General features: G+C 44.7%; 1 long non-coding RNA gene and 1 pseudogene across 1 annotated transcript; both read right to left on the minus strand.

Moving 5' to 3' along the window:
• Positions 1-9,330: 9,330 nt before the first annotated feature.
• LOC127298299 (uncharacterized) lies at positions 9,331-10,441 on the minus strand. Its single transcript, XR_007849700.2, has 2 exons — positions 10,015-10,441; positions 9,331-9,905 (listed from the first exon to the last, which is right to left on the minus strand). It is a non-coding gene; the product is annotated as an uncharacterized lncRNA (long non-coding RNA).
• A 21,909-nt stretch (positions 10,442-32,350) lies between these two features.
• LOC139831770 (uncharacterized) lies at positions 32,351-32,912 on the minus strand (annotated as a pseudogene).
• Between the last annotated feature and the right edge of the window lie 39,177 nt (positions 32,913-72,089).

Below are 72,089 nucleotides of genomic sequence, written 5' to 3' on the forward strand. Positions count from 1 at the left end.
GCAAACAAAAGAAAATAAAACAAAAAACAAAAATAAATATGCTCCAAGAACAACACATAGCATATGAAACAATAAAAATATAGCGTCTTGAAAGATGACCTGATATCTTTGTTGATGAAGAAGGGAATGCCTTAGGCATCCCCAAGCTTTGACGCTTGTACCTCTTGAATATTTCTTGGGGTGACATGGGCATCCCCAAGATCGAGCTTTTTTCCATCCTTCATCTCATCACATCATTCTTCTCTCCCTACACTTGAAAACTTTCTTCATACAAAACTTCACACAATTTTCATTAGCAGCATGTGCAATCAAAATAACAAATCCACTTTGGTTCAGTTCTAACACAAGTCAAACATCCATTAAAACATTAGCTACTGTAGAAACTTCTTTTAAAAGCTCTTTCTCTCAAAAGAACTCAAAAAGGAAAAGATTAAGAGGCAAATGCAAATAGTGGCAGAAATCTGTCAAAACAGAACAGCAGGTAAAGATCGATTTTTTAGAAAATCCTATGTTGCTCAAATAGAAAAGTTCAAAACTAATGAAAGTTAGATAATAACCCAGGGCATATGCTCAAACAATTTCAGATCAATCCTATGTTCTTCCTGAGAATACGAATTTTTTTGGTGACAACACAAAATCTGTTTCAGTACAGCAACTTCCCTCAAATCTTACCTTCTTCCTATTAGAGGCTATTCTTGGCACAAAAACGAAATAAAAAGGATAAAGAGAGGTTATTATAGAGGTAAAAACTTCCAAGACTCAACAAAAGAAAAATTACATAAATAAAACATGGGTTATCTCCCAAGAGAGCTTTTCTTTAACGCCTTTCAGCTAGGCGCAGAAAGCTTGAATCAAGTATTTTCAAGTGAAGAAGCATCAACATCAATCACTTCCTTTTTATTTAATCACTTCCTTTCTCGAACACAACTTAGTTTTAGATTTATATCAGTGAGCAAAGCAACATCATTTCGCACTAGCTATTTAATTTCTTTAATCTTCATTAATATACTCCTACTCATCTTTGCCCTTGCTTTCACCTCCCAATTTGTTTAGATACAAAATTCTATCTTGCTTCGTATGATTTTAGTAAAAAACTGTCCTAGCATTACTGCTTATTGTTTGGTGTCAGGTAGAGTGCTCCTGATAGACTTTTCTGAACTAGATTGTTTGTCTGGCAAGGGGGTTAGAGTGCCCACTACCATTCGTTGACAACAACATACACCTCTCAAAACTTTACTTTTATACTCTCTTGTTGTTTTCAAAATCAAAGCTCTAGCACAAATATAGCAATCGATGCTTCCCTCTGCGAAGGGCCATTCTTTTACTTTTATGTTGAGTCAGTTCACCTATTTCTCTCCACCTCAAGAAGCAAACACTTGTGTGAACTGTGCATTTTGATTCCTACATACTTGCATATTGCACTTGTTATATTATTCTACATTGACAATATCCATGAGATATACATGTTACAAGTTGAAAGCAACCGCTGAAACTTCATCTTCCTTTGTGTTGCTTCAATACCTCTACTTTGAATTATTGCTTTATGAGTTAACTCTTATGCAAGACTTATTGATGCTTGTCTTGAAGTACTATTCATGAAAAGTCTTTGATATATGATTCATTTGTTTACTCATGTCATTTACATTGTTTTGATCGCTGCATTCATTACATATGCTTACAATAGTATGATCAAGGTTATGATGGCATGTCACTCCAGAAATTATCTTTGTTATCGTTTTACACTCGGGACGAGCAGAAACTAAGCTTGGGGATGCTGATACGTCTCCGACGTATCGATAATTTCTTATGTTCCATGCCACATTATTGATGATATCTACATGTTTTATGCATACTTTATGTCATATTTATGCGTTTTCCGGAACTAACCTATTGACGAGATGCCGAAGGGCAGTTCTTTGTTCTGCTGTTTTTGGTTTCAGAAATCCTAGTAAGGAAATATTCTCGGAATCGGACGAAATCAACGCCCAGCATCTTAGAATCCCCGGAAGCATCCAGAACACCCGAGAGTCGCCAGAGTGGACCCACAGGGGGCCCAGGAGGTAGGCCAGCGCGGCCCAGGCCCTGGCCGCGCCGCCCTATCATCTCGCCGCCTCTTCGACCCTCCGACTCCGCCTCTTCGCCTATAAAAAGGTCCCTGACCTAAAACATCGAGACGGAAAAGCCACGGTACGAGAAACCTTCCAGAGCCGCCGCCATCGCGAAGCCAAGATCTGGGGGACAGGATTCTCTGTTCCGGCACGCTGCCGGGACGGGGAAGTGCCCCCGGAAGGCTCCTCCATCGACACCACCGCCATCTTCATCACCGCTGCTGTCTCCCATGAGGAGGGAGTAGTTCTCCATCGAGGCTCGGGGCTGTACCGGTAGCTATGTGGTTAATCTCTCTCCCTATGTACTTCAATACAATAATCTCATGAGCTGCCTTACATGATTGAGATTCATATGAGTTTTGTATCACTATTTATCTATGTGCTACTCTAGTGATGTTATTAAAGTACTCTATTCCTCCTGCACGGTGTAATGGTGACAGTGTGTGCATCGTGTAGTACTTGGTGTAGGTTATGATTGTAATCTCTTGTAGATTATAAAGTTAACTATTGCTATGATAGTATTGATGTGATCTATGCCTCCTTCATAGTGTGATGGTGACAGTGTGCATGCTATGTTAGTACTTGGTGTAATTGCAATGATCTATCATGCACTCTAAGGTTATTTAAACATGAATATCGAATATTGTGGAGCTTGTTAACTCCGGCATTGAGGGTTCGTGTAATCCTACACAATTAGTGGTGTTCATCATCCAACAAGAGAGTGTAGAGTATAGCATTTATCTATTTGTTCTGTTATGTGATCAATGTTGAGAGTGTCCACTAGTGAAAGTATAATTCCTAGGCCTTGTTCCCAAATACTGTAATCATCGCTGCTTGTTTACTGTTCTACTGCATCCGTATCGCTGCAATATTACCACCATCAACCACACGCCAGTTGTAGCATCAAGCTATTTTCTGGTGCCGTTACTACTGCTCATATACATTCATACCACCTGTATTTCACTATCTCTTCGCCGAACTAGTGCACCTATACATCTGACAAGTGTATTAGGTGTGTTGGGGACACAAGAGACTTCTTGCTTTGTGGTTGCAAGGTTGCTTGAGAGAGATATCTTTAACCTCTTCCTCCCTGAGTTCGATAAACTTTGGGTGATCCACTTAAGGGAAACTTGCTGCTGTTCTACAAACCTCTGCTCTTGGAGACCCAACACTGTCTACAAGAATAGAAGCACCCGTAGACATCAAGCACTTTTCTGGCGCCGTTGCCGGGGAGGAAAGGTAAAAGGCACTCATACTCCGGTTCCAGGTAACAGTACTTTTCTGGCGCCATTGTATTTGTGCTCGAAGCTATTTCCTTTAGATCCTGCAATTGCATCTTTTTGTTTCTTGTTTACACTAGTTAGGCATAATGGACAACAATGAGCTTCTTATTCTATTTCCTGATTAAAGACATGGATGGTTTGATCCGAAAATTAAAAAACCCATGGAACATGTTAGTATGAACGCCTTGAACACCATTGTTGCTAATGATATGGAAAATTCTAAGCTTGGGGAAGCTGGCTTTGATGGGCATGATATTTTTAGTCCCCCGGGCATGGAGGAGAAAATTTACTTTGATGATACTTTGCCTCCTATTTATGATGATTATAATGATAGTAGCCTTTTGGTGCCACTTGTTATGGAGGATAAATTTGATTATGATTACAATATGCCTCCTATATTTGATGATGAGAATAATAATGATAGCTACTTTGTTGAATTTGCTCCCACTACAACTAATAAAATTGATTATGCTTATGTGGAGAGTAATAATTTTATGCATGAGACTCATGATAAGAATGCTTTATGTGATAGTTATATTGTTAAGTTTGCTCATGATGCTACTGAAAGTTATTATGAGAGAGGAAAATATGGATGTAGAAATTTTCATGTTACTAAAATGCCTCTCTATGTGCTGAAAATTTTGAAGTTGAGCTTGTCTAGTTTTCCTATGCTTGTTGCATTATGCTTCTTGAACTTATTTATTTACAAGATTCCTATGCATAGGAAGCATGTTAGATTAAATGTGTTTTGAATTTGCCTCTTGATGCTCTCTTTTGCTTCAAATACTATTTCTTGCGAGTGCATCATTAAAATTGCTGAGCCCATCTTAATGGCTATAAAGAAAGATCTTCTTGGGAGATAACCCATGTGTTTATTTTACTACAGCAATTTTGTTTTATATTTGAGGCTTGGAAGTTGTTACTACTGTAGCAACCTCTCCTTATCTTAATTTTGTTGCATTGTTGTGCCAAGTAAAGTCTTTGATAGTAAGGTTCATACTAGATTTGGATTACTGCGCAGAAACAGATTTCTATCTGTCACGAATCTGGGTCCAGTTCTCTGTACGTAACTCAGAAAATTATGCCAATTTACGTGAGTGATCCTCAGATATGTACGCAACTTTCATTCAACTTGAGAATTTTCATTTGAGCAAGTCTGGTGCCTCAATAAAATTCATCATTACGAACTGTTCTGTTTTGACAGATTCTGCCTTTTATTTCGCATTGCCTGTTTTGATATGCTCGATGGATATTTCGATTCCATTGACTTTCAGTAGCTTTGTGCAATGTCCAGAAGTGTTAAGAATGATTATGTCACCTCTGAACATGTATATTTTGATTGTGCACTAACCCTCTAATGAGTTGTTTTGAGTTTGGCGTGGAGGAAGTTTTCAAGGATCAAGAGAGGGAGATGATACAACATGATCAAGGAGAGTGAAAGCTCTAAGCTTGGGGATGCCCCGGTGGTTCACCCCTGCATATATCAAGAAGACTCAAGCGTCTAAGCTTGGGGATGCCCAAGGCAACCCCTTCTTCATTGACAACATTATCAGGTTCCTCCCCTGAAACTATATTTTTATTCCATCACATCTTATGTGCTTTGCTTGGAGCGTCGGTTTGTTTTTGTTTTTGTTTTGTTTGAATAAATGCTTGTATGGGAGAGAGACACGCTCCGCTGGTTCGTATGAACACATGTGTTCTTAGCTTTTAATTTTCATGGCGAAGGTTGAAACTGCTTCGTTAATTATTATATGGTTGGAAACGGGAAATGTTACATGTAGTAATTGGTAAAATGTCTTGGATAATTTGATATTTGGCAATTGTTGTGCTCATGTTTAAGCTCTTGCATCATATACTTTGCACCTATTAATGAAGAAATACATAGAGCGTACTAAAATTTGAATTGCATAATTGGTCTCTCTAAGGTCTAGATAATTTCTAGTAAGAGTTTGAACAACAGGGAAGACGGTGTAGAGTCTTATAATGTTTACAATATGGCTTTTATGTGAGTTTTGCTGCACCGGTTCATCCTTGTGTTTGTTTCAAATAAACCTTGCTAGCCTAGCCTTGTATCGAGAGGGAATACTTCTCATGCATCCAAAATCCTTGAGCCAACCACTATGCCATTTGTGTCCACCATACCTACCTACTACATGGTATTTCTCCACCATTCCAAAGTAAATTGCTTGAGTGCTACCATTAAACAATTCAAAATTTATTACCTCTGATTTGTGTCAATGTTTTATAGCTCATGAGGAAGTATGTGGTGTTTATCTTTCAATCTTGTTGGGCAACTTTCACCAATGGACTAGTGGCTTCATCCGCTTATCCAATAATTTTGCAAAAAGAGCTGGCAATGGGATTCCCAGTCCCAAATTAATTAATAAAAATAGACACCTCCATGGTATGTGATTGTTGGACGGCACCCGAAGGATTCGGTTAGCCATGGCTTGAGAAAGCAAAGGTGGGGAGGAGTGTCATCATAATAAAACTAAAATAAAAAGGCACTCCTTCATGGTATGAGATTGTTGGCAGGCACCCGAGGATTCGGTTAGCCATGGTTTTTGAAAGAAAGGTTGGAAGGAGTGCCACCCAAAAATAAAATAAAATGGGAGCCGCTCTTTGAAGGTTTGTCTGGCAAGGGGGTTAGAGTGCCCACTACCATTCGTTGACAACAACATACACCTCTCAAAACTTTACTTTTATACTCTCTTGTTGTTTTCAAAATCAAAGCTCTAGCACAAATATAGCAATCGATGCTTCCCTCTGCGAAGGGCCATTCTTTTACTTTTATGTTGAGTCAGTTCACCTATTTCTCTCCACCTCAAGAAGCAAACACTTGTGTGAACTGTGCATTTTGATTCCTACATACTTGCATATTGCACTTGTTATATTATTCTACATTGACAATATCCATGAGATATACATGTTACAAGTTGAAAGCAACCGCTGAAACTTCATCTTCCTTTGTGTTGCTTCAATACCTCTACTTTGAATTATTGCTTTATGAGTTAACTCTTATGCAAGACTTATTGATGCTTGTCTTGAAGTACTATTCATGAAAAGTCTTTGCTATATGATTCATTTGTTTACTCATGTCATTTACATTGTTTTGATCGCTGCATTCATTACATATGCTTACAATAGTATGATCAAGGTTATGATGGCATGTCACTCCAGAAATTATCTTTGTTATCGTTTACCTGCTGGACGAGCGAAACTAAGCTTGGGGATGCTGATACGTCTCCGACGTATCGATAATTTCTTATGTTCCATGCCACATTATTGATGATATCTACATGTTTTATGCATACTTTATGTCATATTTATGCGTTTTCCGGAACTAACCTATTGACGAGATGCCGAAGGGCCAGTTGCTGTTTTCTGCTGTTTTTGGTTTCAGAAATCCTAGTAAGGAAATATTCTCGGAATCGGACGAAATCAACGCCCAGCATCTTAGAATCCCCGGAAGCATCCAGAACACCCGAGAGTCGCCAGAGTGGACCCACAGGGGGCCCAGGAGGTAGGCCGGCGCGGCCCAGGCCTTGGCCGCGCCGCCCTATCATCTCACCGCCTCTTCGACCCTCCGACTCCGCCTCTTCGTCTATAAAAAGGTCCCTGACCTAAAACATCGAGACGGAAAAGCCACGGTACGAGAAACCTTCCAGAACCGCCGCCATCGCGAAGCCAAGATCTGGGGGACAGGATTCTCTGTTCCGGCACGCTGCCGGGACGGGGAAGTGCCCCCGGAAGGCTCCTCCATCGACACCACCTCCATCTTCATCACCGCTGCTGTCTCCCATGAGGAGGGAGTAGTTCTCCATCGAGGCTCGGGGCTGTACCGGTAGCTATGTGGTTAATCTCTCTCCCTATGTACTTCAATACAATAATCTCATGAGCTGCCTTACATGATTGAGATTCATATGAGTTTTGTATCACTATTTATCTATGTGCTACTCTAGTGATGTTATTAAAGTACTCTATTTCTCCTGCACGGTGTAATGGTGACAGTGTGTGCATCGTGTAGTACTTGGTGTAGGTTATGATTGTAATCTCTTGTAGATTATGAAGTTAACTATTGCTATGATAGTATTGATGTGATCTATGCCTCCTTCATAGTGTGATGGTGACAGTGTGCATGCTATGTTAGTACTTGGTGTAATTGCAATGATCTATCATGCACTCTAAGGTTATTTAAACATGAATATCGAATATTGTGGAGCTTGTTAACTCCGGCATTGAGGGTTCGTGTAATCCTACACAATTAGTGGTGTTCATCATCCAACAAGAGAGTGTAGAGTATAGCATTTATCTATTTGTTCTGTTATGTGATCAATGTTGAGAGTGTCCACTAGTGAAAGTATAATTCCTAGGCCTTGTTCCCAAATACTGTAATCATCGCTGCTTGTTTACTGTTCTACTGCATCTGTACTGCCTGCAATATTACCACCATCAACCACACGCCAGTTGTAGCATCAAGCTATTTTCTGGTGCCGTTACTACTGCTCATATACATTCATACCACCTGTATTTCACTATCTCTTCACCGAACTAGTGCACCTATACATCTGACAAGTGTATTAGGTGTGTTGGGGACACAAGAGACTTCTTGCTTTGTGGTTGCAGGGTTGCTTGAGAGGGATATCTTTGACCTCTTCCTCCCTGAGTTCGATAAACCTTGGGTGATCCACTTAAGGGAAACTTGCTGCTGTTCTACAAACCTCTGCTCTTGGAGGCCCAACACTGTCTACAAGAATAGAAGCACCCGTAGACATCAGTCATCTGCATTGTAGAAGCTAGGACAATTTGTGTATATAAGCAACCATTGGTAGCTATTGATTATGTTATGTTAAACCTTTCTTTACACTCGAGCCTCGAATATATTTCGGATTCATTGTTATTTCGAGAACAATTATCCTCTGCCACTGGATCATTTATCTTGATGTGGAGCACTTACTATCTGCATCATCCTGATCCTAACAAATGCTAAGATACTAAGATCAATGTGTGAACTATAGGTCTTTCAATCCGCCATAATGCATACAATCAAATGTACACTCAAAGATAGCTAAAGGTAACTAAAACTAACCATCCATACGAAAAAAGGTACTACCACGGGCGTGTTTCCTATCCCTTTTTTGCATTCAAAGGCATTGCTCTTTTTTCCAGGCTTTGCTCTTTGTTCAAGGCATCACGTTTTCTGTTCCTTTTTGGATTCCAGTTTTTGCTGCCTAGGGAATTTAGATGGCTGACCCTGAAGTGCACGTACTGGCATTACTCTTTTACTGAAACGATGTGTTGGTTCATGCATAATTTATCCTCACATGCTGCCCACTACTCAGTGTGGCTATACAGGCTGATGCTATCCTAGATGATGTGTTTTCTACCTAGATGTTTTCGTGGTGAGTCTATAAATTACGCATCAGACTATTTGTTTTTGTCTTATACGCAATATATGACCTGGTTATTTGAATTCCATTGCAGGAGCTGAAGTATAATCAGGGAATTAGCTTCAGAAGGCTATAAATGCGAGCTGTACCCTAGACAATTGGTGCAGTCATAGATACAACTTATTTAGTATAAATCACATTACCTCTAAATATGTATGCTTTATATTAACAGCTGGTGTTATGGCGCAGTCAGTAGTTTTTGTACTTTGTGCTGCTCTACATAGACGAGCATACTGAAGGATATCTCTAATCTTATCTGGGTTTGTGTTACTTTTGATCGTTGTAATCAGTTCACTTACTAAAACGCCATGGCTAATAAGCATTTAATTTTTTTGCTTTGCTTCTCCACTTTTAGCTTATTCATATAAGCACAAAGAATAGAACTGACCATATTAAGCAAGAGGGAAAAAAGGGAACATCATAGTTATTCTCTCTAGCTCAGCAAAGAGACTTCAGAGCTAATTGATGCAATCATCTGGTGTACATGTGTAAAGTAAATTCGATTTTATTACCTAAACAAAGACGAACATACCAATATCAGCTCCGTATAGTTAATTTCTGCCATTCATCTTTGATTTCAATTCATTCATACGCGCACGAAAACAGAATACAGTGCACCAAATAAACTAAAGATGAAACCGGAAGAGACAATTTTCTCATCCTCTAATTACGACAGAAGAATTTGAAACTGGCTTGGCCAATCAGATAACATATACGAAAGAAATTGCTTTCAGTGGCCTAAGAAAGAGGAACATACCAGCTATGTGCCTTCATTTCCTTCCCTTGCAAATTGAAATTGATCGGTAAAGTTGATGGGACATAGCATCTCGGTCCGGCGTCCCATTCGAGCTTTGAACCCTCGCGTCACTGCCCTTTAATCATGATAGCATGCAACTTCTTACAATCAATGCTATGTACGAATGGCATGTTTAACTTCCCAACGGGTTAACATCTTGGAAGATAATTATAAAGAATAAAACAAGAGTCCGAACTGATTCCTTCGTGCTGCTGGCTGCTTGATCATGTCATAGTGATTTTTCTGAGGTTCAGTGCCTCAATAATCTCTGGAGAAAAAGAGAATGAACAAATCACTCAGAGAAAGGAGAAGTAAACTCAACACAAATGCCAGTAGATGTGCAAAATTAGTGAATGAGTACAAGTAAAGGAAGAAACCTCTGGGTTCTGTCCAAAAAGGAGGAGCAGCACATCAGCAGAAACAATAGCAGCACCACGTGGTTCTGTGTTCTGCTCCTCGCTCTACACAATGGGTGGACCTACCGCCTGTGGCCATAGCGCCTGGAAAGGCTGCTGCGACTACCTTCGCCGAGCAGCCACAGATCGGACGCGGTGGCTACCGTCTCCAAGGATGCCGCAGTGGCGCATCCAGCTCTGATTCTAGCGCTTGGCTGCCGCCGAAGGGTGTGCGTCCCCCTTCGTGTAAGAGGCGGTGGCGGGGCGTACCCTCAGCTTCTGGTGCTTCGAGGCTTGCCGATGCGTGACCGCTTTGCCCCCGACCCCGAGCAAAGGTCTGCAAGGCGGACAAGGGCTGTCAAAAGAAGCCCATGGCGGCAGTGAGCCAGTGACAAAGCGGCAGTACATGCCAGGGGGTGTATGGTCGTGTACTCGCCCGCTACGTTGCACGGATACTTCAGAAAACTCACGTATCCGTATCGGATACAGCCGGATACCCGGATACGTATCGGATACCTGTGGATACCTATCACGCACATAGTAGCTGATTTTCCTCTTTTTTTTTAAAAAAAAAAACTAGACCGATACTTCAGAGCTAGATGGAGAAGCGACTAAGAGAGCGCTGGAGTTGTGAAGCTTTTATGCAAACAACCTATAGGTTTCGGTTTCGATGTGCAAAAGCAAACCATTTCTATTGGAAACATTCCTATAATGAATTCCTTAGGAACCTTTATTATAAATGGAATATACCGAATTGTGATCAATCAAATATTGCTAAGTCCTGGTATTTACTACCGCTCGGAATTAGATCATAAGGGAATTTCTATCTACACCGGGACTATAATATCAGATTGGGGCCTATATGGTAGTTTTCTGGTAAAAAATCAGTAATTTATATATATCTTATTAATAATTATATGTATACAAACGTATCCCCGTATCCGTGTTTTTGGAAAATCGATGTATCGGCGTATCGTGGTATTCGTATCCGTATATGTATCGCTGTATCCACGCAACCTAGCTCGCCCGTGCGGATGGATGGCTACGCCAGTCGGAATTGGGGCGATGGTGGCCGCGGCTTCACGAGAGAGAGAGCGAAAGGGGATCGGAGTGGGGAGAAAGCTGATGAACATGCGTGTCACTGTTGGGGTGCATACTTATGTGACAAAAGAAATCAGAAATGAGAGACTAGGATTGTGCTTTCTTTGACAGATTAGGACTGTACGTGCGTCTGTACCCTGTTTGTGCTTATCTGACATTGTTTCAGAAGTACAAATCACTTAATCAGTATAAATCGATCCATTTTATTACCAATGAATAATCTTCCAAAAATATATGAATATTCAGCATGGACGTGCTTCCAAAAAAGAAAGAAAGAAATGGTTGTGCTTCCCTACATGGAACTTAACTCCAAAACATGATATTCTTCATCAAAACTATATAAATAGTTATGTTGTATTTTTCTAGCACAACTAATTGTGTTCTATCTTAAAAGAAATAACTATGAGATCAAAGAAATCTTATAATCCGTAGAAAGTTACACCCACATGACCTAGAGGGATTATGATAAATGATATATCAGAATGCATCAACAGATGATCACCTATGAGTACAGTCCTGCACTGTATCACACCTTTCTAATATTTGTTTTCGTAGCACTCTTTTGTGCATACCAAAGAAGCCCGCTTAATCAAAATGGTATAGATATCTGATTTATATATTGCTGCTGCTAGCCTACTACCTAATCCCCCTCTCATTTATTTGTTTTGTATCACTCTTTCATACATACCAAAGAATCCTGCTTAATTAAAATGCATCTTTCAGGCATTATCACTCAGCAATACTGCCAGAAATCTTTTATAAACCATAGATACATCCTGACAGGCGCGGCGTGCCGCCGCGCCAAGGCATCCTAGTGTGTTTTTATTGTCAATGCCTTTGGAGTGCGCGGATGCCCTCTGGCTTGTGTACGTTGGCACTGAGATGAAGCAAACTCACCGGCCACATCGTCATTCTATTATTCTAATTACTATCCTAATCGATTGATCGGTCCTAAACTGCTAACCTTTAATTGTTGATTTGGTGTCATGCATGTGAGGTGAGAGCATGAGAGGCCTTATCGAAGCATTGGAAAATTAACTCTTTCTTTCTCAAGCATGCATGATGATGCATCAGATACAAAATAGTATGCTTCTTCCATATGCATAAAAGAAATCGGGCAAGGTAGTCAAAAATATTGTTTTTGTGCTCAAGACTAATTAATACAACATTTATTTATATCTTGCCCTCTTGCAAAAAAATGTGTGGCGCATTGTCAACATGACCTTTAATGATAAAGTACAAATCCGAGCAGGTGTTTGTGCTTTACTTTGGGCCATATGAAACATACAGAATGATTGTATTTAGTCCCGGTCGGTAACAATGCAAAATTAACCTCCTCTCACTAGTAGAAAAACGGACATCAGTCCCGGTCGGTAACTGCCTTTAGTCCCGGTTGGGCCTAAAGGGTCTCCACGTGGCTGGGCTCGAGAGCTCGGGGTGGAGGGGCTTTAGTCATCTCACTAAAGTCCTCCACGCGTCAAGCGCTAGAATATGGCCGCTGCCGCGGTAGAGAAATGGGCCCTTTCTCTGTCGCGACAGAAGTTTAGGGTTTTAGTATGGTGTTTTCCTTCGATTAGGGTTTTATGTTTTTCATTCAACTCGACGCTACTACATACAACAATGAAGGAACCATTACACAACATCGTCATGAATACAGTACACGGTTTGTTTGAGTCAGTACGTTTTAGCCACTCCCATCTCGCTCTAAGGGTGAGAACCTGCAACCTCAAATCCTTGACGCCAAGAGGTCGAGAAATGCTCTCCCAAGCAACCATAAACTGTCATCCGTTAATATCTTTCTTCCCAATCTAAAAAAAAAGCTCTTAACCATTTAGACACCTCCTCTAGCAACCAAACCGGAGCATTCTGAACAAGGACCAGGTGAATGGGTGTCCCGTTGATCAGGTACTACGTATTTGATTAGGATCAACCTGCCTGCTCGAGCGATCATGCCTTGTTGCCACGTCGGGACACAAATGGATGGCTGCATCAAGCAGAGGTTGCTAATCTTCTTTCGTCAGTGGCCAAAGCGCTAACTGAAATCCCAAGTATTTGATCGAGAAGTTTGCAAGATCACAACCAAGTTCTCTCGTTACTCTCTCACCATCACCAGGCCCCTCTCTTATCAAAGTATAGTTGTGGTTTTTCTGTAATTCACTCCCAGATGCTTCATGAACAGATTAAGTATCTCCTTGATTGCTCACAACTCCTGCACATCTGGTTTGAAGAACAAGATAACATCATCAGCATAAACGGATATGCATTGTAAAGGGGAAACTCTAGCAACTGATCCTCCACTTCTTTAGCAATAACTCTGGTAAGAATCTCCATCCCAGCGACAAAAAACATAGGCGAGGTGGGGTCGTGTTGTCCAAACCCTCTGACATGTTGAATCCTAGCGCCAGGAACGCCATTGACTGAAACACTGGTGTTGGCCGTTATCAGTTTATCACAACAGCGCAACCCACTTTAGAAAAAGCTCTCCAAAACCTATGAGTTTCAAAACCTCAAACAAGAAGGCCGAGGTGATCAAATGAAAGGCTGCGAAAAGTCAAGTTTTAAAAGAACACATGGCTGCTTCCTTTGATTTATCCTCCTAGCAACCTGACGCACAAGCACAAAATTGTCGTGCAGCGGCCTGCCTTAACAAGCGCCGACTGATTGATACTGACAATGTCACCTAACCTCCCTCTCAGTCCGTTAGCAATCAGTTTAGAGAACAACTTTGAAAAACTATGGAGTCCAAACTGATTGGCCGGTAGTCACCAATGTCCGCGACATCATGGCGCTTGGGAATAAGGGTGATTATAACACGATTGAGCCTCGCGAAACCTCTGCCGTCCCCTGCCCCCAACTTAAGCAGGCCAGCGATGATGTGTCTCTTAATAAACGGCCAAGCTCTCTGGTAGAATGCACCACAAAAACCATCCAGACCTAGCGCCCTTAATGACTCCCAGACTTCTTCAATGAAAAGCCCTCAAGAACATGAAGATCCAGCGGTTGGATGCCGATAGCATCATTTACACCATGGTCTGTGTTTTGAATCGAGCCCAGCAACTCCCAGAGCCACCTAAACTGCCATTGACTATATCCTCTCATCCCTTTCAATACAGGGTCAAACCCCCTCAATTCCCATGAAACAGAGCAAGGCCTCGGTAGGAATCGTTATCGGGATAGCTGTTACCTCCTGTTCGTCCTCAATCCAGTGGTCAGGTGGTAACAGTTTGGTCGATGCTTTGTGCCTGAACTTCAAACGCGTGACAATGATTTGAGCACTACAATTTCTGCGTCGCATACACTCAGACTGACCTAAAAGCAGTAATACCAGTACTTATGTGCTTCATTCAAAATATTTATGGCACTGTATGCACAGCAGAATCTCGTTAGTAGAAGTAGCTTTCTATAAAGCTGGAATTAGAAGCCCCCTTTCTAAACAAAACATTATGCTATATGAAGCACCTAGTGAAGGTGAAGAAGAAGCATTCTACTGGTTCCATGTCAAAATAAAAATGAAAAACATTATGCTGGTAGAATACTGCCACCACATTGGCTGCCGTGTTCGTCAGCACATTGGCTCATACGTACCATGATCAGCTTACCAAGGCCTCTCTCCTCAGGGCACTGCAATAATAAACTCTGAATACACTCTCATGAACTCCTAATCACAACCTATTATTTCAATTAACTCAAGACAAAAAAAAGTAGACCAACCAGGCACTGACACATAGTAGCATTGTTCAAAGACAGAACGATCAAGAAACTAGTCAGAATATGAGCCCTTCTACATTTGCAACACTCAGTTAGCTAATAGATCACATTCAGAAGAGAACAACATTCAGAACACACAAGTTAGAGAACAGTAACAGCAACTAACATGATATATCATTTTTTTTTCTCTTCGGCCATGGGACAGGGTGTTTATTAGATAGGAACAATGTCTTTACAATCAGCAGCGAGCAGCTATGTAATGACAGGTGGTGACTAGAGCTGAAGTAACCGCAGCATCTACACCACCCTTTAGCTAACTGAGCTAGACAGACTATGAGCTACTCTGTTACATCCCCTGTTTACAAGAGAAAACCGATCATCAGGCATCAGTCTACTTGACTCCTTTACCATTTCATACAACAGTGTGGGGTACTTGGAACCAATTACAAATAAATACCACACGTACACCCCTTGTTGCATCACACCTTCAGCAGATTGCTTGATTAGCAGATAAATAATGCCACACGTACACCCCTTGTTGTTTCAGCAACATTGTTCTTATTCTTGAAAGGGATGACACCAGCCATCACGGAGGATTCTCTATGCTGTAAGCACAGCTCCCACTGCTTCAGATTGTGTTCTAGCATATCTGAACAGGTTAGGTAGTTCGTTTTCCTTCAGCTCACTCTGTGTTCCTCTCAGCCTCGGAATGGAAACTTCAGAATCCTGTGCAACAATCCTCTGCCACAGCTCGCTCCAAGTAGGGCGCAAATAGCAGTACTCGTGGAACATGAGCCCTCTCGTCCACTCGCGGTGCCGGCAGTAGGTGGCCAGATGATCAGCGAGGGTGAAGGGCCGCACAGAGGTTGGGAGCACACCCTTCCTAATGTCTTGTGACTGGTGTACCGTCACTGTGCTCTCCATCGAGCCATCGTCAAGTGAGTACACACTGACGGGGTGCTCACCAGGCATGGCGAGGTAGATAGAGTTGCTGCCAATACAAGGGAGATCCCTGGACGAGACGGACAAGCACCGGTCACGGCTGATGAACAGGGCCCGGTCGCCAAGGCTGGTTACCCGTGTGAGCTCCTGGCGGGGGAGATCAACCCTGAAGATTGTGCAGGTTAGCGAGTCATCAACGTGCCCGGCAGCTCTGTGCAGGACGACAACAAGCATTGCTCCCATGGACTCCACAAGGAAGTAGATGCAGCGCTCAGGGTGACCAAGCTCCTTTGGTACTTGGGCAACCACCGGACTGGCAAGTGGATCATCACGAGGATACACCCGCACCAGCTGCCTCCCAGCTCATGTCACGCCATAGAGCCCACCATTGAACGGCAATGTGTTGGAGAACTGGATACGAGTGTGGATGATCTTCCAGCCCTTGTTGCCGGGCTGCGCGCAGATCACGACTGGCATGTTGGGGAACCAGATCACGACAGCAATGGAGCTGGGGCTGGCGACGCAGACGGTGGCGTTCATCCAGACGATAGAGTCCATGGTGACTGATTTCTGCTTGCTGAACACGAAGTGAACGAATGTGGCGAGTTGGGGCAGTTCGACGACAACGCCGGTGAAGGGGTGGACCACGCGGATGACAGCGGCGCGGGTGTCGAGCAAGATTAGGAGGCCGTCCGTGATGCCGACGATCCGGTGCCCCCGGAGAACCGGCAGGCTGAGCCGGCGGATCCTGCTTGTGGCGGTGTGGAAGAAGGTGATCGCGGCGTCCTCGACCGGGCGGACGCCGTTGCCGTCGCAGAGCGCGACCCAGCCGCGCGGGTGGAAGCGGCGGTCGGCCAGCGTGGCGTCCCGCGGGGTAGCCGTCGACGTGCGCCAGTGCGAGCACACGGAGCGGAACCGCATGTACTCCGTGACGTCCTCGGCCAGCAGCCGCTCGGCGATGAGGTTGGTGATGTCGGGGTGGAGCGAGGTCCAGTCCGGCGACTCCGCCGGCGCCCGGCGCTTGCGAGGGAACGCGTCGGCATCGCCGTAGGCCTTGCGCTTGCCACCGGATACCGGCGCCCCCATCCTCTTCCCCTGTTGGCCGACCCTCCGTCCACACTCCGCCGGCGCCGGAATCAAAAAAGGAGAGAGCTTTCCCCCGGAAACGAGACCTAGATCTCGCGAGAGCGAATATAAATTACCTAGGCCAGTAGATTACCTCGCCTCAGACACGGGCGCACCCATGCCGCCCCTGATAATATATAGAGACGCTGGGCAGTAAGCACCGCCCAGAGATGCAATCCGTCTCCGACTCCAGCAAGGAATCCGATGTTCCGAAGTTGGAAACTCGACTCGGGCGATTAGATCGAGAGGCAGCCGCGTCGATCCTGTCCGATTCAGCCTCGGGGCGCGTGGGAGGTGGGTGGGGAGGGGTTGCTCGCCGCCGTTGTGTCGCCTGGGCTTGACAGTTGAACGGCGAGGTTAGTGCAGGGGTGGAAGATGGAATGGTAGAGGGGGCAATGCTCGCATAGAATTATTTTCCGGCCCGTAGGCCTGTTTTTTTGCAGCCTCACAAGGAATTTTCGGGAGGAAGGCTATACATACACCAAGGAATTTTCCAAAGTCCTCTCTCCACTTTTGGTTTCCTTCATTAATTCGTTCCATGGTAATTGTCGGATAGCCAAGAGGGATCACCGGATCAGATTTTATATAAAACGGGTATTATACTTTCTTTTAGGAAAATCAGTTTAGTGTTTCGGTCTTACAAAAAAAGTATTAGTTGGAAAAGTGCCTTTGACACATAAGCACTTGTTCTTCCGGGTTTTTTTTTAACTAAAAACTTATTTTTGAGACTCCTATTTTTTTTAACTAAATATGCACATACATATACCCATTTCTAAGGTATGGTATAAATTTGAGGGAAATATATGTTGTATTTTAAACTATGCAAAATAGATAATTTTCTCGCAAAGATGCGAGTTTTCAAACCTATACATACAGCCACAAATTTATTTATTTCCACCGATAAATACAACACAATTTCTACTAAAATTCCGCACGAGTATTCATGATATGTATATATATTCATGTAACAAGTTATATGTTTTTTTCTAAATTACATAAATATATTTTTCAAATATTTTTAAAACTAGGAAAACTGATGCTCAGGTGCACCAAATATGCTTCCGTCTTAGTTGCGTCTGATTGAGCCCACCGATCCATCAAAGTATACAGGTATTACGTTTTCGCAAACATCATTAATATCATTCTTTCTCAAAATGCAAAAATGTGCGTTTATGATATAGCTAAACACAATCACTGTCACCATGCGCAAATTAGTCTTAGTGTGACTTCTTTTAGGCTTCTACCCCAGCTTTTAGGTCCCAAACAGAAGCCTAAAAGATCAGGCATGCGCAGCTTCCTCCCACCGTGAAACTCATTTTCTGTGTGTAGCTAGAATCTGGCCCCGAGCAGTTTCTAAGGAGTTTCACGAGCTTCTCCCCCGAACCCGAATCGGTATGCACCTCTACCTTTCTTGTTGCTTCCATTTTACATCAGGACTGCCATTCCAGAGAATAACGTTTGGGCAATTAGAAAATTAAAAAAAGAAAAAATTAAGGAAATACATTTGTACACCCAAGCATGGGTGTGGGTGCTTCCACAACCATTGGATGTTTGGAGATTCGGATAAGATATGAGGTGAGAGAAATCATATTACTCTATTTCCTTCCATTTTGCAAAGCTGGTGGGTCCCATCAACACATGGCCGGCTCTCTAGTCTTTTAGCCTACACTTGCTGAATTGCACAGGACAGGAGTATGGAACCTTGCTTTTGCACCATGTCCAATCAAATCAGTATGGACACGATACCTCACCCCTGGAGTCACGGTGAATCCTTTTTTTTTTCGAGAGCACGCGGAAAGCGTGCCTTATCTTTATAGAAGGGAGAAAACACAACATGTACAAGAAAGCACAAAAGTGCTGAGACACACCCACACCACCCCTCCGCCTAGGCCTACTCTCTCGCTATATCTAGCCTCCCTCCTCTCTTGGATCTCTCCCAAAGGTGGAACTCCTGTCTAATCTCACCCACCATCAGCTCCACGGATTTCTGCTCGCGGATGTTGCCAAAAGCCCTAGCATTTCTTTGCTTCCAGATCGTCCATGCCGTGCAAATAACCATGGAATCAAAACGCCTCCTATCGCATCTCCTCACTCGCTTCCGTGCTTCAGTCCACCAGCGCTGTAAATTCCCAACAAAACCTGGGTCCGCGATCTGCAGCTCTGCACTGTGTAGCACTCTGCACCACACCTGTCTGGAATATGGGCACAGAGTCAGGATATGGTCAACGTTGTCCTCCTCCTGCAAACATGTGTAGCATGCATCAGGGCGGTCCTGTAGACCGTGTCTCGCCCTCCTATCCAATGTCCAGAGCCTGTACCTCAAAGCCAACCAAGCGAACATCTTGCCTTTCATGGGTGAAAAGGAGCCCCACACCGGCTTACTCATACTCCAACGGACGCTCCTAGCACAGAGCATCTTATATGTGTCTCTAGCCGAATAAACGCCTGAGCTCGCACCTTTCCACTCAATGCGGTCAGCACTCAGGACGTCTCTCTCCACCGTTTCCACGGCCTCCCACAGACGCAGGCATTGTGTCCAAAGCTCCGCTGTCATCTCCCCTTGTATGTCATCGATCCATCCCTCGTCCTCTAGTGCCTCCGCCACACGGCGGGTATTCTTCCTCCTAGTCGGGACCATGGCGCACACCTCAGGTGCTAAATCCTCCGCAGTGAAACCATCTATCCATCTATCCCTCCAAAAGTAGGTGAGCTGTCCATTCCCCACAACGAAACGCGCTAAGCTCTGGAACACACCATCGGCTTCCGGATCATTTAGACCCGGAAGACCTTGCCACGGTCTCTCCTGGTCCGTGCGTCTCAGCCAGTGCCATCTAACTCTAAGGGCAAGACCCTGCAGCCGGAGGTCCTTGACTCCCAGCCCCCCAAACTGCTTTGGTTTACAGATGCTCCTCCATGCAACTAGGCACTGCCCCCCACGAACTTCGCTTTTGCCAGCCCAAAAAAATGCTCTCATCCATTTGTTTATTTCCTCTAAAAGCCACAAGGGGGCCTCCGCCACCACCATTTGGTGAACTGCTCTGGCCGCCACCACAGAGTTAACCAGGACCAACCTCCCTTCCCGCCGAATAAGCCCCCTCTGCCAGGCCGGGACACAGGTGATGACCCGATCTAGCAGCGGCTGCCACTCCGCCTTGGTTAGGGGACGAAGCGCCAGCTGGAGCCCCAGGTATCGGATTGGGAATGCTGCTAGCTCACAACCAAGAACCCTAGCCGTCCTCTGCTCCTCCTCCAAGGTACCACGAATCAGGGTGGCTGTCGTCTTTCCAAAGTTTACGTGCAGCCCCGAGGCCTCTCCAAAGAGACTCAGAATGTGTCTCACCGCCAGAAGCTCCTGCATCTCCGGTTTCAGAAACAACACTACATCATCCGCATAGACCGAAATCCTCTGTATGGGGGAAATAGAGGCCAAGCTCCGAAACAACCCCGCGTTAACCGCCTTGATGACCATCACAGAGAGGACCTCCATTGCCGCAACAAACAGCATGGGGGATGTGGGGTCGCCCTGTCTCAACCCACGCGCATGATAGATGCGGTCACCTGGAACACCGTTCACCATCACCCTCGTGTTAGCTGTATACAACAGCAGCGCAATCCACTTCAGGAACCTGTCGCCAAAGCCCATTCTCCTGAGCACCTCAAAAAGGAAACTCCAGGAAATAGAGTCAAAAGCGCGCGCAATGTCCAGCTTTAGGAGCACTCCGGTCTGTCTCCTCATGTTAATCTTCCTAGCCACTTGCCTCACTAGCATGAAATTATCGTGTAAGCTCCGGTGTTTTATAAAGGCCGACTGGTTCATGCTCACCAGCTCTCCAAGCCTTGGGCGTAGGCGGTTCGCAATTATCTTCGAGAAGAGCTTTGCGAAGCTATGTACTAGGCTTATAGGCCTAAAATCCTTTATCTCCAACGCCTCAGGCTTTTTAGGTATCAAGGTGATAAGCGCTCTGTTCAGCCTGGAAAAGCCTCTGCCATCTCCCACTCCAAGTTTCATGAGTCCCGCGAGGATATCCCCCTTAATGATTGGCCACGCTCTCTGGTAAAAAGCCCCGGTGAAACCGTCCGGACCCGGCGCCCTATCGCTAGGCATCTCGCGTATCGTGTTCCAAACTTCCTCCTCGGTGAACATATCATCTAGCTCCCTAAGGTCCGTGACAGGAATGTTTAAGGCCTCCAGATTCACCGTGTGCTCACGCGTTTGGATGCTTCCTAAGAGCCTCTCAAACGCCTCCGTGAACACCTCATTCTTGCGCTCTTGCGTTGTTGCCATCTCTTCTCCTACTCTCACGGCGGCAATATAATTCTTTGTTCTCCGACCATTTGCCACCGCATGAAACAACTTGGTGTTCGCATCTCCCTCCCGGAGCCATCTCAGCCTCGATCGTTGCCTCGCGATGGTTCGCTCAAGGGATGCCAGCCCAAGCACCACAAGCTTTAGCACTTTTCTTAACCACGCCTCTGCCGGCGAAAGCGCTCTCGACTCTTGTGCAACGTCAAACCTCAAGATGAGGGTATTCGCCATAGCGATCTTAAGCTTTATATTCCCCACCTTCTTCTTGATACGTCTCCAACGTATCCATAATTTCTGATGTTCCATGCTTGTTTTATGACAATACTTACATGTTTTGCTTGCACTTTATGATGTTTTTATGCGTTTTCCGGAACTAACCTATTAACAAGATGCCACAGTGCCAGTTCCTGTTTTCTGCTTGTTTTGGTTCCAGAAAGGCTGTTCGGGCAATATTCTCGGAATTGGACGAAATCAACGCCAAACCTCCTATTTTTCCCGGAAGGCTCCAGAACACCGAAGAAGAGTCGGAGAGGGGCCAGAGGGCCACCACACCATAAGGCGGCGCGGCCTGGCCTGGGCCCGCGCCAGCCTATGGTGAGGAGCCCCCAGGCACCCTCCTGCGCCGCCTCTTCGCCTATAAAACCCCTTTCGACCTAAAAACACAGTACCAATGGACGAAACTCCAGAAAGACTCCAGGGGCGCCGCCGCCATCGCGAAACTCCAATTCGGGGACGAAGTCTGTTACGGCACCCTGCCGGGACGGGGAAGTGCCCCCGGAAGCCATCTCCATCGACGCCACCGCCTCCATCATGCTCCGTGAGTAGTTCCCCCATGGACTACGGGTTCTAGCAGTAGCTAGTTGGTATTCTCTCCTCCATGTACTTCAATACAATGATCTCATGAGCTGCCTTACATGATTGAGATTCATCTGATGTAATCGGTGTTGTGTTTGTTGGGATCCGATGGATGATACATTATGATTAGTCTATCTATAAAGTTTGTGAAGTTATTGTTGCTGCAATCTTGTTATGCTTAATGCTTGTCACTAGGGCCCGAGTGGCATGATCTTAGATTTGAGCTCTATACTTATTGCTTAGATTGTATCTACAAGTTGTATGCACATGTCACTGTCCGGAACCAAAGGCCCCGAAGTGACAGAAATCGGGACAACCGGAGGGGATGGCGGTGATGTGAGGGACACATGTTTTCACGGAGTGTTAATGCTTTGCTCCGGTACTCTATTAAAAGGAGTACCTTAATATCCAGTAGTTTCCCTTGAGGCCCAGCTGCCACCGGCTGGTAGGACAAAAGATGTTGTGCAAGTTTCTCATTGCGAGCACGTACGACTATAATTGGAAAACATGCCTACATAATTAATAATCTTGATATTCTGTCTTAATGCTTTATCAATCCTATCAATTGCCCAACTGTAATTTGTTCACCCAACACTTGTCACTTGTTATTGGAGAGTTACCACTAGTGTAGATCGCTGGGAACCCCGGTCCATCTCTCATCATTATATACTTGTTCTACATGTCATTGGAAGTAGTATCAACTATTTTTACGGTGCCATTGCTCTGTGTTACTATTGCTACTGCTCGTATTCTCGTTACTATTGCTCGCATATTCTGCTGCTTTCACATCACCCCTGTTACTAGTGCTTTTCCAGGTGCAGCTGAATTGACAACTCAGTTGTTAAGGCTTATAAGTATTCTTTACCTCCCCTTGTGTCGAATCAATAAATTGGGTTATACTACCCTCGAAGACTGCTGCGATCCCCTATACTTGTGGGTTATCAAGACTGTTTTCTGGCGCCGTTGCCGGGGAGGCATAGCTCTACTCATAAGTTCACCTGGGGAGTACACTCTACATCTCTCTCTGTTTTTATTTTGTTTTATTTTGTTTTGCTTAGTTTACTTTTGTCTAGTTTATTTGTGCTTAGTTTATTTCTGTCTAGTATTACTTTGCTTAGTTTCTTTTTGTCTTGTTTTATTTTCCTCATATACCCAAAAATCCATAAAAATTTGAAAAATCGAAAAATTAAAAACTGCTGTTATGGGAGAACCAACAACCTACTTGGAGCTTATAGAATGTTATAATAATTATAGAAAATCAAGAGCGGGTGAAGTAATGAGTGCTATGATAGAAAAAGTGAATACAATTGCTAAAATCTTGCTTAAACGCCATGATATAAACTGTTGCTCTCAACAGGATACTAAACATCTTAAATTTCAATGTGGCTTTAGTGAGGAATTTTTAATTAAGAACTATAATCGGAATTGCTATATTCATTATGGGTTCGAAGAGGTAGAACAATTTGTCGTATTTATGGGAGCTTCTGAGATCGAATCCTTCATGGTTGAGAATTATGAAACTTGTGTTGTTTGCAAGGACCTTAAAGATTATGTCTCTTCTATCCTTAATTGTTGCATTGAATGCTTCAGTGATAATCCTTATATCATTGACTATAAAGAGAGACTCATTAATGCACAAGAATGCACTCACAATTTGCAGGAACCTATGGAAGAAGAAACTGATGAACCTGAAAGCTCATTGGATGAAAAAGAGGAGGAAATTGATGAACCTGAAAGCTCATTGGATGAAAAAGAAGAGGAGAGCGATGAACAAAAGGAGGAAGAATGGATTAGCTACCCATGCCAACCTTCTAATGAGAGTAACTCTTTATCTCTTACACTATTTGATTGTCCTCCATGCTTACCGAAAGAGGTTGAATGTTATGTTCCTGTGGATTCTCTTGAAATATTACCTATGAGTAAAACTTGTGAGAATAATTATGCTACTGTTATTTATGATAATCCATGCTACTTTGATAAATCTTATGATAATGCTTTGTTTGTGCCTGATGTCGAAATGCATGGTACTAAAGAATTTTGCTTAGCAAATGTTTATGATAAAGGTCTAGATGATGGTCCTATGTTACTTGATAATATTAATTGTACTACTAATGAAAATGGGATTGGAGAGCTCTTGACTTTATCTATGTGTCCCATATCTCTTGAGATTGATCAATCATCTTGTCATATTATTGATAAAAGTGAGTTTGAAAGTTTTAATTCCACTATTTTTGAGCTTGATAAAAATTATATGTTTGTGGATCATGAAAAGTATGCTGCATGTGATAGTTATATTGTTGAGTTTGTTCATGAAGCTACTGAAAATTATTATGAGAGAGGAAAATATGGTTGTAGAGATTTTCATGGTACTAAAACACCTCTCTATATGCTTAAAATTTTGAAGTTACTCTTGTTTTATCTTCTTATGCTTGTCACTTTGTTCTTCATGAATTTATTTGTGTACAAGATTTCTTTGCATAGGAAGCATGTTAGACTTAAATGTGTTTTCAATTTGCTTTTCGATGCTCTCTTTTGCTCCAACTCTTCATTCTTACGAGTGCATCATCAAAACTGCTGAGCCCATCTTAATGGCTATAAAGAAAGCACTTCTTGGGAGATAACCCATGTCTTTATTTTGCTACTGTTTTGTTGTGTCTTGGAAGTTGTTACTACTGTAGCAACCTCTCCTTATCTTAGTTTTGTGTATTGTTGTGCCAAGTGAAGCCTCTAATCGAAGGTTGATACTAGATTTGGATTTCTGCGCAGAAACAGATTTCTATCTGTCACGAATCTGAGCTGTTTTCTCTGTAGGTAACTCAGAAAAATATGCCAATTTACGTGCGTGTTCCTCAGATATGTACGCAACTTTCATTAGTTTTGAGTTTTCTGATTTGAGCAACGGAAGTATTTATTTAAAATTCGTCTTTACTGGCTGTTCTGTTTTGGCAGATTCTGTCTCTGTTTTTTTTGCATTGTCTCTTGTGGACTTTAAGCGAGGTTTTCTAGACGTGGAGAGCTGTAGCTAATGTTTTATTGAGTACTTGCATGTGTCACTACAAGACTAAAAGTGGATTCAAGTTTTTTGAGTACTAACCCCTCTAATGAAGTTTATGAGAAGTTTGGTGTGAAGGAAGTTTTCAAGGGTCAAGAGAGGAGGATGATATATGATCAAGAAGAGTGAAAAGTCTAAGCTTGGGGATGCCCCCGTGGTTCATCCCTGCATATTTCAAGGAGACTCAAGCGTCTAAGCTTGGGGATGCCCAAGGCATCCCCTTCTTCATCAACTTATCAGGTTCCTTCTATTGAAACTATATTTTTATTCGGTCACATCATATGTGTTTTACTTGGAGCGTCTGTGTGCTTTTATTTTTGTTTTGTTTGTGTTTGAATAAATTCGGATCCTAGCAATCCTTGTTTGGGAGAGAGACACGCTCCGCTTTTTCATATGAACACTTGTTCTTCGTTTTACTTTTAATGTTCAATGATAAAAGTTGGAAGCTACAATACTTATTTGGTTGGAAACAGAAAATGCCTCATAATGTCTTGGATAATTTGACACTTGGCAATTGTTTTGAGCTCTCAAGTAGATCATGATTAAGTTTTTTCATGTAGTTTAAACCTATTAGTGGAGAACTACTGTAGAGCTTGTTAAAATTGGTTTGCATGATTGGTCTCTCTTAAGGTCTAGATATTTTCTGGTAAAAGTGTTTGAGCAACAAGGAAGACACTGTAGAGTATTATAATGCTTGCAATATGTTCTTATGTAAGTTTTGCTGTACCGGTTCATACTTGTGTTTGCTTCAAACAACCTTGCTAGCCTAAGCCTTGTACTGAGAAGAAATGCTTCTCGTGCATCCAAAACCTTGAGCCAAAACCTATGCCATATGTGTCCACCATACCTACCTACTAAGTGGTATTTCCTGCCATTCCAAAGTAAATTGCTTGAGTGTTACCTTTAAACAATTCAAAATTTATTACCTCTAATTTGTGTCAATGTTTTATAGCTCATGAGGAAGTATGTGGTGTTTATCTTTCAATCTTGTTGGGCAACTTTCACCAATGGACTAGTGGCTTCATCCGCTTATCCAATAATTTTGCAAAAAGAGCTGGCAATGGGATTCCCAGTCCCAAATTAATCAAACTAAATAGACACTCCTCCATGGTATGTGATTGTTGGACGGCACCCGAGGATTCGGTTAGCCATGGCTTGAGAAAGCAAAGGTGGGGAGGAGTGTCATCATAATAAAACTAAAATAAAAAGGCACACCTTCATGGTATGAGATTGTTGGCAGGCACCCGAGGATTCGGTTAGCCATGGTTTGTGAACGAAAGGTTGGAAGGAGTGCCACCCAAAAATAAAATAAAATGGGAGCCGCTCTTTGAAGGTTTGCCTGGCAAGGGGGTTAGAGTACCCGCTACCATTCGTTGACAACAACATACACCTCTCAAAACTTTATTTTTATGCTCTCTTTATGTTTTCAAAATAGAAGCTCTAGCACAAATATAGCAATCGATGCTTTCCTCTTTGAAGGACCATTCTTTTACTTTATGTTGAGTCAGTTTACCTACTTCCTTCCACCTTAGAAGCAAACACTTGTGTTAACTGTGCATTGATTCTTACATACTTGCATATTTGCATTCATCATATTACTTTGTGTTGACAATATCCATGAGATATGCATGTTGAAAGTTGAAAGCCATCGCTGAAACTTATATCTTCCTTTGTGTTGCTTCGATGCCTTTACTTTGAATTTATTGCTTTATGAGTTAACTCTTGTGCAAGGCTTTTGATGCTTGTCTTGAAAGTACTTTTCATGAAAAGTTTTGCTATATGTTATCTATTTGTTAGCAACTATAGATTATTGCCTTGAGTCACTTCATTCATTTCATATGCTTTGTAATAGTATGATCAAGGTTATGTAAGTAGCATGTCACTACAGAAATTATTCTTTTTATCGTTTACCTGCTCGGGACGAGCAGGAACTAAGCTTGGGGATGCTGATACGTCTCCAACGTATCCATAATTTCTGATGTTCCATGCTTGTTTTATGACAATACTTACATGTTTTGCTTGCACTTTATGATGTTTTTATGCGTTTTTCGGAACTAACCTATTAACAAGATGCCACAGTGCCAGTTCCTGTTTTCTGCTGTTTTTGGTTCCAGAAAGGCTGTTCCCCCATGGACTACGGGTTCTAGCAGTAGCTAGTTGGTATTCTCTCCTCCATGTACTTCAATACAATGATCTCATGAGCTGCCTTACATGATTGAGATTCATCTGATGTAATCGGTGTTGTGTTTGTTGGGATCCGATGGATGATACATTATGATTAGTCTATCTATAAAGTTTGTGAAGTTATTGTTGCTGCAATCTTGTTATGCTTAATGCTTGTCACTAGGGCCCGAGTGGCATGATCTTAGATTTGAGCTCTATACTTATTGCTTAGATTGTATCTACAAGTTGTATGCACATGTCACTGTCCGGAACCAAAGGCCCCGAAGTGACAGAAATCGGGACAACCGGAGGGGATGGCGGTGATGTGAGGGACACATGTTTTCACGGAGTGTTAATGCTTTGCTCCGGTACTCTATTAAAAGGAGTACCTTAATATCCAGTAGTTTCCCTTGAGGCCCGGCTGCCACCGGCTGGTAGGACAAAAGATGTTGTGCAAGTTTCTCATTGCGAGCACGTACGACTATAATTGGAAAACATGCCTACATAATTAATAATCTTGATATTCTGTCTTAATGCTTTATCAATCCTATCAATTGCCCAACTGTAATTTGTTCACCCAACACTTGTCACTTGTTATTGGAGAGTTACCACTAGTGTAGATCGCTGGGAACCCCGGTCCATCTCTCATCATTATATACTTGTTCTACATGTCATTGGAAGTAGTATCAACTATTTTCTGGTGCCATTGCTCCTGTGTTACTATTGCTACTGCTACTGTGTTACTGTTACTATTGCTCGCATATTACTGCTGCTTTCACATCACCCCTGTTACTAGTGCTTTTCCAGGTGCAGCTGAATTGACAACTCAGTTGTTAAGGCTTATAAGTATTCTTTACCTCCCCTTGTGTCGAATCAATAAATTGGGTTATACTACCCTCGAAGACTGCTGCGATCCCCTATACTTGTGGGTTATCACTTCTCTCCCCATGCTTGGAAGTACTCAGCTGCATTCTGGAACAAGGCATCCAGCCGTCTGAAGGGGTCAATGATGGAAGGGTCACAAATCCAAGCTTCCCTCAAGGTCTCCTCAAACCCCTCCAGGTTTAGCCAAAACGACTCAAATTTGAACCTTCTCTTTGGCCTAAAAGTCGCACTCAACGAAAGGTGGATCGGGGCGTGGTCCGAAACCGATGAGGAGAGAGCTTGGAGGATCGCATCCGGGTGCATGAGGTCCCAGTCCACCGACACAATGGCTCTATCAATGCGCGTGAGGGTTGGCACCTCTCTCTCATTACTCCACGTGAAACGCCTACCATGAAGGTAAAGGTCCTTGACCTCGTGTTCAAGCACAAAGTGTCTAAACCTCGACATGATGAATCTATCGAGGCGATCATTATTCTTCTCCTCCGCATAAAGGATCATGTTGGAATCACCAAGCAACAACCACGGCCCTGGGCACAAACTCCTCCTCTCCGCAAGCTCCCTCAAGAAGAGAAGCTTATCATCATGCGTTTGCGGTCCATAAACCGTGGTTATCCACCATCTATTGTTGTCTCTGGGCACTACCTCCCCCGTCACCGCATATGAGTCAAAACTCACATGCTCAATATCCACATAGGACTTTTTCCAAGCTAGGAGAATCCCTCCTCTCGTCTCAAACACAGGCACATACACATGACCATCAAACGATGGCCCAAGACATTGCATTACCAAAACATCATCGATTACATTCAGCTTCGTCTCCTGAAGGCACACTATGCTAACTCTAAGACTAGCTACGAACTCACGCACAACATCTCTCTTGGCTGGATCGTTCAGACCTCGAACATTCCAGCATAGAATCTCAAACATATAATCCATAAGGAAACCTAGCTAAAACTCCTCGCCGGCCCTGAGCACCTCAGTGCGCCGCCACTGCCCTCATGCAGTGCTCCTCCCCCTCGAAACTCGAGGGCAACTCCTTGCCGAAGATGGCTGCCAGGACTCAGCTGCGGCTCCCTGACTGGCGAGTCGAAGAACTCCTGGAAACGTCTGAGGTCACCATCACTCACTGCTAGGTTCTCCGGGCAAAACCCCAAGGCCTTGAGTAGCGTGCTTTCCGCAGCCGACGCCATCTTGACCTGTGTACCGGCCCTCTCAGCCATCGATCTCCTAGTCACTCTCCTAGGGGTAAAGGGTTCCGCATCCGCCCTGAGCCCCGTGGTTCTCTCGAACTCACTTAGCAGCGGTGGGGCTAAGGCTTTTAGGATCGAGGAGCAAAACCGCTTGATCTTAGCCAGCTCAAGCTTCTCTTGGTCAGGCACCACCACCTCCACTTCTGGCCCTAGCTCACGGCCCTGTTGCACCACCTGAGTCTCAGTGCCATCCATCCCACCGGGTGACCCCTCCACCTCCTCCAGCTGCTGGGCCAAACCCCTGGGCACCATTTGCATCAAGCTGTTGGGCCCCGTGTAGCCAGAACTTGCTTGGCCCGAGGCCAGATCGTCCACCGCCTCAGCGGAGCTGGACCCGCCCAACTGACTCCCTGGCACGACCGACTCGGCCTTGTCACGCTGCCCAGCTTCGGAAACGGAGACACAGAAATACTCCTCCACCCTTCCCCGAAAACCAACCTCTCCCGCTCTTTTCTCCATGCACGTGGGCCCACCAGAAGACGCATCAGAACCTGCCCCCACAGCGCTGTCGGCCACAACTCCAGAGGCGGACTCCTGCAGCGAAACCGATGGGGACAGGAAGCTCCTGTTCACCTGCCCCACCTCCTCAACGTGCCTCTCCCTCATAGGCTCCAGAGCCTCGGGATCCGCGGCAGGCAACGTCTCTGGCGCATCCGACCAAACGACCCGGTCCACACCCAACTCCCGCGACTCACGAGTGGCCACGTCGCCCACCACCAACGACTCTTTCTCCACTGGGCCATGCACAAGCGCGCTACGAGCCGAAGCAACAGCAGCTTTCTCCTGCCCAGCCTCAGAGACCTTGGCAGCTTCCGCAGCCAAAGCGACTTTGTCAGGCGCGGTCCTGGTTGACCCTGACAGGGCAGGGCCAGGCCTTTGACTGGTGCACGCTGTTTGGACAGTGAGTGGGACAGGGCTGCCCACCACCAGCAGCAACAGCCTCTTCTCCGGTGCCGGCGCCGACGAGGAAACTCCGCAGGACGCCGCCGAAGAGAAACCTCCAGGGCCTCGCCGGCGATCAGGCACTCCACGCCGCCAGGCAAGGTCCCTGGAAATCCTCCGCGAGCCTTCCCCTGCTCTTCCTCCGCGCCCACCGTCACCATCTCCAAACTCGTTAGGCCCAGACTGACCACGGCCATCACCGCCTCTGAAACCTCCGACGAGCTGGCGCTCCTCCTCCTCCACTCGAACCAGATGAATAAGGACACGGTACTGCAGCGTCTTGATCGCCTGCACACCTGACCCAGGAACATCGACCACCGCCGCCGCCGTCCTTGCAGGGGCCGCGCGCACTCCTCCTCCGGGAACTGGCTCCGGGATCGCAAGCCTCCGCGCCACTGGGATAGCCTCCAGGTCCGACGTCCACGCCGTCAACTTGAACAGGGAGAGGTCCCTTCTCTCCTTCGTCTCCGGTGCAACAGCGTCTATTGCGCAGCTCTTCCCCAACAGATCCTCAACCACCGAAGTATCCCACGCATGTGGAGGGAGCCCTTCAAACACAAGCGAGACCTTGCAAGCCATCGGCACCATGACTGCCTGCGCCTGCCTGTTCCACGGGCGAAAGGACAGCGGCGCTCCGGCCACCAGCACCGCGGGCATCGCCGCAACGTGCTCCCTCAACTCCAAGGACTCACAGACGACCAGAAAATCCTCCGGAGCAAACGCGTGGACGGACACGGTCCCCTCCGGCACACCGCGCCAGCGCAGCGCCGCCGTCACCTGCTCGCAAGTCACAGCCGGCCTACGCCCACCGACGGTGGCGACCAAGGCAAGCTGGAGCCTCTGCTCCAGGTCGCAGAAGCCCGCCGATCTCCTGACGATGCACAGCATCGGCGGCCCCGTAGCCTCATCCAGGCCAAGCTCTCTGGTGGCCATGACCGGCGGCTCGACAGCGAGCGGCGGCCAAGCGCCCATGGGAGGCAACCTCGAAGGGGCCAGCAGCGGGGGCGGGGGAGGAGTTGCTGACTGCGGGAGCGGCGGTGCATGCGGGAGCGGCGGTGGTGGTGGAAGCATGGGCGACGCCGCCCGCCCTCTCTGCTCAGCCTGGCGCGCCAGATGCCCGTGGCGCACCCGCTCCGGTGACCTGCGCCTGGCCATCTTGGCGAGCGCGAGCTGCCTCATCTCCTCCTCCGATGACGGACTGCGCGGACGCTTGCACTCCAACGCCGGGTGCCCTTTCTGCCAGCACCTCATGCAAACTTCAGCATTCGTGCAATCTCTCTTGCGGTGGCCCGGCAAGAAGCATCGGAAGCAGATGCCGTGCATCTCCTGCGCCGCCGCCGCTCCCCACCCAACCGCACCGGCTTCGTTCCTCATCTCCAATCTCCGCGTCCACTTCTTGCCCTTGGACGGCTTCGGCGACTCCCAAACCAGGCGGTCCTGGACGCGCGCCCTTCCCTCCGGTTGCTCAAGCTCACCAACCTCCAGCCGCGGCGCGACACTGCCTCCAGACAACGCCGACGAAATACCCAGCCCGGACACATGGTCATGTCGCCGCGGCGACAACGACGAGCCGGACTCAGGGCTCCCCTCCGGGGCCCAGCGGCGCGAGAAGCCCGGTGGGTGCGAGGCTGTTGAATCCATGGCTGAGGGAGGGAGCTCTACGCCGGCGAGGCGCCCCGGCGGCGGCGGCGGTGGGGGGAAACCTACCTGGACACGCGCGGCGGCGGTGGAGGAAACCTTCACGGTGAATCCTTTGATGTAGCTTTGCGCGACCTGCATCCATGCCTCAACCTCTCTCTGTTCTTTGATTAACTTCCGGCCCGTCCAAGACTCGAGCAAACAAGAACAATGCGGGATAAAAAAGACCATGTGTTCGTAAGTGTGATTATTTATTCATTGGTGCTTAGTTTAGTTCATAAGTAGGAAGACATTGGCACAGGTTAGTACGGTAGTATATAACTATGGAATAGGAATCTTCCAGGATTTCATTTACAGAACTCGATCGCCAGCGAAGAGCCAGTCGTGCACGTCCTTGTACACCTCCACCTTGGCCCGGCCGAGTGTGACCGACTAGTTGCCCCGGAACTTCCACTGCAGGTGCTTCACCGCCACCGCCTCCTCGCCGTCGATGCCAATCGCCATCTCCGATGCACTCGATCGCCACGTCATGCACCGCAACTTGGTCGTGGAACCGTACCTTTGCCGCGAATCGCCGCCGGCCGAACATGTGCTCGCGCCGCGCCACGGGGACGGCGGCGAGGGCCGGTGGCGCGCTGGGTATGCCCACCGTAGCACGGGCTTCCGGAGGTCGCCGAGGACCAGCACCACCTCGCCCCGCAGCCTCCACGGCGATGTAGTACCCGCCACACGGGTCCGGGAGGCCCGCGGCCACACCGTGCCACCGCGTGCGCCGCAGGTTCCAGAGCACGCGCACTGTCGTGCCCGTGGACGCACCTCCAGAGAGCTCAACGCGGTGGGAGCCCGCGCTCCTCCAAAGATTATATCTTTGAGAAGCGTCATAATGAAATTTAGACAATTTGATAATGAACATGTTGCTCAAACTTGGGAAAGAATGAAATCTTTTGTAAAGAATTGTCCCACTCATGGACTGACTACTTGGATGATCATCCAAACTTTTTATGCAGGACTAAATTTTTCTTCAAGAAATCTCATGGATTATGCTGCTGGAGGTACCTTTATGTCCATTACTTTGGGGGCTGCAACTAAATTACTTGATGATATGATGATAAATTATTCTGGATGGCACACCGAGAGAGTTCCACAAGGTAAGAAGGTAAATTCTATCGAAGAATTCTCCTCCTTGAGTGATAATTGATACTATTATGTCTATGCTTGTTAATGGTAAATCTCATGTTGATCCAAATAATATTCCATTAGCTTCTTTGGTTGCTCAAGAGGAGCATGTTGATGTGAATTTCATTAAAAACAACAATTTCAACAACAATGCTTATATGAGTAATTTTGGTAGCAACAATTATAGGCCATATCCTTCTAATAATGGTGATTCTTATGGCATCTCTTATGGTAATTAAGGTTCCACCATAAGACTAAACGTATACGATTAATGCGGACTCATTTGGAAAATGAGTGATGCGTGGAGATGCAAATGAATTGCAAAATACATATGTTTCTGAGTGTGACAAGTTCGTTGACTGATACCTTTCCCATGAGCTAACATGATAAGCACCAGAAGGCCACAGTGTTAAATCTTTACAAATGTAAACTAGATTATTGACTCTAGTGCAAGTGGGAGACTGTTGAAGATATGCCCAAGAGGCAATAATAAAAGTTTTTATTATTATATCTTAGTGTTTATGATAAATGTTTACATCCCATGCTATAATTGTATTAACTGGAAACATTAATACATGTGCATTGTGTGTAAACAACTGGAGTCCCTAGTAAGCCTCTTGTTAAGCTAGCTTGTTGATTAATAGATAATCATGGTTTCCTGATCACGAACATTGAATGTTATTAATAACAAGATCATATCATTAGGTGAATGATGTGATGGACACACACCCATAGTAAGCATAGCATAAGATAAAGTCATTAAGTTCAACTTGCTATAAGCTTTTGATACATAGTAACCTAGTCCTTCGACCATGAGATCATGTAAATCACTTACACCGGATGGGTACTTTGATTACATCAAACGCCACTGCGTAAATGGGTGGTTATAAAGATGGGATGAAGTATTCAGAAAGTATGATTTGAGGCATATGGATCAAGAGTGGGATTTGTCCATCCTGATGACGGATAGATATGCTCTGGGTCCTCTCGGTGGAATGTCATCTAATTAGCTTGCAAGCATGTGACAAGGTCACAAGAGATGACATACCACGGTACGAGTAAAGAGTACTTATTGGTAGGTTGAACTAGGTATAGAGATACCGATGATCGAACCTCGGATAAGTAAAGTATCGCGCGGCAAAGGGAATCGGTATCGCATGTTAATGGTTCATTCGATCACTAATTTATCGTTGAATATGTGGGATCCATTATGGATCTCCAGGTCCCTCTATTGGTTATTGATCAGAGAGGAGTCTCGATCATGTATACATAGTTCACGAACCGTAGGGTGACACACTTAAGGTTCGATGTCGTATAGTAGATATGGAATATGAGATGGAGACCAAATGTTTTTCGGAGTCTCGGATGGGATCCAGGACATCACGAGGAGGTCCGGAATGGTCCGGAGAATAAAATTCATTTATTGGAAGTCATTTTCAGGGTTACCGGAAAAGTTTAGGATTTTTCGGTATTGTACTGAAGGTTCTAGAAGGTTCCGGAGGGTACCATAGTGGGGCACCTATCCCGGACGACCAACATGGACCGGAGGGGTCACATAGGCCCACATGGGCCAAGCACACCAGCCCCCAAGGCTCATGTGGCTGGATCAAGTGGGGGGAAGTTTCCCCCCTTGTTTTGGCCGACCCTAGAGCTCGGAGGAGGGGCCAAGGCAGCCCCCCACTCCTATATAAGAGGGAGGGGAGGGTTGGGGCGCAACACATGATTCCCCAAACCTAGCCACCCCTCTCTCCCTCCTCCTTCTTCCTGCGCAGGCTTGGCGAAGCCCTGCAGGAAATTGTCCTCCACCTCCACCACCACGTCGTCGTGTTGCTGGGATTCCGAGGGGATCTACCACCTCCGCTGCCCGCTGGAACATGGAGACGAAGGCCGTCATCGACACCGTACGTGTGACCGAGTACGGAAGTGCTGCCGAATTGTAGCACTGGAAGGATCGTCTACATCAACCACGAGATCTGATCTCGTTAAGGCTTTGGATCTACGAGGGTTAGTTTCTCATCTATCTCGTTGCTCCGATCTCATAGATTAGATCTTAGCTTTTCCATAGATTGGATCTTGGATTTATTAGTCTTTCCGATAGAATTTTTTTGTTTCCCATGCATCGAACCCTACAAGTTTCAAATGCTATCCACTCTCCTCCTAATAATAACAAATTAAATGGTGTAGGAAAAGTCCCCGCTCCTTCTACAAAATTGCCTAGAACCACTGAAACTGCTCCTGATAAGTGTGCTGAAATTTTTCGGAGTATGGGAGGCAAGATTCCTTTTACCTTTGATAAAAATAAGTTTGATTTTGATGATTGCAATATCTCTAAAATAATTAAGTTCTTACAAAAGCTTGCTAGAAGTCCTAATTCTAGTGCTATAAATATGTCTTTTACAAAGCACATGACAAATGCTCTTATGCAAATGAGAGAGGAGAAATTAAAACGCTAAGCCTATATTCCTAAAAAGTTAGAAGATGGCTAGGAGCCCATCATTAAGATGAAAATAGATGGTTTTGATTGCAATGCTTTATGTGATCTTGGTGCAAGTATTTCTGTTATGCCTAGAAAAATCTATGATATGCTTGAATTGCCACAGTTGGAAAAATGTTATTTGGATGTTCATCTTGTTGGTATTGCTGCAAAGAAACATTTGGGGAAAGTTGATAATGTGGTTATTATTATGGTTAACAATAACCTGGTCCCCTTTGATTTTTTTGTTTTGGATATTGAATGCAATGCTTATTGTCCGATTATATTGGGAAGACCGTTTCTTAGAACTGTCGGTGCTGCTATTGATATGAGTGATGGGATTATTAAATATCAATTCCCACTCAAGAAGCTATGGAAAACTTCCCTATAAAGATAAATAAGTCATCATATGACTCTATTATTAGAAAAATTATGATATTGATGTTTCTTTACTTGATAATACTTGATGCTCGCATTTTTACTGCGCCTAGCTGAAAGGCGTTAAAGAAAAGCGATTATGGGAGACAACCCATATTTTATTTACAGTAATTTTTCTTTTTCTTGAGTCTTGGAAGTTTTTACTAGCTGTAATGACCTCTCCTTATCATTTTTATTTCATGTTTGTGCCAAGAATATCCTCTAATAGGAAGAAAGTAATGTTTGGGGAAATTGCTGTCCTGAAAACAGATTCTGTGTTGTTACCATAAAAATTTGTAAAAATATCTAGAGCATAATTTTGATCTGTCATTTTTTATGTGTATGCCCCAGGTTGTTATCTAACTTTAGTTAGTTTACCACTTTTCTAAATAAGCAACAGAGAATTGTCGGCAATTTCGATCTTTACCAGTTGTTCTGTTTTGACAGATTTCTCCACTATTTGCATTCGCCTCTTAAATCTCTTTCTTTTTGAGTTATTTTGATCATAGAAATATTTGAAAGTTTGCCAAAGTAGCTTATTGTTTAATATATGTTTGTTATATGTTAGTACTGAACACAAGTGGATTGGTTTATTTTGATTGTACTAATGCTGCTAATGAAGAATTGTGAGAAGTTTTTATATAAAGAAAGTTTTCAAGTGTAGGGAGAGAAGAATAATGTGATGAGATGAAGAATGGACAAAATCTCAAGCTTGAGGATGCTCCTGCACCCCAGAGACATATTCAAGAGGTACAAGCGTCAAAGCTTGGGGATTCCCAAGGCATCCTCTCTTCGTCAACAAAGCAACAGGTCATCTCTCTATACGCTATATTTTTATTGCTTCATACGCTATGTGTTGTTCTTGGAGCGTCTTTATGTTTGTTTTTTTTGTTTAGTTTTGTTTTCTATAGCATATGTTGGATCCTGGCACATTTGTTTTGGAGAAAGACCCGCTCCTTTTTAATTGCATGGAACGCTCTAGTTTTCGCTGTTATTGTTTTGCGAGTGTTCTAGTTTTCCAGTACTGCGTTTAGCTCTTGTTCTTTCATTTGAATTTTGTTTAGAGCTCATTAGTATTCTTTATTTATGTGTGATTAGCTCTATGGTCCATATTGTATTTCATCTCTGAGAGCTATTTCAAATAAGTTGATTGGTGTTGGATATGAGTAAAATATTTCATGACTATAGTGATGTAAATGGAAGCTTGTCTAGACTGTGGCATAGACTTTGGCATCTCATGTTGGATGTTATTCTTGTCATATTCTTAGTATTTTTTTTTAGCATGACTTGTTTCAAATGGCCGAGAGTGCATAATGTGTCTTTTAAAGAATCATGTGTTGTTTCTATCATAAAGCATAGTATTGTGGTGTTCTCCTTTGATGCTTTATTGGGTTGACTTTGCGCATGCTTATACCATGTTATGACTATAACCAGTCAACTAAATTAAGCCTCTATGATCATTTATTTTTTATATGTAATATCATCTTATGCTTTGATTGATAGTGTTTTTTCACTATGCATGATTATGGCCATTATTGCTCTCTTAGTTGGTCGCTTCCAGTCTTTTTGCTAGCCTTCACCTGTACTGAGTATGAGCTCTACTCGTGCATCCAACCACCAAAAACTAAAGTTGCCAATTGTGTCCATCATATCTACCTATATGTGGTATTTCAACGCCACTCCAAAGTAAATTGCTTGTGTGCTACCTTTAAACCTTCAAAATAATCACCTGTTTTGTGTAAATTATAGCTCATGGGAAAGTAGTCTAAGAACTATTGTGGCAAGTACTATGTTTTATGCATTTTTAGTTCTTATAAGTTGCTTGTTGTGTGATAACCATGCTATCATGGGGAACACCATCAAATGCTTTTGTTGAATATCATGTGAATTACTATGCATGCTCATCTTGTTTGAAGTAAGGGAGATTTACAATGAGTTGCAATGATTTGAGTATGCATATTGTTAGAGAAGAACATTGGGCTGCCAACTAAAGCCATGTTCACATGGTGGAAGTTTCAGCCTGGCAAAAGTCCAAATATCTGTTGTCCTTGCTTTCCCGGTATAGATGTACAAAAAAGTTGGGATTCATCAAAGTTGAGAAATCAAATGAGATCCATCTCCTAAGGACCTTTGTACAGTAGGCAAGGAGGTACCCCTTTGTGACACTTGGTTAAAACATATGTATGCGATGAAAATCCATGGAAGCCCAAGCTAATTAGGACACGGTGTGAGCACTATTGGTATATTATGCATGATGCAAGCAGACTTATAGGAAGTAATTGTGCATAAGCCATACTATTTACTACTACCGTTGACATAAGTAGCACCTCTCAAAATAAATATTTTCAACACTCCTACACCTTTCAAAATAAAAAATTTCAACACTCCTACACCTTTCAAAATAAAAAGCACTAGCACATGGGTAATCCCTGCTTCCCTCTGCGAAGGGCCTTTCTTTTACTATTATGTTGAGTCTCCACCTTCTACTTTATGCACCAATTAAGAGAGCATAGTTGTTATTCTTAGTGCAATGTGCATAGTCCCAAAATTATTATTGATTGATTCATGACTGTGCTATTGCTTGCTCTTAAATTATTTGTATTTCGTCACCCTTTGAACTTTGAAGATGTCCTTGCATTTATGTTTTGCTATTCCATAAGGACATGTTGACTACCACTTTATTATGTTTACTCTATGATCATAAACACATAGTTGCTTTCAATGCACCACTATTTATGATCCTTTGTTTGAGTTACTCTTCATGTTATAACATAGTTGCTAAGTTCAATTGAATTATATCTATCATGCCTATGTTAGAGTACTTAGATCCCAGCTTACAATGCTTTACATGCTTGATCAAAATTGTGTTGGCTTCATGTCACCTCAAAAATTATTTTGTTATCACTTACCTACTCGAGGACGAGCAGGAGTTAAGCTTGCGGATGCTGATACGTCTCAAACATATCTATAATTTTTTATGCTGCATGCTTGTTTTACACCAATTCATATGTGTTTTGTTTACCCTTCGTTGCACTTTTACATGATATCCGACACTAACCTATTAACAAGATGCCACAGTGTCAGTTCCATGTTTTCTGCTGTTTTTGTATTTCAGAAAAGTTGTACAGGAAATATTCTTGGAATTGGCCAAAACAAAAGCCGAAGTCAATATTTTACCGAAACGAAGACGAAGTCCGGATGGGGATGAAGAGGCGCACCAGGGCTGTTGGAGATATGCCCAAGAGGCAATAATAAAGTGGTTATTATTATATCTTTGTGTTTATGATAATAGTTTTGCATCTCATGCTATAATTGTATTAACCGGAAACATTAATACATGTGTGTTATGTAAACACAAAAGAGTCCCTAGTAAGCCTCTTGTTAAACTATCTTGTTGATTAATAGATGATCATAGTTTCATGATCATGAATATTGGATGTTATTAATAACAAGGTCATATCATTAGGTGAATGATGTGATGGACATACACCCATAATAAGCGTAGCATATGATCAAGTCATTTAGTTCTTTATGCTTCAAGCTTTTATATGCATAGTAACTTAATCCTTCGACCATGAGATCTTGTTAATAACCTACACTGAATGGATACTTTGATGAAACCAAACACTACTGCGTAAATGGGTTGTTATAAAGGTGGCATTAAGTGTTCAGAAAGTATAGGGTTGAGGCACTTGTATCAATAGTGGGATTTGTCCATCCTAATGACGGATGTATATCTGATTAGCTTGCAAGCATGTGACTGGTACACAAGAGATATCATATCACGGTACGTGTAAAGAGTACTTATCAGTAATGATGTTGAACTAGGTATGGAGATACCGACGATCAAACTTCGGATAGGTAAAATATCGCGAGACAAAGGAAATTGTTATTTTATGTGAATGGTTCTTTTGATCACGAAGTCATCGTTGAATATGTGGGAGCTATTATCGATCTCCAGGTCCCGCTATTAGTTATTGATCAGAGAGGGGTCTCGATCATGTCCGCATAGTTCTCGAACCGTAGGGTGACACACTTAAGGTTTCATGTCGTTTTAAGTAGATATGGAATATGGAATGGAGTTCGAATGTTGTTCGGAGTCTCGAATGGGATCCAGGACATCACGAGGAGTTCCAGAATGATATGGAGAATAAGATTCATATATAGGAAGTCACTTTCCAAGTTTGGAAATGATCCGGTGCATTTATGGAAGGCGCTAGAATGTTCTAGAACCTTCCGGAAGAAATCACCATGGAAGGTGGAGTCCCGGATGGACTCCACCAACCCTAGCCGGCCAGCCAAAGGGGATGGTGGAGTCCATGGTGGACTCCACCACCATGGCCGTCATAGGGGAAGGAAAGGGAGGAGTCCCACTCCCCTAGGTTTCACCCATATGGTAAGTTTTGAGGTGGACTCTTATTCGAATCTTTGGGAAAACCCTAGGGGTTCCACCTATATAATGAGGGGGAGAGGGAGGGGCCGGCCACCACTTGAGACGCACCACCCAAGGGCACCCAAGGTCGGCGCCCCAAGTGCCCCCTCTCCCCAAACCCTAGCCACCCGCTCCTCCCGTTACTCCCGCGGTGCTTAGGCGAAGCCCTACCAGAGATCTCCACCACCACCTCCACCACGCCGTCGTGCTGGCGGGATTCCGAGGAGGATCTACTACATCCGCTGCCTGCTGGAACGGGGAGAAGGACATCGTCATCAACACCGAACGTGTGACCGAGTGCGGAGGTGCTGCCCGACTGTGGCACCGTCAAGATCTTCTACGCGCGTTTGCAAGCAACAAGTGATCGACTACATCAACCACGAGATCTAATCTCGTTAACGCTTAGCGATCTTCAAGGGTATGATGATCTTCACCTCGTTGCTACATCTACTAGATTAGATCTTGGCTTGTTATTCGTTCTTGCGGTAGGAATTTTTCTGTTTTCTATGCTACGAATCCCTACAGTGGTATCAGAGCCGTGTCTATGCATAGATTGGTTGCGCGAGTAGAACACAATGGTTTTGTGGGCGTTGATGCTTTTGTTGTCTCTTCTTATGTGTACTTTGCATCTTGCGGTATGGTGTGATGAAGCGGCCCGGGCTAACTTTACATGACCGCGTTCATGAGACTTGCTCCACGCTCGACATGCATCTTGTATTGCATAAGTGGCTTTGCGGGTGTCTGTCTCTCTTACCATAATTAAGATTCAATCTACTATTTCAATTGACAACACTAGTATCAGCATTGTGCACTATAAGGAATCAGGTCTATTGCAACAACAAAAAATTGTCGCGATAGATGTCGTTTTGTGGCAATATGCACCTATTGCCACGAAATGGAATTTGTTGGCAAGCGTTGCAATTAAACCTATGGTAATAGGCTATTGCAACGAAAATGCAATCGTGGCAACAAGGTGCTCTATTGCAACAACCATGAGGGAAGTTGCCACATATTTTCCTGTGGCAACACTCCCTTATCTCCACATTTTGGTTTGTCGAGATAGCTTAACGCAACATGCAACCAAATTAGAAACGTCCAACATGTTCGTAGGTAGATTGGATCTTACTCGAAAACCCTAAACCACGTAAAATATGCAAACCAAATTAGAGACGTCTAACTTGTTTTTGCAGGGTTTGGTGATGTGATATGGCCATGATGTGATGATGAATATGTATGAGATGATCATTATTGTATTGTGACAATCGGCAGGAGCCTTATGGTTGTCTTTATATTTAATGTAGTAGTATTGTTTCAAATTAGTTGTAATAGTTGCTACATGTGGTGAATAACCATGAAGACGGCGCCATTGACCTTGACGCTACGCCAACGATGATGGAGATCACATGCCCGTTGATGATGGAGATCATGTCCATGCTTTGTATATGAAGATCAAAGGCGCAAAGACTAAATGACCATATCATATCACATATGAATTGCATGTGATGTTAATCCTTTTATGCATCTTATATTGCTTAGATCGCGACGGTAGCGTTATAAGATGATCCCTCTCACGAAAAATCAAGATAATAAAGTGTTCGTCCTTAGTTAGCACCATTGCCAAGACTCGTTGTTTTGAAGCATCATGTGGTGATCGGGTGTGATAAAATCAACGGGTGCAAGCCAGTTTTGCACATGCGGAAACTAGGGTTTGACTTGACGAGCCTAGCATGTACAGACATGGCCTCGGAACACGGAAGACCGAAAGGTTAAGCATGAATCATATGGATGATATGATGAACATGTTGATGTTCGCCATTGAAACTACATCATCTCACATGATGATCGGACTTGGTGTAGTTGATTTGGTTCGTGTAATCACTAAGACAATTCGAGGGATTTTTTTTGAGTGGGAGTTCACCTAGTTAATTTTAAATTAATAGTAAACTCAATTTATCATAAACTTAGTGACAAGGTATTAACTTGTCAATGCCTACGGGTTGTAGACTAGGGTTTAGTTGGAAGTAGAGGGCAAGTAGATCTCGAATGTTTCAGCCGAAAAGTACTCGACGATTATGAAAACTAGGGTTTGAGAGACAATGATTCGATGCTTTCTTTGTCCCTCGACTCCCCCTTATATAGGAGGCGGAGCCGAGGGATTCGTATTGTAAAAGTTTACAGAGTCCGGGAGGGTTTCTAACTCATCCCGCAAGATTACAAATAACGCTTCCTATTACAACTCTAGCTTTCCTTAATAATATCTTGGGCTTCCGAATCTTCTTATTCTTCGGGTAGTGGGCCTTCAGTAAACCCCGGGTACTATCTTCGGCAGGCCCATTTGGGATGCCTATGTCAGTAGCCCCCGAGATTTTGCTTGAATCGTAGAGTCAGGGAAAATCTCCACTGTTTATTTTTACTCGACAACTTAAAACTTTTCTATATTTCTTCACATAAATTTCTATATTGTACAGGGATAATGGTAGTTGGGGCTAGTTCATCTGACGGATCAGGTACTAGTTAACTGCTCTAGTGGCAATCCGCAAAAACCTACTTCAAGATCACGTCCCTGGACATGATCTCGGGATTCTGGTATAAACTTCGATATGTGCCGCTTAAGGTCTTACCATTCTGTCGAGTCCCAGTCATATTTATCGGGTACCTAACGCATCCGTTAGGATTTTTCTTCGTATCTGTTGATACGGATAAAAGTAGCAAACCGACGTCAGAGACGGCGCCACGCCACACAGAACGGATCTGGGGTCTTACCTTCGCAAATTTGCGGCATTCAGAAATTGATCGCAACTTTGGCGTTCTGAGAATATATTGTCGAGTGCTTATTCGGCTGTTGGAATGGCACATTTTATTGAGTCAGAGATGACTTATATTGCTCTCCCGATGGGAGTATATGCAGAGTTATTTATAACTCGAAATATACTCTTTTGCTCTTCTATCTTTCTTCTTTTCATTCTTTCTTTCTTTCTTTTTTATAATTTCATCGGGCACGCGAACAGCGTTCCCGATGGGAGTAGCCCCCGAGGCTACAGCCAAGGACTTGTGCTTGGGTGTAGGCTCCACGCCTTATGCTGCTATATTTTCTTTTTCTCCCGAAGTTTTATATTTTCTCGGGTGCGCGAACAGCGCTCCCGATGGGAGTAGCCCCCGAGGCTATGAGCAAATATTTGTATTTGATCATAGGCTCTCGCCATTTTCTATTTTGTCTTTCTTGATCTTTTTATTTTTTCAAAGTAGCCCCCGAGCATTTGGTCAAAAACTTGTATTTGATCAAAGGCTCACCAATATTTTCCATATCGCCTTTTTATGAAGCTGTTGAGGCGAACTTTTCCTTCTGCCAAGGTGACGTTATTGCTGACGATAGCCACGATTGCGAGTCCGAAAATCGCGAGAAGTTTTCTCCCGCTGCCTTGCGGGCCCAAATTATCCATTACCTTGACACGTCGTGCAGGTGGGGGACACACGTCCTCCGCTTTTCCTGGCGCACGTACCGTAACTTCTCCAGTGTTAAAATACTTTCTTACCCCTATTCCACGTGGTTATCATCTGTCACACAGTTTTTCCATCCAACGGTCCGCCGCTTCGCCGCACCTCTATATAAGATCTCCTTCTTCTTCCTCGAGCACTTCCGCTCGCGCCGTTCTCCTGCTCTCCTCTGCACAACTTCCTCCTGCGCCCCACAACTCCCTAAGCTTATCTTCTCCAAGCTGCATTCCAGCGCCATTGTTGATGCCACCGCGTCGGTTGATCAAGCACAGCACGCCTGAATCATCAATGGCTGCCGTAGATCTGGGAAGCGTGGAGTGGGAAAGGTCCAAAATTTCCACCCAGGACATCAACCTCTCGAAGAAGCTGGGGATCAGCAAGAAGCCGAAGGCGCTGTGCTTCCCTAGTGAAGAAAGCTACCCAACCCCTCCAATGGGGTATCAGGTAAGTTTCGTCAACCATCTCATCCGCGGTCTTTCCGCCCCCATTCATCCTTTCCTCCGCGGACTGCTTTTTGTTTATGGTCTGCAACTTCACCACCTCACGCCCAATTCTATCCTCCATATCTCCATTTTCATCACCCTTTGCGAGGCCTTCCTTGGCGTCCAGCCTAACTGGGCGCTATGGAAGCGCATTTTCTTTTGTCGCCGTAATGGCTCTCCCAATGTCGCCTATAATATAGGCGGCGTTGTTATTTCTGTTCGCCCCACAGTCGATTACTTCGACGTCAAACTCCCTGACTCAGTTCAAGGGTGGCGCAAGAAGTGGTTGTACATTTAGGAAGAAAACCATGGATGTGCTGAAGACAACATCCCTCCCTTCGATGGTGCCGAGAAAATCCTTCGTCGCCGCTCCTGGGATGCAGAGGCTACCGAAGAAGAAAAAATGTCGACAGAGGCCCTGATGACTCGCATCCATGAGTTGCAAAATACTCGCGGCAAGGAGCTGTCAGGTATTCAGATCACAGCGTATTTTCTTAGAACCAGAGTGCAGCCTCTTCAAGCTCGTAAATTCCCTCTCTGGAAGTACGCCGGCGACAAGGACGCAGATCGGTTGTCGGCGGATTTAGAGGTCAAGGATTTAGAAAAGCTTGTCCGAAAAATCTCCTCCCTCAGCAAAAAAGATCCTGTCCCTTCTTCTTGTCGTGTAAAACCGTACAGCGCCACCAATGCGCTTCCCAAGGTAAACTTTGTCGATTGATTTGTTATTGCCTTGCTATCTTTTTTTTGTAACTCCTTTTTTTAACATCTTCCCCTGTTTTTTTATATAGAACCATCCAAATCTTGTCTCGCTTCCTCCCCTTCCTGAAGGTGGAGAAGTCGAGGAAAGGGCTGTTGTCACCGATGACAACCAAGATGCCCCCTCTTTTGTGAATGAACCCGTAGATTCTCAAAAATCTGCGGGATCTTCTGAGGGCACTGCATCGGCACAATCTCCTCCCCCTGCTGTTTCTCCAAGGAACAAAAGGAAAAGGGACGATGTCGAAGATTCCGGCACCTCCAAAGCCGAAGAAGTTGCTCCTTCACGCCAGAAGGCAACTTATGATCCATACCTCGAGGCCCTCATCAGCTCGTAAGTCACTGTTTATTTCCCTTTATTTTTGTACTCGAAGATTTTTGTCTATCTTGCTTTTTATGCTGCCGACATTTAATCGCAGTGATGATGAGGAAGAAGTACCAGCTGTTGATGTGGCTGCTCGAACGAGTACGTCACATACTCTGGTTGTTTCGGAGATGCCAGTCGAAGGAGAGGAATCCTCGCCTCCTCAACAAAACGTCGGCGCTCCTACTCCTCCTTCAAGCCCTCTTGTTCCTTCACCAAAAAGGACAAGGGTTGAAACAATCCCAGAGCCTACCCTCCAATTGGGTAGCTCCTCTAGCCCTCTCTTGGATGATGTAAGTTTTTAATTTTCTTGTCACTGTCTATATTTCCTCTGTTTGCTTCTTTATGCCATCATTTTTTTCCCATACCGACATTTTCTTTCTTTGTCCTTCTTTGACAGCCTATGATCAAAGAGCTTGTTCGCATCGGTGCCCAATTCATTGGGTACCGTGAGTATGCCAGCAAGACTGAAGGTAATAATTCTTTGCTAGCCCTTGTTTATAACTTCTTGCTCCTGTTTTGTCGCACTTTTGACGATTCTTAACTATTTTGGCAGAAAAACTTGCGGAAGCCAACAAGCTTGTCGACACGCTTGCTCAAAAATTAGAGCAAAGTGAAGTGGCTCGCAAGAAGGCTGAACTTGATGCTAGCAAAGCTAAAGCGGAGGCTGATAAGGCCAAGGCAGAAGCTGCTGGTGTCGAAGATCTGCAGAAAAGACTTGATGATGCCGAAACTGCTTTGAACGAGCACAAAGCCGCACAGGCTACTCGTGAAAAGGCGATCATCAAGCGCTTGAACACACAGAATCAGCGCTTTGTCGGTAAGTTTGTCGATCCGCTCTTATTTTTCTTAGACTTGCTTTTCTTTACTTATTGTCGACCAACATATATTTTCTGCGACAGGTAAAACAAACCAAGAATTCGAGCTTGAAGATCCTGACAACGATCCTCTTCTTGACGCGCTCTCTATCCTTGAGTTTCATGGAACCGAAGCTCGCGAAGGCATTGGACATGCTGATTCAGGATTGTTGCGGCTGTTCCCCTACTTCTTCCCGAAGAAAGCGGAACCCCAAGACTTTCCTTGCTCTTGCCAAGGACTTCAACCCACCAGAGGATCTTGGACTAAAGATGCGCCAAGAGAACATGAAGATTGCTGTCGAAAGCACTGTTGCCTTGGTCGCTGATAGCCAACAAACTATTGACTGGGAGAAAGTAGGCGACACGAAGCAGATAGAGCAAACAAAATGGCGGTCGCTGATCAAGGCGGCAAAGCCCAACACGAAGAAAATCCTGGCCTATCTTGGAATCAAGCCATCTTCAACTCCTAGCTCATCAAAGCCGGAGGTCTAGTTGAATGCCCCTTCTTTTTATTTTTTCTGTTTCTTTAGCTATTGTCGCCATATTAGCTTTGGCGACAATTACCTTAGTAGTCCCTTTTGAAGAACCCCTTGTGTAATATCCATGTAAATTTCATGAAGATCAATGGAATTCTGTCTTGCGCAATCATTTGATGTTAAAATTTTCTTTTCCAGTTGATATTTGATAACTACTCCGCCAATCCTTGTTCTGCCGATACTTCGCCTGCTTCTTCATTCTCGAAGAAAACCCTTATCTAAGATTTTTCCAGTAAACATTTGTCGCAAGATTTGCAAGAACTTCGCCAACAACTCCAATCCATGAAGAAACAAACTCTTGCGATGATGGAGCAATCGCGATAAGCATCCGAGAGGGAGAAAATTGCTCTTCAACAGGCGAAAGAAGCCATTGCTGCAAAGGATGCTGCTTTATTCTTTGAGGCTACCGAAGCTTCTTCTCGAGAAAATTATATGCTTCAGCTAATGACTGACGCCAGCCTGGACATGACAGGTATGTTTCCTGTTCATAACCATGCTGGACGTTGTTTTTGCTATTTTTCCTTCCTTGACAATTTATTTGCTGTACCAGGCTCATTTTTGGATACTGCTGCCAAAGATCAACGTGTTGAAGCTCGAGCCAATGTTCTGCTCAGACTGGCTGCACAACATGGTTCTAATTTTTGGGTTACCCCTGAGCGTACCCGCCAAATTGTCAGATTCCAAGATCGCGCGGCTCAGGTCCGTGACTTCCTTGACTTCTGTACGCAGACTTTGTTTTTGGTTTATGGAACCATGTTCCCTCGCAACAAGATGCCAGAAACTCTTCCTGCTTTAATGGAAAAATTTCGAGATGCTCCTCGAATCCATGGCTTTGTGCGGGCTCAACTCTCTGCTGGCGCAAGGTTTGCTATGATGATGATAAAGATTTGCTATCCAAAATTGCCCATGAATCAAATTGTTCCCACGTGCCTGGCCAAGATGCCGAAGAAAAAGAGAAACATGGGCAAGATTGATGATCTGGTGACTCCTGTAGCCGAAGATATGATGGATGAACTTCTTCGGATGGATGCTGAGTTCTTTGTGAAGGGTAGCTATGCCGAGCATAGTACTCGTCCTTCCAATGAGCGAATAACCATAGACCATGTGCTAGGTATTCATTGAGAGTTTTCTCCTTTTTCTTGCTATAGTTTCACCATTGATATGTCTTTGTGTATTTGTAAACATGAAAAGCTATCAACTCTGAAAATATGTATTGTTTCTATTTTTGATCGTCAAGCCCCCGAGCCTTTGGCTGGAGTTTATACTGCTTTGTTATCCCGAAGATTTTTCTCTTGTTTGCAAGGAGATATATATATTTTGCTGTCGATGAGTACAAGCCCCCGAGTGTCTTGGTGGTGACGTTCTATATTTTTGTTGCGAGGTTTTTAAACCAAAGCAGTAAAATTTTGACGAGTACTCTATATTTATAGTTGTTAGCTTCCGATGTTCTATTTGGTGAGGTATTCTTGTACCAAGGCGAAATATTTCGGTAAGTCTAGTTTATCTATATTGTGTATAACTTGAAGGCGTTGAGCCCCCGAGCGTGTCGAAGAATAAGAAGTATATCTCTACTATCTTTATTATATTGCAGCACCGCGAGCCCGCCTCATTAAAAACCTTTCCGGCCCCACTCGGTGCCCCGAAAAGGAAAAGAGTGCGTCTGAAAACTCGCGGGCGTTTCAGTACATTGTATTTTTACAAAGGAGGACTATATTTTGACTCTAAGCGTAGAAACGCCTGAGTTGTGCCACGTTCCAAGGGTTTTTCTCGAGAGCCCCTGTCTTCTTGTCCTTGATCCTGTATGCTCCTCCGTCGATGACTTCCGTGACGACGTAAGGTCCCAACCATGGTGACTCGAGCTTTTCAGTACTTTGCTGGTTAAGCCGTAGGACCAAATCACCGACCTGGAAAGATCTGGGCCGCAATCGTCGACTGTGGTAGTTTTTCAGGTCCTGCTGATACTTGGTGACTCGTGATAGTACTTCATCTCGAGCTTCATCGAGTGCATCCATATCATCTTCCCGAGCTTTTCGTGATGTTTCCTCGTCATACTCTGTTACTCTTGGAGAATCATGCTCTATTTCAATTGGTAGTACTGCTTCGGCTCCGTGGACGAGGAAAAACGGAGTTTCTTGTGTCGCCGTATTTGGTGTTGTTCGGATGCTCCACAAAACACTTGGCAATTCTTCTGGCCAGGTATGTCGAGCTTTTTCAAGCGGTCCTAGCAGACGTTTTTTAATGCCGTTGCAGATGATACCATTGGCTTTTTCGACTTGGCCATTAGTTTGTGGATGTCCTACTGACGCAAAGTGCAATTTAATGCCTACTTCTGCGCAGTATGCCTTGAACTCCTTAGCTGTAAAGTTGGTACCGTTGTCTGTGACAATGCTATGAGGCACTCCGAACCGAAAAACGAGGCCTTTCACAAACTTTATTGCCGACACTGCATCTGGTGAATTTATTGGCTTCGCTTCTACCCACTTTGTGAATTTGTCGACAGCAACCAACAGGTACTCATATCCTCCTGGCGAAGCTTTGTGCAACTTGCCAACCATATCCAGTCCCCATTGGGCAAAAGGCCACGACAATGGTATTGGCATCAGCTCTGCTGCCGGAGAGTGAGGTTTAGCGGCGAATCTCTGGCACGCGTCGCAGGTTCGTACTATCTCTTTTGCGTCCTCGATTGCTGTCAACCAGTAAAATCCTGCACGAAAAACCTTGGCTGCAATAGCTCGGCTGCTCGCGTGGTGACCACATATTCCTTCATGCACATCCTTTAGGATTATTCTTCCTTCTTCGGGTGTGACGCACCTTTGCAGGACGCCTGAAATGCTTCGCTTGTATAACTCCCCTTTGACCACTGTGAAAGCTTTGGACCGTCGAATAATTCGCCTTGCCACAACTGGATCATCGGGTATTTCTTTCCGAAAGATATATGATATGTACGATTGCATCCAAGGAACTTCCACCATCATCACAAGCTCTTGGTCCTCTTCGTCCTCCACGGCTTCTTTGAGGGACGCCGAAGTTTTTTCTTCCTTTGCTCTTTTCTGCGCCTTCTTCGGCTTTGTGGATCTCTCCGCTATTTCTTCCCAAAATACACCTGGCGGGATTGGAAGGCACTGCGACCCGATGTTTGCGAGAACGTCGGCTTCATCATTGCTCAATCTACTGATGTGATTTACCTCGCATCCATCAAACAGCTTCTCAAGCTCATTGTACACCTCCTTGTATCCTATAATGCTATCATTGACTGCATCACATTGGTTCATAACTTGCTGAGCCACCAATTGTGAGTCGCCAAAGATTTTTAGTCGAGTTGCGCCGCAAGCTTTCGCCATCTTCATCCCGTGTATGAGGGCTTCGTATTCTGCTTCATTGTTGGACGCGTTTGGGAACGTCATCCGTAGGACATACTTTAACTTGTCGCCTTCGGGTGATATAAGTATCACTCCTGCGCCAGCTCCTTCTACTCTCTTGGATCCATCAAAGTTCATGGTCCAAGTTCTCGACAAATCTGGGGGTCCCGTGATTTGCAACTCCATCCACTCTGCAATGAAATCTGGCAAAACTTGCGACTTGATTGCCTTTCTTTTTTCATACGTGATGTCCCGAGGGGAAAGTTCTATTCCCCAAAGGGAGACACGCCCTGTAGCTTCTGGATTGTTCAGTATATTTGAGAGAGGTGCTTCATTGACTACTATTATCGGGTGTGCTGAAAAATAGTGGCGTAACTTTCTTGCTGTTGTAATCACTCCATATGCTAGCTTCTGGTACTGCGGGTACCGCTGTTTGGAAGGCGATAAAACTTCACTGATGAAATATACCGGCCTTTGCACTCCATGGAGTTTTCCTTCTTCTTCTCTTTCAACGACTAACACCGTGCTAACCACCTGGGGTGTGGCTGCAATGTACAGCAGGAGAGGTTCTTTTTCCTTCGGCGCCACCAAGATTGGTGGTGTCGAGATTGTGCATTTCAGATCCTCGAAAGCTCTGTCGGCTTCTTCGTTCCACTGGAATTTCTCCCCTTGCTTTATTAAAGCGTAGAACGGTAACGCTTTTTCTCCCAGCCTGGCGACGAATCTGCTTAAAGCTGCGACTCACCCAGTTAGTTGCTGTATTTCTTTCAACTTTGTTGGCTTCCTCATTGTTACGATGGCTTGTATTTTGTCGGGATTTGCTTCAATCCCTCTTGCTGAGACTAGGAACCCAAGAAGTTCTCCTGCTGGGATGCCGAAGGAGCACTTCGTCGGGTTCAGCTTGAGGCAGAATTTGTCGAGGTTGTCAAAGGTTTCCTTGAGATCCTCGATCAGCGTCGTCCCCTTTTTTGATGTTATGACGACATCGTCGATGTACACTTGCACATTTTTTCCAATCTGTGTCGCCAAACACTTCTGCATCATCCTTTGATATGTTGCTCCCGCGTTTTTCAATCCAAAATGCATTGTTCTATAGCAAAACACGCCGTAAGGTGTGATGAACGCTGTTTTTACTTCGTCTTCTTCTTTTAATCTGATCTGGTTATAACTAGAATATGCGTCCAAAAAGGAAAGACGCTCACATCCTGCCGTGGAGTCGATAATTTGGTCGATCCTTGGGAGGGGAAAGTGATCCTTTGGACAATGTTTATTGAGACACGTAAAGTCGACGCACATGCGAAGGACCTTAGTGTTTTTCTTCGGCACCAACACTGGATTTGCTACCCATGTGGCCTCTGTGTGCAGCTCCTTAATAAAACCAGCTTCTCTTAGTCGATCGATTTCTGACAGCATAGCCTTGCGGTTCGGCTCCGAAAAACGTCGCAAAGGTTGTTTGATTGGTCTCGCTAGTGGATCCAAGTTTAGGTGGTGCTCGGCAAGTTCCCTGGGTACTCCTGGCATGTCAGCTGGACACCATGCGAAGATTTTCCAGTTCTCACGGAGGAACTCGACGAGCGCGCTTTCCTATGCGAGGTCCATGTCGTTTGCGATGGATGTCGTCTTTTTTGGATCTGTCGGGTGAATCTGCACCTCCTTAGAATTTTTCTCAGTATTGAAAGTTGATTCTTTATTTGGCCTTCCAACGTCTGGCAGCACGTCATAGTCAGTCATGAGCCTTGACGCCAAATACTCACCTTGCATCCCGAAAGTTTCTGATATTCGATGAAAATCCTTATCACATTTATCGGCTAGGGCGAAACTTCCTTTGACTGTGATTGGTCCCTTAGGTCCAGGCATCCTCCACAACAGGTACGTGTAATGTGGTACCGCCATAAATCTAGCATATGCTGGTCGTCCCAACATAGCGTGGTACTGTGACGGGAAATCTACGACTTCAAACTCCAACTTCTCGATTCTGTAATTTTCTCGGGTCCCAAACTGAACGTCGAGATTAATCTTCCCCAGCGGATAACTTGGCTTCTCTGGTGTGATGCCGTGGAATCTCGTGTCTGTTGGCTTCAGGTTTGCTAGGGATATGTTCATCTTCCTTAATGTATCTGCGTACATAAGGTTTAAGCTGCTACCTCCATCTATAAACACGCGAGATACGTCAAATCCTGCGATGACCGCTGGTAATATGAGTGCTGACTGCCCTGGTCGAGGAACTTGCTGTGGATGATCCGCTATGGTGAAGCCAATGTCTTGTCCTGACCAATTAAGATACTCGACTGTTGGTGGAGGCATTTTTTCTGCCATGAACACCTTCCGCGAGATTACTTTCTGAGCTCTATTGGATGGCCTTCCCTTCTGAATCATCGAAACCGCTCCGTTAGAGTTAGGATCAACATAAGGCGGTGGTGGAGGTGCTGCCGCTATTCTGAGCTGATGTCGATTGTCGTCCGTAATCGCGGGAGTAGGTGGCAAGTGAATCTCACTCCTGGGTTCTCGAGGATTTCTCTGTGCTGCCTGAGCATTAGCATGTCCTGCATACCTTAGCATTGCCTGGAAATTGCGACAATCCTTCTGCAGATGTCCTGACTGTCTTTTCCCGTTGCTGTCGAGGAAAAAGTGCATCTGACACGGCCCGTTCATCATCTCTTCGGGAGACACGAAAGGCCTCTGGAACCTTGGCCCGCTATTTTGCCTATTGTTTCGAGAGTCATCTCTATTGTCGCCTCATTGCTCGTTGCTTCTACGGTACTCATCTCTGTTGTTTCCTCCTGCGCTTGCTCGGAAACCAGCCGAGATTTGTCCTGGAGCATCATAGCTCGAGTACTGTCGAGGAAATCGTCGCCTTGGTTGATAATGTCGACCGCGGTCTTCCTCTGGCGACCTATGCCGTTTGTTGTGAACAACATCTTCTCCATATGCCCATCTGTTTGCTATTTCCATTAGTGCGGATACTGTCTTTGGATTGGACCTCCCCAGATCCTCGACAAAATCTCCGCGCCTGATTCCTGCGACAAACGCATCTATTGCTCTCTCGTCAGATATATTTTCTGCCGAGTTTTTGATGATATTCCACCTTTGGATATATTTTCTCATAGGGTCGTCTGGCTTTTGTCGGCATGCTCTCAGCTCCTCTAATGACGCAGGTTTTTTACATGTGGACCGGAAGTTCTTGACGAACACGTCCTCGAAGGTTTCCCAGCTGTCGATAGATCCTGGAGGAAGTTTCTTTATCCAAGATCGTGCGGCTCCACTCAAATGCACCTGGATGCTTTGCATAGCTGTTGCTCTGGTTCCTCCTGTGAGCTTTACCGTCTCGAGATAATCGATTAGCCAATCCTCTGGATCTTGAAGACCGTCAAATTTCTTGAAGTTATCGGGTAACTTAAATCCTGAAGGGTCTCGAGTTTTTCGAACTCTCCTCGTGAAGCATGGCAACCCACACATATCCTCGTCGTTTAGCTCTGGGGACTGCCGATGTTCCCTTCTGCTTTGTCGCGCTCTGTCGACCCTTGCTTGTGCTGCCGTGTCCCTTGCTCCACTTGGTCCTTCGGGAGCTGCTGTTGTTGCTGCCGCAGGTCGTGGACTATTTTGCCTTGCTGTTCCTTCGGGAGGTGTTGATACAAACGCCGTCCCCATGGCTCCAACTCCTGCCATTGCCATGTTATACAATGCCTCCCTTGGATCTCCTGGGGGTGGTCTGGATGCAAGGATGAAAGCTTGTGTCGCCATATACCCAGCTTCTGGTGTCTTGGGGATGATGTTCCCTCTCGTGTCTATCGACATAAAAGACATGTCGAGGTTTTGAACCAAGTGCTCTCTTTCTCCTTCAGGTACGTTTTGCAACCTTGATCTTGCTCTGTTCCGAGCTTCCCTGTGGCTATCACCCGAAGTTCTAGATTGTCGACTCAGCTCTGCCCTTCGCCTACTTGATGCAGAGGCTGCCTCCTTTCTTCTGTTTAGCTCAATTTATCTGTTTTTCCAATTCCCTTGCAGCTCGTGCGAGCCTATATTGATATGCTTGTAATTCTTCTGGCGTGGCTGTGGTGGCCATTGGTTCTGAGCCATCCATAGCCCTTGCGGCTCTATCCCATGCTGCTTGCGGGAGTCGGACTCTATCCCGCGGCTGTGGCCCGATATATTTATTGCCTAGGCCTCGTCGCAAATCAGAGGGATCGACGTATGGATTTCCCAAATCGTCGAAAGCCTCAGATGTTTCCTCCTGATCACGACTTGGCTCTCCGATGACATAAATCTGATGATACTTTGTATTCAGATCTATGTTGGGTTTGGTGACACCATCATGAAGATTGGCGAAGACCTTGCCCACTGTAGTAGATTTGTCGATGAAGTTGTAGCTGTCGACACTGCTTGAGCCATCGCTTATATAGGAGTCCGCAGATGACTCAAACGACATGTCGCTGAAGATCTTGGCAAGTTTTTCTCTTGCCCTGGTGCTGATGAAGCGTGACGACGAAGTTTCTTCCTCTCCTGATTCCGTTGACGATGTATAGCTTGAAAAATCGGAATCGACCGCCGACGATCCCGACGAAATCGGAATTTCGACACGATACGATCCCTCTTTCTCGACGCGAAAGTGAAACCTTCCGAACGTCATCTCCATAGGCTCCTCCAGATACGCATATGCATCCAAACGGGAGGGCAGGTGAGGAACAAAATCGACAAGACCAGTTGCGATCTGTTTACCTCGATCCATCGCGTTGCTTGCGGTTGATGAAGTCGACGATCTTGAACGTGCCATCGAGATCAGATCCTTGATGCCTCTAGTTCCCACAGACGGCGCCAATTGACAAGGTATTAACTTGTCAATGCCTACGGGTTGTAGACTAGGGTTTAGTTGGAAGTAGAGGGCAAGTAGATCTCGAAGGTTTCAGCCGAAAAGTACTCGACGATTATGAAAACTAGGGTTTGAGAGACAATGATTCGATGCTTTCTTTGTCCCTCGACTCCCCCTTATATAGGAGGCGGAGCCGAGGGATTCGTATTGTACAAGTTTATAGAGTCCGGGAGGGTTTCTAACTCATCCCGCAAGATTACAAATAACGCTTCCTATTACAACTCTAGCTTTCCTTAATAATATCTTGGGCTTCCGAATCTTCTTATTCTTCGGGTAATGGGCCTTCAGTAAACCCCGGGTACTATCTTCGGCAGGCCCATTTGGGATGCCTATGTCACTTAGTCTAAACTCTTTGCAAATATGTTGTGGATTATGACGACCCCTACCACAAACTTTAATTCGTTCCTAGAGAAACAAAAGCTGAAAAACAATGGAAGCAACTTTACGTATTGGTTCCGTAACTTGAGGATTGTCCTCACTGCTGGACAACTGCTCTACGTGCTCGATGCACCGCTGGGTGACCCACCTGTAGAAACAGCTACCTATGAGGATAAAGCTATTTACCTCACTCGGAGGACACATTACTCCACAGTTCAGTGTGCCATCCTCTACGGTTTAGAATCGGAGCTTCAGAAACGCTTTGAAACCCAAGACCCTCATGATATAATCAGTGAGCTCAAAATGATATTTGAAACTCATGCGGCCGTGGAAACCTATGATGCTTCTGAAAAGTTATTTAACTGTAAGATGGAAGAGGGCAGCTCCGTTAGCAAGCACGTGCTCAAGATGTCTGGGCACGCGAAGAAACTCCAAGACTTGGAAATAACGATTCATAATGCCTTGGGGATTCACCGTGTTCTTCAATCACTGCCACCTAGTTACAAGAACTTCGTGATGAACTACAATATGCAGTGCATGGACAAGACGTTACCTGAACTCTTCTCAATGTTGAAAACTGCTGAAGTGGAGATAAAGAAAGAGCACCAAATTTTGATGGTCAATAAGACCACCAAGTTCAAGAAGCAGGGCAAGCCTAAGGAAAAGGGTAAATTCAAGAAGGGCGGCAAGAAAGCTGACGCGCCTCCTAAGAAACCCAAGGCTGGCCCTAAACCTGATACTGTGTGCTATTACTGCAAAGAAGAGGGACACTGGAAGCGGAATTTCTCAAAGTACCTGGTAGATCTGAAGAGCGGCAAGATAAAAAAGAAAGGTGTGTCTGATATACATGTTATTGATGTCTATCTTACTAGTAATCGTAGTAGTGCCTGGGTATTTGATACTGGTTCGGTTGCTCATATTTGTAACTCGAAACAGGAGCTACAGAGTAAATGAAGACTAGCGAGGGACGAGGTGACGATGCGCGTTGGAAATGGATCTAAGGTCGATGTGATCACCGTCGGCACGCTCCCTCTACATCTACCATCGGTATTAGTTTTAAATCTACATAATTGTTATTTGGTGCCTGCGTTAAGCATGAACATTATATCTGGATCTTGTTTATTGCAAAGCGGTTATTCATTCAAGTCTGAGAATAATGGTTGTTCGATTTATATGAATAATATCTTTTATGGTCATGCACGTGAGATGAATGGTTTATTTCTGTTAAATCTCGATAGTAGTGATACACATATACATAACATTGATGCTAAACGAAAGAAATTAAATGATAATTCTACATATATGTGGCACTGTCGTCTTGGTCATATTGGAGTGAAATGCATGAAGAAACTCCATTCTGATGGACTACTTGAATTACTTGATTTTGAATCACTTGATAGATGCGAGGCATGTCTGATGGGAAAAATGAATAAGACTCCATTCTCTGCTATTATGGAGCGAGCTACAAACTTGTTGGAAATCATACATACTGATGTATGTGAACCAATGAGTGTAGCATCACACGGTGGTTATCGTTATGTTCTTACTTTCACAGATGATTTGAGTACATATGGGTATATCTACTTGATGAAACATAAATCCGAAACTTTCGAGAAGTTTAAGGAATTCCAAAGTGAAGTAGAAAATCAACGTAATAAGAAGATTAAATTTCTACGTTCTGATCGTGGAGGTGAATATCTGAGTTATGAGTTTGGCATGCATTTAAAGAAATGCGGAATACTTTCATAGTTGACACTGCCGGGAACACCACAACGCAATGGTGTGTCCGAACGTCGTAATCCAACTTTATTGGATATGGTTTGATCTATGATGTCTCTTACAGATTTACCGTTATCTTTTTGGAGTTATGCATTAGAGACAACAGCATTCACTTTAAATACGGCACCATCTAAATCCGTTGAAATGACACCGTATGAATTGTGGTTTGGAAACAAACCTAAGTTGTCGTTCCTTAAAGTTTGGGGTTGCGAAACTTATGTAAAGAAGTTACTACCTAACAAGCTCTAACCCAAAGCGGAGAAATGTGTCTTCATAGGATACCCTAAAGAAACAATTTGGTATACTTTCTATCACAGATCCGAAGGTAAAATCTTTGTTGCCAAGAACGGATCCTTTCTTGAGAGGGAGTTTCTCTCGAAAGAAGTGACTGGAAGAAAGTAGAAATCGACGAGGTTACTGAACCTTCTGTTTAAAATCATAGTAGCGCAGCACCGGAAGATGTTCTTGTGCCGCCTACACTGATTAGTGAGGAAGCTAATGATAATGATCATGAAACTTCGAACGAAGTTACTACTGAACCTCGCAGGTCAACGAGGGTTCACACCACTCCAGATTGGTATGAACCATGTCTAAATATCATGATTGTGGACAACAATGATGAAGACCCTGTGACGTATGAGGAAGCAATGATGAGCCTAGATTCCAACAAATGGCAAGAGGCCATGAAATCCCAAATGGGATCCATGTATGATAATCAAGTATGGACTTTGGTAGACTTACCTGATAGCCGCAAGGCTGTCGAGAATAAATGGATCTTCAAAAGAAAAACAGATGCTGATGGTAATATTACTGTCTATAAAGCTCGACTTGTCGTGAAAGGGTTCTGAAAAATTCAAGGAGTTGACTACGATGAGACTTTCTCACCTGTAGCGAAGCTAAAGTCTGTGAGGATATTGTTAGCAATAGCTGCATTTTTCGATTATGAAATTTGGCAGATGGATGTCAAAACGGCATTCCTCAGTGTTGACATTGAGGAAGAGTTGTATATGGTACAACCCAAAGGTTTTGTCGATCATAAAAATGCTGACAAGGTATGCAAACTTCAACGTTCAATCTATGGACTGAAGCAAGCATCCCAGAGTTGGAACCGACGCTTTGATAAGGTGATCAAAGACTTTGGATTTATACAAACCCTTGGAGAGGCTTGTATTTACAAGAAAGTGAGTGGGAGCTCTATAGCATTCCTGATATTATATGTAGATGACATATTATTGATTGGAAATGATGTAGAACTTCTGAGTAGAGTAAAAGGTTATTTGAATAAGTATTTTTCGATGAAGGACCTTGGATAAGCAGCATACATTTTAGTCATCAAGATTTATAGAGATAGATCAAGACGCCTAATAGGGCTTTCATATAGTACATACCTGGATAAGATTCTAAAGAAGTTTAGAAAGGATGAAAGCAAGAAAGGGTTCTTCCCCATGTTACCAGGTAAGACCTTGAGTAAAATTCAAAGTGCAGCTACGGCAGAAGAGAGAGAAAGGATGAACAAAATCCCCTATGCCTCGGCCATAGGCTCTATCATGTATGCCATGCTGTGTACAAGATTGGATATCGCACATACTGTTAGTTTGACCAGCAGATATCAAAGTGATCCAGGAATGGAACACTGGACAGCGGTCAAGAATATCCTGAAGTACTTGAAAAGAACTAAGGATATGTTTCTTTGTTATGGAGGTCAGTTGGAACACTGATCCGGATGACTCTAAGTCTCAATCCGGATACATATTTATTTTGAATGGTGCAGCAGTAAGCTGGAGGAGTGCTAAGCAAAGCGTTGTGGCGGAATCTTCAACAGAATCAGAATACATAGCTGCTTCGGAGGCTTCATCAGAGGCGATATGAATGAAGTGTTTCATTACTGAGCTTGGTGTGGTTCCTAGTGTGTTCGACCCGATGACCATCTATTGTGACAACATGGGTGCCATAGCCAATGCACATGAGCCAAGGTCACACAAGAAGCTGAAGCATATAAAGCTACATTTTCATTCTATTTGCGAGTACATCAAAGATGGTGAATGTATCATAGCGAACAAGAGGGGGGGTGAATGGGCGCTACTCAATTTTTATGTCTTTTTCAGTTTTTAAGCGAAGCGGAAGGTAAAGGTGATTTCTTTAGTGATGGAGATGATTCTAGCGTGATCCTAGACAAGTGCAACAAGTAAAGGAACAAGCATGATAGTAAGAGTAAGGAGCGGGACAACCGGAGGGCGCGGAGTCGAGGCGAGGATGTGTTTCCCGCAGTTCCTCCCACAAGAGGGAGTACGTCTGCGTTGAGGAGGTGCTAGTCTCACACAAGAGACTAGACGGCCACACCACGAATGAAGGCCTCACCTTCTTCCTCAAGAGAGCTCCACAAAGGGGCTCCCTTTTCTCCACTAAGGCACCGGTCGAGGCGGTGGTTCCTTCACAAGGTTGGGGCGAGCACCACAACACTAGGAGGCTCCCAACACCCTATGGGGCTAGCACAACTCCAAGCTAGCCTCCATAGGAGCACTTCTTCCAAGATCCCACCATAGGAACCCTATCTCCAAGATCCACTAAGGACTAGCATGAATTGATGAAATCTCTCTTGGTAGAACTATAGATCGGGGCCTCCTCCACCACTCCTCAAAATTTGGGCAAGATTGGTTGGATGGTTGGGGAGATCCTCAAGGTTTAAGCTCAGCAACAATGGAGGAGAGAGAGAGAATAGCTTAAAATGAGATGGGGAAGAAGGGGCCTTTTAATAGGGCTCCTCAAATCCAACCGTTATGTGCAGTTTCTGCCTAAGCGGTACTACCGCTTTGGGAAGCGGTACTACTGCTCTGGATTCGAAATCCCCACAAATCTTGTCCACGTGGACAGAAAGCGGTACTACCGCTCGTGGTACCGCTTGAGGTACCGCAATGGCCTCCAGAGCTTACTGGATACCAAGCGGTACCAGAGCGGTACTGCCGTAACTTTAGTTACGGTACTCAAGCGGTACCAGGGCGGTACTACCGCTCTAAAGCGGTACTACCGCGCAAGGTACCGCAAGGGTACTGAACCCTGATCTGTGGGGGGTTTTCTCAGGCAAGTCTTCAGAGCGGTACTGATGGGCGGTAAGAGTAGGGGTAGCGGTACTACCGCTACTGGTACCGGTAGTACCGGCCTGGCAAAAACCGCTTTCTCCTCTTTTCCTCTCCGACCATGTTACCTCGCGATACACACATAAAACTAGAAAACCTATAAGCTACGCTTCAGTCCTCCGATCTCGACGTGTCCAACGAGGTCACCGTGCACTTGCAAATCTATCAAAGATACTCGTTGCACATGGTGAGCTTGTTCAAGTGTTGTCATCAAACACACAAAACCCGGGGTTTAGACTTTGCTCTTTCAATCTCCCCCTTTTTGGTGTTTGATGACAACACAAGAACTTGCAATGGCATATGATATTATGATGAGATATATAGATTTGCAAAAGCTAGACGGAGCTCCCCCTAGACATGTGCATATTTTGAATATGTATTTGAATACAAATGCACACACCCTAGAGACATGACTCCCCCTAGATTTTACAACCCAAGCACATATGCAACAAGGATACTTGACATGTTCATATAGCATATGCACAATATGGAGGCAACACATGATTATGTAAGGAGTTTTGGGTGATGTTATCATACCTTTGTCTTGAGGATACCCATACTCACAATAAGGTGCCTCCATAGAGTTAGTGTAGCCACAATAAGGTGCCTCCATAGAGTAAGGATAGCCACAAGAAGGATCAAGAGGCTACAACAACAAAAGTCCCCATGCAAAAATCCATCCAAATAGGTAACTTTTCCCCCTTTGGCATCGGAACACCAAAAAGGAGGGTAAGCAAACTAAAGGATGGTAGGGAAATACCCAACCAAGCTTGCAAAAACCAACAAGAAAAACAAGGCTTGGATGAGTCTCCCCAAAGATATGGAGAAAAAGAAAAGATAACAAAAGAAGAAGAATAAAAAGCAAAATCCTCAAAGAGGATGTTGGTGGCCGAAGCCACAGTGTAAGAGTATAGTAGTGTGAGGTCGCGTAGATGTAACTAGGACTCATGGCTACAACTCAACATGAATCTCATTAGTCACTGATTTTACAAATAGCATATGTTTTGGATTTCTTTGTGCATTATGGGGGGAGGGATAGCTCAATAAGTTTAAACCGCACCCCCCCTATGTTCATGCGTGTTTTTCATATAGACATATAGCTAAGAGTGGTATGTGTGCACAACGGTCAAGCAAAGTTCGACGGATCAATGATATTTAGCTCATGCCTCAACTCGATGAAACGCTTCTCATCCAAGGGCTTCGTGAAGATGTCCGCCAATTGCTCCTTGGTGCCAATGAAGGATAGAACAATATCTCCGCGAGCGATGTGATCTCGAATGAAATGGTTCCTTATCTCAATATGCTTCATCTTCCCATGAAGAACTGGGTTGTAGGCGATCTTGATGGCGCTTTCATTGTCGCATAATAGAGGAACCTTGCTATACTCGAGTCCATCGTCCCGCAAGGTTTGCCTCATCCATAACATTTGCGCACAACTACTTGCCGCCGCAACATACTCGGCTTCCGCGGTAGAGACGGAGACACAATTTTGCTTCTTCGAAGACGAACACACCAAAGATCTTCCAAGAAAGTGATAAGCTCCGGAGGTAGACTTCCTATCAACCTTATATCCCACCCAATCGGAGTCGGTGAATCCAACCAAAGAGAAATCCGTGTCCCTTGGGTACCATAGTCCGAAATGTGGGGTATCAACTAAATATCGAAAGATCCTCTTTACCGCCACGATATGGCTTTCCTTCGGACTTGCTTGGAACCGTGCACACATTCTGACGCTTAACATTATGTTCGGACGAGAGGCACAAAGGTAAAGAAGTGAACCTATCATCGAGCGGTAGAGCTTGGGATCCACCGCCTTGCCGGTCTCGCAAGGGAGAGTTGACACTTGAGATGCATCGGGGTTCCAGTGCCCTTGGCGTCTTTCATGTCGAAGCCCTTGAGCATGTCTTGTAGGTATTTTTCTTGATTGATGAAGATGCCTTGTTGCATTTGCTTGATTTCAAATCCGAGAAAGTACTTGAGTTCCCCCATCATTGACATCTCAAACCTATTAGTCATCAACTTTGCAAACTCATCATTAAAATTTGTGTTAGTTGAGCCAAATATGATGTCATCTACATAGAGTTGGCATATGAAGAGCTCCCCATTGACTTTCTTAGTAAAAAAGAGTGGGGTCGATCTTCCCCACTTCGAAACCACGGTCTACAAGCAACTCCTTTAGATGCTCATACCAAGCTCTAGGAGCTTGTTTGAGTCCATATAGGGCATTTTTTAGCTTGAAGACATGGTTCGGGAAATGGGGTCCTCGAATCCCGGGGGTTGCTTCACATATACCTCCTCATGTAAAGGAACATTAAGAAAAGCACTCTTAACATCCATTTGTTGTAGTTTGAAACCGTGATGAGAGGCGAAGGCCAAAAGGATATGGATGGACTCAAGCCTTGCAACGGGTGCAAAAGTCTCGCCAAAGTCCACTCCTTCAACTTGAGAATAGCCTTGTGCCACCAATCGTGCTTTGTTGCGGATGACGATGCCATGTTCATCTTGCTTGTTCTTGAAGACCCATTTGGTGCCGATAACATTGCGGCAATGATCGGGTCGCTCCATGGGAGTCCACACATCATTCCTCTTGAAGTTGTTGAGTTCCTCTTGCATTTCTATTAACCAATCGGGATCTTCAAGAGCGTCATTGACCTTGAGAGGTTCCACCATAGAGACAAAGGCGTGGTGCTCACAAAAGTTTGCTAGTTGCCTCCGATTGGTCACTTTGCTCTTTAAGTCAGCAATGACATTACGCAAGGAATGAGACTTGAGGCATAAATGTCTTGAGGTAGGATCTTCATGGCGAGTGTTGGCTATAGGAGTATAATATTGAGAATATTGAGAGTCCTCTTGGCTTTCATCATGTCTTAGATCCTCGCCTTGACCTTCATTGTCGTTGTGTGGAGCATCATCATCATTATGAGAGTTGGATGACTCGGGGGTATTTGGAATGGGAGTATCCATGGAGATTTCCCCCGAGCTGTTTGGTGAAGAACTTGAAGCTTGACATGGTTCACTTGATATTGATTGTTGTGGTAGATGAGCTTGCGGTAGTTGTTGATGTTGTTCTTGAGTTGGTTGAGGTAGACTTGCACTGGATTGTTGAGGTTGTTGTTGAAGTTGATCATGAGGTTGTTGTAGAGGTTGGCTTGCACTTGTATGATCAATGGAAGAAGCTTGGCCTTGTGGTGTAGATAGCTCCACTTGGGTGGAACTTGGTCCTTCCCCGATACTCATAGAAGGTAGCATTTGAGTTCGGCAAGTGCCAACACCCATCCTTCCTATTGTAACCGGGGGAATTGCATCTCCTTTCTCACAAGAAGCACTTCGCTCCTCCAAAGATCTATCATCTTCATCGAATGTCACATCACAAGATTCTACAACCCTCCCATTTGACTTGTTGAAGACTCTATAGGCGTGAGAATCCGTAGCATAACCAACGAAAATTCCTTCTTGAGCTCTTGAATCAAACTTGGAGAGTCTTGTGTCCTTGACAAGCACATAGCATTTACATCCGAAGACCTTGAAGTATGACACATTTGGCTTGTTTCCGGTGAGAATCTCATATGGTGTCTTCTCTAGACCCTTGCGAAAGTATAGACGATTAGTAGCATGGCACGCGGTAGAAATAGCTTCCACCCAAAAGTTGTAGTTTGACTTGTACTCCATCATCATTGTTCGGGCGGCTTCAATCAAGGTTCGATTCTTCCTTTCGGCGACCCCGTTTGGTTGGGGAGTATATGGCGAGGAGTATTGATGTTGGATTCCTTCTTCGCCGAGGAAGTCATCCAAGGTGTAGTTCTTGAACTCCGTTCCATTGTCGCTCCTTATTGCGAGAACCGTGGTGTTGTACTTGCGTTGAACTTGGTTGGAAAACTCCATCATGGTCCGTTGAGTCTCACTCTTGTACTTGAAGAAGAATACCCAACAATAGCGTGAATAGTCATCAACAATGACGAGGCAATACTTCTTCCCTCCAAGACTTTCATGAGACGGTGGACCGAAGAGACCAACATGTAGGAGCTCCAAGCATCTTGTGGTAGATATGATTGTCTTGGCCTTGTGAGGAGCTCCATGCATTTTTCCTTGTACGCAAGCCCTACACACACGATCTTTGCAAAAGGAAACATCCTCTTTTAGTCCGAGAATGTGGCCACACCCTTGTGGAGACTTTGCAAAGTCCTCATGTTGACATGGGCTAGTCGGCGATGCCATAACCAACCCTTGTCACCTTTACCGAATAGGAAAAGAGCGGAGGATGTTGTTTTTCCGGAGAAATCAACAACATACAACCCGTTCTCTACATATCCAACAAAGGCTACACGTAGTGTCTTGCTCCACAAGAGTACCACCATATGTTCATCGAAAAATGTACATAGACCCATACGAGCAATTTTATGAACGGAGAGTAAATTGTAACCAAGGGTCTCGACAAGGAGGACATTCACAAGTGAGATGTCGGGTGTTACCACCACCTTTCCAAGACCCAATACCTTAGAGCACGTGTTGTCTCCATATGAAACGGTAGAGTGAGATGGCTCGAGGTCGACAACAATATCCTTGCTTCCGGTCATATGACTTGTGGCTCCACTATCAACCACCCATTTAGCGCCACCGGAAGCATAGTCCTACAAGTAATCAAGTCTTGGATTTAGGTACCCATTTTTCAATGGGTCCTAACATGTTAGTAACAAGGGATTTGGGAACCAATAGTCCAATCAACATTGTCCTCTAGAGGACCAATAAAGCGAGCACGAATATTTCCATAATAATCAACGAAAAGAACTTGAGAGGGATTGTTAGAGCCGGCAAAACCCGGTGTGGTGGCGTCGGGAATTTCACCCCTCCTTGAGCGAGGATGTTCTTCCTCACGATTGATCCTCATGTTCTCCTTGCTGTTCCTCTTCTTGGTCCTCCTTCTTCTCTTTCTTTTCGGCTTGTAAGCCACTCCTTCCACATTGCAATAACCCTCATTGACTCCACCTTTGGCCTCAATGACTCCCTCCAAGTATTTAGCTTGGATTTGGAGTCTATCAATCTTGGCCTTCAAGCGGTTCACTTCATCTTCATGCTCCGGTTGGGGATCAGTGATATCAAACACTTGAACTTCCTTTGCCTTGTTCACCCAGAAATGTTCCAACAAAGCTTCTTCTTGTAGAGAGTTTATCTTCCTAAGGAGTTGCTTGTCACTCTCTATCTTGGCCATGTCTTCTTCATGCTTGCAACACGCACGGTCCTTGCTCAACGGAAAGTACTTCTTCAACGCTTCTTCTTGCGTGGAATTGACCTCCATGAGCTTAGCTTCACTCCTCCTCAAAGAGGCTATTTCTTCCTCATGATCACAACAAGTGACTTTCTCTTTGCTCATACGGAGGCATTCCACTAAGGACTCTTCTTGCATGCCACTCAAACTCAAAATCTTGGCCTTGGCGTTCTCAAGAGTGGTGATTTCTTCTTCATGATTGCAACATGATGTCTTCTCCTTGCACAAGCTAGCGGTAATACTCATCCAAGGCTTCTTCTTGAAGAGCATTGACTGCCAAGAGTAGAGCGTTGTGCATCTTCAAGGAAGCAACTTGATCAACAAGCTCGTCATGACAAGATTGGGGTCTTCCTCATCTTTCTTCTTATTGGCTTCTTCAAGAGAAAGCATCTCTTTCTTGAGCTCACCCACCAATCCAAGAGCATGATCTCGGTCCTTGGTGAGTTGAGAGATGATGGCATCATTTGAGTCCTCAAGGGTGATCACACTCGCTTCAAGAGACATGCGCAAGTTTTGTTCTTCCTCAAGTGCTTGATTGAGAGAAGCAATCTCATTTTCCGCCTCCCTTTCAAGCCTCTCCTTCTCCTCTATAAGGTCTTGAGCCGCACCAAGTTGGTCCAAGAGAGCCCCAACATGAGTCTTGGTGTCCCCTTGCATGTTAGTAAGAAAAGAATCCAACCCCACAATCTCACGTTTAATGGTGAGACTAGTGGCATCATCAATAGATAAAGCATTAGATGGGGGTGTGAGTTTGGAAGGGGATTCTACCTCCGAGGATACCTTTGCCATGAGGCAACGGGCGTTTTTGGTGTCGAGGTTCTCATTAGGAGAGTCGAAGAGGGAGATACAGGGAGTGGTAATGGTGATGGCGGCAACTCCCTCCCCTTCCTTGTTGGAGCACTTGTCCTCATGCTCCCCATCTTCATCGGAGGAGTACTCTTCACGAATGATAAAGGCTCTTGGCTTCTTGGTGAAGGAGACCTTGTCATCATCGGGCTTGGAGGAGGACTTGGAGAGTGACTTGAACTTCTACTTGCGGAAAACCCTTCCACCATTGTCTTCTCTCTTCTCATAGATACAATCCGCAACAAAATGACTCTTGTCGCTGCAATTGTAGCATGTTCTCCCCCTTTGCCCCTCCCTTGGGCTCTTGGAGAAGCTTCTTGGAGAATCACGTGATCTTCTTGGTCTTGTGCTTCGGGACTTGTTTCCCTCCCAAAATTTCTTGGAGGCGAGAGCCATGTTCTCATGATAGTTGGTCTTGAGATCATCCGAACCCAACTCAATAGGATCCTCATCGCTTTCACTCGCCTCATGTACATTCATCATCAATGCAAGGTTGGGCTTGCGGGTATTGTGAGCACGAGCAACAAGATCCTCCGCATTCTTCTTGGAGATGTCCAAAGCGATGACTTCACTAAGGACTTCATCGGATGTCATAGCACGGAAGGAGGCGTTTTGGCGGATGGCCGTCAACTTTACTTCCTCATAAGGGAGGAGAGCGTTGTAGAACTTGCGCTTGATCCAATGATCATCCAAAAACGTTGCCCAAGATCTTGCATTTGTACGGCGAGAGCGATAAGGCGCCGATACATTTCTTCGGGGGTCTCTCCTTCATTCATGAAGAAGTTGTCGGCCATGTTATTCACCTCATCAAAACGAGAGCTTTGGATGCTTTCATTTCCGAGGAAGAGCTTGTCGAGTTTATCCCATGCTTCCTTGGCGGTCTTGAGTGAGCGGATATGAGCGCGATCCTTGGGCGTGACGTCCATGTGAATCATGTTGATGGCGGTAGCATTGAGTTGGTCATCCACCACTTCTCTCCTAGTCAAGCTCTTTGGGTCCCGTGGTGAATATCCTGAAGGAGATATGCCCAAGAGGCAATAATAAAAGTGGTTATTATATATCTTTATGTTTATGATAAATGTTTATATACCATGCTATAATTGTATTAACCGAAACATTAGTACATGTGTGATATGTAAACAACAAAGAGTCCCTAGTATGCCTCTTAACTAGCTTGTTGATTAATGGATGATTAGTTTCATAATCATGAACATTGGATGTTATTAATAACAAGGTTATATTATTGTATGAATGATGTAATGGACACACCCATTTAAGCGTAGCATAAGATCACGTCATTAAGTTATTTGCTATAAGCTTTCGACACATAGTTACCTAGTCCTTATGACCATGAGATCATGTAAATCACTTATACCGGAAAGGTACTTTGATTACACCAAACGCCACTGCGTAAATGGGTGGTTATAAAGGTGGGATTAAGTATCCGGAAAGTATGAGTTGAGGCATATGGATCAACAGTGGGATTTGTCCATCCCGATGACGGATAGATATACTCTGGGCCCTCTCGATGGAATGTCGTCTAATGTCTTGCAAGCATATGAATAAGTTCATAAGAGACCACATACCACGGTATGAGTAAAGAGTACTTGTCAGGAGACGAGGTTGAACAAGGTATAGAGTGATACCGATGATCAAACCTCGGACAAGTAAAATATCGCGTGACAAAAGGAATTGTTATCGTATGTGAATGGTTCATTCGATCACTAAAGTCATCGTTGAATATGTGGGAGCCATTATGGATCTCCAGATCCCGCTATTGGTTATTGGTTGGAGTGAGTACTCAACCATGTCCGCATAGTTCGCGAACCGTAGGGTGACACACTTAAAGTTGGATGTTGAAATGGTAGAACTTGAATATGGAATGGAGTTCGAATATTTGTTCGGAGTCCCAGATGAGATCCCGGACATCACGAGGAGTCCCGGAATGGTCCGGAGAATAAGATTCATATATAGGAAGTCATTTTATAAGATTTAAAATGATCCGGAAGGTTCTATGGAAGGTTCTAGAAGGTTCTAGAAAAGTCCGGAAGAAACCACAAGGAAGGCGGAGTCCCGGAGGGACTCCACCTCCCATGGCCGGCCAACCCTAGGAGGGTGGAGTCCACCTTGGTCTCCACCAAGGGGGCCGGCCACCCCCCCACATGGAAAGGGGGAATCCCACCCCAAGTGGGATTCCCACCTTGGGTAGGTTTCCCTATCACATGGAAGGTTTTGGGTTCGGGTCTTATTCGAAGACTTGTAGTCCAACACTTGGGGCTTCCACCTATATAATGAGGGGCCAAGGGGAGGGGGCCGACCACCCCAAGAACCACCAAGGTGGCCGCACCCCTAGTGGCCGGCGCCCCCCTCTCCCAAACCCTAGCGGCCCTCTCTCCTCCACCACATCCCGCACGCTTAGCGAAGCTCCGCCGGATTTCTCCACCACCACCGACACCACGCCGTCGTGCTGTCGGATTCAAGAGGAGCTACTACTTCCGCTGCCCGCTGGAACGGGGAGGTGGACGTCGTCTTCATCAACAACCGAACGTGTGACCGAGTACGGAGGTGCTGCCCGTTCGTGGCGCCGTGATCAAGATCTTCTACGCGCTTTTGCAAGCGGCAAGTGAACGTCTACCACAGCAACAAGAGCCTCATCTTGTAGGCTTTGGAATCTCTTCAAGGGTGAGACTCGATAATCCCCTCGTTGCTACCGTCTTCTAGATTGCATCTTGGCTTGGATTGCGTGTTCGCGGTAGGAAATTTTTTGTTTTCTATGCAACGTTTTCCTACAGTGGTATCAGAGCCGTGTCTATGCATAGATGGTTGCACGAGTAGAACACAATGGTTTTGTGGGCGTTGATGCTCTTGTTATCTTTAGTTTGAGTACTTTGCATCTTTGTGGCATAGTGGGATGAAGCGGCTCGGACTAACTTTACATGACCGCGTTCATGAGACTTGTTCCTCGTTCGACATGCAACTTGTATTGCATAAGAGGCTTTGCGGGTGTCTGTCTCTCCTACTATAGTGAAGATTCAATTTACTCTTCTATTGAAAACATTAGTATCAACGTTGTGGTTCATGTTCGTAGGTAGATTAGATCTCTCTCGAAAACCCTAAACCACGTAAAATATGCAAACCAAATTAGAGAGGTCTAACTTGTTTTTGCAGGGTTTGGTGATGTGATATGGCCATAATGTGATGATGAATATGTATGAGATGATCATTATTGTATTGTGGCAACCGGCAGGAGCCTTATGATGAATATGTATGAGATGATCAGTATTTCAAAGTAGTTGTAATAGTTGCTACATGGAGGACAATCATGAAGACGGCGCCATTGACCTTGACGCTACGCCAACGATGATGGAGATCATGCCCGAAGATGATGGAGATCATGTCCGTGCTTTGGAGATGAAGATCAAAGGCGCAAAGACAAAAGGGCCATATCATATCACATATGAACTGCATGTGATGTTAATCCTTTTATGCATCTTATTTTGCTTAGATCGCTGATACGCGTACAACACGCGTCCGTTGGGAACCCCAAGAGGAAGGTGTGATGCGTACAGCGGCAAGTTTTCCCTCAGTATGAAACCAAGGTTTAATCGAAACAGTAGGAGTCAAGAAGCACGTTGAAGGTTGATGGCGGCGAGATGTAGTGCGGCGCAACACCAGGGATTCCGGCGCCAACGTGGAACCTGCACAACACAAACCAAGTACTTTGCCCCAACGAAACAGTGAGGTTGTCAATCTCACCGGCTTGCTGTAACAAAGGATTAGATGTATAGTGTGGATGATGATTGTTTGCAGAGAACAAGAGAACAAGTATTGCAAAGAGATTGTATTTCAGTAAAGAGAATTGGACCGGGGTCCACAGTTCACTAGAGGTGTCTCTCCCATAAGATAAATAGCATGTTGGGTGAACAAATTACAGTTGGGCAATTGACAAATAAAGAGGGCATGACCATGCACATACATATTATGATGAGTATAGTGAGATTTAATTGGGCATTACGACAAAGTACATAGACCGCTATCCAGCATGCATCTATGCCTAAAAAGTCCACCTTCAGGTTATCATCCGAACCCCTTCCAGTATTAAGTTGCTAACAACAGACAATTGCATTAAGTATTGCACGTAATGTAATCAATAACTACATCCTCGGACATAGCATCAATGTTTTATCCCTAGTGGCAACAACACATCCATAATCTTAGAGATTTCTGTCACTTCCCCAGATTCATGGAGACATGAACCCACTATCGAGCATAAATACCCCCTCTTGGAGTTAAGAGTAAAAACTTGGCCAGAGCCTCTACTAATAACGGAGAGCATGCAAGATCATAAACAACACATAGATATAAATTGAAAATCAATATAACATGGTATTCTCTATTCATCGGATCCTATCAAACACAACATATAGAATTACAGATAGATGACCTTGATCATGTTCGGCAGCTCACAAGACCCGACAATTAAGCACAATGAGGAGAAGACAACCATCTAGCTACTGCTATGGACCCATAGTCCAGGGGTAGACTACTCACACATCACTCCGGAGGCGACCATGGCGGCGTAGAGTCCTCCGGGAGATGATTCCCCTCTCCGGCAGGGTGCCGGAGGCGATCTTCTGAATCCCCCGAGATGGGATTGGCGGCGGCGGCGTCTCTGGAAGGTTTTCCGTATCGTGGCTCTCGGTACTGGGGGTTTCACGACGAAGGCTATTTGTAGGCGGAAGGGTAGGTCAGGGGGCGTCGCGAGGGGCCCAGGAGACAGGTCGGCGCGGCCAAGGGTGGGGCCGCGCCGCCTGCCCTCCTAGCCACCTTGTGGCCCCACTTCGTTGACTATTCGGTCTTCTGGAAGCTTCGTGGCAAAATAGGACCCTGGGCGTTGATTTCGTCCAATTCCGAGAATATTTCCTTACTAGGATTTCTGAAACCAAAAACAGCAGAAAACAAAGAATCGGCACTTCGGCATCTTGTTAATAGGTTAGTTCCAGAAAATGCACGAATATGACATAAAGTGTGCATAAAACATGTAGATATCATCAATAATGTGGCATGGAACATAAGAAATTATCGATACGTCGGAGACGTATCAGCATCCCCAAGCTTAGTTTCTGCTCGTCCCGAGCAGGTAAACGATAAACAAAGATAATTTCTGGAGTGACATGCCATCATAACCTTGATCATACTATTGTAAGCATATGTAGTGAATGCAGCAATCAAAACAATGTAAATGACATGAGTAAACAACTGAATCATATAGCAAAGACTTTTCATGAATAGTACTTCAAGACAAGCATCAATAAGTCTTGCATAAGAGTTAACTCATAAAGCAATAATTCAAAGTAAAGACATTGAAGCAACACAAAGGAAGATGAAGTTTCAGCGGTTGCTTTCAACTTATAACATGTATATCTCATGGATAATTGTCAATGCAAAGTAATATAACAAGTACAATAAGCAAGTA

This window comes from Lolium perenne, chromosome 5, assembly GCF_019359855.2.
Source record: "Lolium perenne isolate Kyuss_39 chromosome 5, Kyuss_2.0, whole genome shotgun sequence".
Taxonomy (NCBI): Eukaryota; Viridiplantae; Streptophyta; class Magnoliopsida; order Poales; family Poaceae; genus Lolium; species Lolium perenne.